This window comes from Heptranchias perlo, unplaced genomic scaffold (genome assembly GCF_035084215.1).
Source record: "Heptranchias perlo isolate sHepPer1 unplaced genomic scaffold, sHepPer1.hap1 HAP1_SCAFFOLD_799, whole genome shotgun sequence".
In the NCBI taxonomy this organism is placed as follows: Eukaryota; Metazoa; Chordata; class Chondrichthyes; order Hexanchiformes; family Hexanchidae; genus Heptranchias; species Heptranchias perlo.
The window spans coordinates 15,513-85,366 of record NW_027139834.1 but is presented as its reverse complement, the minus strand read 5'-3'; the positions used below and the strand labels follow the sequence as shown (position 1 = coordinate 85,366).

The following is a 69,854-nucleotide window of genomic DNA, read 5'->3' as shown; positions in this document are numbered from 1 at the left end:
GTCCCGTCCTCTCTCCCCCTGTCCCGTCCTCTCTCCCCCTGTCCCGTCCTCTCTCCCCCTGTCCCGTCCTCTCTCCCCCCTGTCCCGTCCTCTCTCCCCCCTGTCCCGTCCTCTCTCACCCCTGTCCCGTCCTCTCTCCCCCTGTCCCGTCCTCTCTCCCCCTGTCCCGTCCTCTCTCCCCCTGTCCCGTCCTCTCTCCCCCTGTCCCGTCCTCTCTCCCCCTGTCCCGTCCTCTCTCCCCCTGTCCCGTCCTCTCTCCCCCTGTCCCGTCCTCTCTCCCCCTGTCCCGTCCTCTCTCCCCCTGTCCCGTCCTCTCTCCCCTGTCCCGTCCTCTCTCCCCCTGTCCCGTCCTCTCTCCCCCTGTCCCGTCCTCTCTCCCCCTGTCCCGTCCTCTCTCCCCCTGTCCCGTCCTCTCTCCCCCCTGTCCCGTCCTCTCTCCCCTGTCCCGTCCTCTCTCCCCCTGTCCCGTCCTCTCTCTCCCCCTGTCCCGTCCTCTCTCCCCTGTCCCGTCCTCTCTCCCCCTGTCCCGTCCTCTCTCCCCCTGTCCCGTCCTCTCTCCCCCTGTCCCGTCCTCTCTCCCCCTGTCCCGTCCTCTCTCCCCCTGTCCCGTCCTCTCTCCCCCTGTCCCGTCCTCTCTCCCCCTGTCCCGTCCTCTCTCCCCCTGTCCCGTCCTCTCTCCCCCTGTCCCGTCCTCTCTCCCCCTGTCCCGTCCTCTCTCCCCCTGTCCCGTCCTCTCTCCCCCTGTCCCGTCCTCTCTCCCCCTGTCCCGTCCTCTCTCCCCCCTGTCCCGTCCTCTCTCCCCCTGTCCCGTCCTCTCTCCCCCTGTCCCGTCCTCTCTCCCCCTGTCCCGTCCTCTCTCCCCCTGTCCCGTCCTCTCTCCCCCTGTCCCGTCCTCTCTCCCCCTGTCCCGTCCTCTCTCCCCCTGTCCCGTCCTCTCTCCCCCTGTCCCGTCCTCTCTCCCCCTGTCCCGTCCTCTCTCCCCTGTCCGCCCTCTGTCCCGTCCGTCTCTCCCCCTGTCCCGTCCTCTCTCCCCCTGTCCCGTCCTCTCTCCCCCTGTCCCGTCCTCTCTCCCCCTGTCCCGTCCTCTCTCCCCCTGTCCCGTCCTCTCTCCCCCTGTCCCGTCCTCTCTCCCCCTGTCCCGTCCTCTCTCCCCCTGTCCCGTCCTCTCTCCCCCTGTCCCGTCCTCTCTCCCCCTGTCCCGTCCTCTCTCCCCCTGTCCCGTCCTCTCTCCCCCCTGTCCCGTCCTCTCTCCCCCTGTCCCGTCCTCTCTCCCCTGTCCCGTCCTCTCTCCCCCTGTCCCGTCCTCTCTCCCCCTGTCCCGTCCTCTCTCCCCCTGTCCCGTCCTCTCTCCCCCTGTCCCGTCCTCTCTCCCCCTGTCCCGTCCTCTCTCCCCCTGTCCCGTCCTCTCTCCCCCTGTCCCGTCCTCTCTCCCCCTGTCCCGTCCTCTCTCCCCCTGTCCCGTCCTCTCTCCCCCCTGTCCCGTCCTCTCTCCCCCTGTCCCGTCCTCTCTCCCCCTGTCCCGTCCTCTCTCCCCCTGTCCCGTCCTCTCTCCCCCTGTCCCGTCCTCTCTCCCCCTGTCCCGTCCTCTCTCCCCCTGTCCCGTCCTCTCTCCCCCTGTCCCGTCCTCTCTCCCCCTGTCCCGTCCTCTCTCCCCCTGTCCCGTCCTCTCTCCCCCTGTCCCGTCCTCTCTCCCCCTGTCCCGTCCTCTCTCCCCCTGTCCCGTCCTCTCTCCCCCTGTCCCGTCCTCTCTCCCCCCTGTCCCGTCCTCTCTCCCCCCTGTCCCGTCCTCTCTCCCCCTGTCCCGTCCTCTCTCCCCCTGTCCCGTCCTCTCTCCCCCTGTCCCGTCCTCTCTCCCCCTGTCCCGTCCTCTCTCCCCCTGTCCCGTCCTCTCTCCCCCTGTCCCGTCCTCTCTCCCCCTGTCCCGTCCTCTCTCCCCCTGTCCCGTCCTCTCTCCCCCTGTCCCGTCCTCTCTCCCCCTGTCCCGTCCTCTCTCCCCCTGTCCCGTCCTCTCTCCCCCTGTCCCGTCCTCTCTCCCCCTGTCCCGTCCTCTCTCCCCCCTGTCCCGTCCTCTCTCCCCCTGTCCCGTCCTCTCTCCCCCTGTCCCGTCCTCTCTCCCCCTGTCCCGTCCTCTCTCCCCCTGTCCCGTCCTCTCTCCCCCTGTCCCGTCCTCTCTCCCCCTGTCCCGTCCTCTCTCCCCCTGTCCCGTCCTCTCTCCCCCTGTCCCGTCCTCTCTCCCCCTGTCCCGTCCTCTCTCCCCCTGTCCCGTCCTCTCTCCCCCTGTCCCGTCCTCTCTCCCCCTGTCCCGTCCTCTCTCCCCCTGTCCCGTCCTCTCTCCCCTGTCCCGTCCTCTCTCCCCCTGTCCCGTCCTCTCTCCCCCTGTCCCGTCCTCTCTCCCCCCCTGTCCCGTCCTCTCTCCCCCTGTCCCGTCCTCTCTCCCCCTGTCCCGTCCTCTCTCCCCCTGTCCCGTCCTCTCTCCCCCTGTCCCGTCCTCTCTCCCCCTGTCCCGTCCTCTCTCCCCCTGTCCCGTCCTCTCTCCCCCTGTCCCGTCCTCTCTCCCCCTGTCCCGTCCTCTCTCCCCCCTGTCCCGTCCTCTCTCCCCCTGTCCCGTCCTCTCTCCCCTGTCCGTCTCTCCCCTGTCCCGTCCTCTCTCCCCCTGTCCCGTCCTCTCTCCCCCTGTCCCGTCCTCTCTCCCCCTGTCCCGTCCTCTCTCCCCCTGTCCCGTCCTCTCTCCCCCCTGTCCCGTCCTCTCTCCCCCTGTCCCGTCCTCTCTCCCCCTGTCCCGTCCTCTCTCCCCCTGTCCCGTCCTCTCTCCCCCTGTCCCGTCCTCTCTCCCCCTGTCCCGTCCTCTCTCCCCCTGTCCCGTCCTCTCTCCCCCTGTCCCGTCCTCTCTCCCCCTGTCCCGTCCTCTCTCCCCCTGTCCCGTCCTCTCTCCCCCTGTCCCGTCCTCTCTCCCCCTGTCCCGTCCTCTCCCCCTGTCCCGTCCTCTCTCCCCTGTCCCGTCCTCTCTCCCCCTGTCCCGTCCTCTCTCCCCCTGTCCCGTCCTCTCTCCCCCTGTCCCGTCCTCTCTCCCCCTGTCCCGTCCTCTCTCCCCCTGTCCCGTCCTCTCTCCCCCTGTCCCGTCCTCTCTCCCCCTGTCCCGTCCTCTCTCCCCCTGTCCCGTCCTCTCTCCCCCTGTCCCGTCCTCTCTCCCCCTGTCCCGTCCTCTCTCCCCCCTGTCCCGTCCTCTCTCCCCCTGTCCCGTCCTCTCTCCCCCTGTCCCGTCCTCTCTCCCCCTGTCCCGTCCTCTCTCCCCCTGTCCCGTCCTCTCTCCCCCTGTCCCGTCCTCTCTCCCCCTGTCCCGTCCTCTCTCCCCCTGTCCCGTCCTCTCTCCCCCTGTCCCGTCCTCTCTCCCCCTGTCCCGTCCTCTCTCCCCCTGTCCCGTCCTCTCTCCCCCTGTCCCGTCCTCTCTCCCCCTGTCCCGTCCTCTCTCCCCCTGTCCCGTCCTCTCTCCCCCCTGTCCCGTCCTCTCTCCCCCTGTCCCGTCCTCTCTCCCCCTGTCCCGTCCTCTCTCCCCCTGTCCCGTCCTCTCTCCCCCTGTCCCGTCCTCTCTCCCCCTGTCCCGTCCTCTCTCCCCCTGTCCCGTCCTCTCTCCCCCTGTCCCGTCCTCTCTCCCCCTGTCCCGTCCTCTCTCCCCCTGTCCCGTCCTCTCTCCCCCTGTCCCGTCCTCTCTCCCCCTGTCCCGTCCTCTCTCCCCTGTCCCGTCCTCTCTCCCCCTGTCCCGTCCTCTCTCCCCCTGTCCCGTCCTCTCTCCCCCTGTCCCGTCCTCTCTCCCCCTGTCCCGTCCTCTCTCCCCCTGTCCCGTCCTCTCTCCCCCTGTCCCGTCCTCTCTCCCCCTGTCCCGTCCTCTCTCCCCCTGTCCCGTCCTCTCTCCCCCTGTCCCGTCCTCTCTCCCCCTGTCCCGTCCTCTCTCCCCCTGTCCCGTCCTCTCTCCCCCTGTCCCGTCCTCTCTCCCCCTGTCCCGTCCTCTCTCCCCCTGTCCCGTCCTCTCTCCCCCTGTCCCGTCCTCTCTCCCCCTGTCCCGTCCTCTCTCCCCCTGTCCCGTCCTCTCTCCCCCTGTCCCGTCCTCTCTCCCCCTGTCCCGTCCTCTCTCCCCCTGTCCCGTCCTCTCTCCCCCTGTCCCGTCCTCTCTCCCCCCTGTCCCGTCCTCTCTCCCCCTGTCCCGTCCTCTCTCCCCCTGTCCCGTCCTCTCTCCCCCTGTCCCGTCCTCTCTCCCCCTGTCCCGTCCTCTCTCCCCCTGTCCCGTCCTCTCTCCCCCTGTCCCGTCCTCTCTCCCCCTGTCCCGTCCTCTCTCCCCCTGTCCCGTCCTCTCTCCCCCTGTCCCGTCCTCTCTCCCCCTGTCCCGTCCTCTCTCCCCCTGTCCCGTCCTCTCTCCCCCTGTCCCGTCCTCTCTCCCCCTGTCCCGTCCTCTCTCCCCCTGTCCCGTCCTCTCTCCCCCTGTCCCGTCCTCTCTCCCCCTGTCCCGTCCTCTCTCCCCCTGTCCCGTCCTCTCTCCCCCTGTCCCGTCCTCTCTCCCCCTGTCCCGTCCTCTCTCCCCCTGTCCCGTCCTCTCTCCCCCTGTCCCGTCCTCTCTCCCCCTGTCCCGTCCTCTCTCCCCCTGTCCCGTCCTCTCTCCCCCTGTCCCGTCCTCTCTCCCCCTGTCCCGTCCTCTCTCCCCCTGTCCCGTCCTCTCTCCCCCTGTCCCGTCCTCTCTCCCCCCTGTCCCGTCCTCTCTCCCCCTGTCCCGTCCTCTCTCCCCCTGTCCCGTCCTCTCTCCCCCTGTCCCGTCCTCTCTCCCCCTGTCCCGTCCTCTCTCCCCCTGTCCCGTCCTCTCTCCCCCTGTCCCGTCCTCTCTCCCCCTGTCCCGTCCTCTCTCCCCCTGTCCCGTCCTCTCTCCCCCTGTCCCGTCCTCTCTCCCCCTGTCCCGTCCTCTCTCCCCCTGTCCCGTCCTCTCTCCCCCTGTCCCGTCCTCTCTCCCCCTGTCCCGTCCTCTCTCCCCCTGTCCCGTCCTCTCTCCCCCTGTCCCGTCCTCTCTCCCCCTGTCCCGTCCTCTCTCCCCCTGTCCCGTCCTCTCTCCCCCTGTCCCGTCCTCTCTCCCCCTGTCCCGTCCTCTCTCCCCCTGTCCCGTCCTCTCTCCCCCTGTCCCGTCCTCTCTCCCCCTGTCCCGTCCTCTCTCCCCCTGTCCCGTCCTCTCTCCCCCTGTCCCGTCCTCTCTCCCCCTGTCCCGTCCTCTCTCCCCCTGTCCCGTCCTCTCTCCCCCTGTCCCGTCCTCTCTCCCCCTGTCCCGTCCTCTCTCCCCCTGTCCCGTCCTCTCTCCCCCTGTCCCGTCCTCTCTCCCCCTGTCCCGTCCTCTCTCCCCCTGTCCCGTCCTCTCTCCCCCTGTCCCGTCCTCTCTCCCCCCTGTCCCGTCCTCTCTCCCCCTGTCCCGTCCTCTCTCCCCCTGTCCCGTCCTCTCTCCCCCTGTCCCGTCCTCTCTCCCCCTGTCCCGTCCTCTCTCCCCCTGTCCCGTCCTCTCTCCCCCTGTCCCGTCCTCTCTCCCCCTGTCCCGTCCTCTCTCCCCCTGTCCCGTCCTCTCTCCCCCTGTCCCGTCCTCTCTCCCCCTGTCCCGTCCTCTCTCCCCCTGTCCCGTCCTCTCTCCCCCTGTCCCGTCCTCTCTCCCCCTGTCCCGTCCTCTCTCCCCCTGTCCCGTCCTCTCTCCCCCTGTCCCGTCCTCTCTCCCCCTGTCCCGTCCTCTCTCCCCCTGTCCCGTCCTCTCTCCCCCTGTCCCGTCCTCTCTCCCCCTGTCCCGTCCTCTCTCCCCCCTGTCCCGTCCTCTCTCCCCCTGTCCCGTCCTCTCTCCCCCTGTCCCGTCCTCTCTCCCCCTGTCCCGTCCTCTCTCCCCCTGTCCCGTCCTCTCTCCCCCTGTCCCGTCCTCTCTCCCCCCTGTCCCGTCCTCTCTCCCCCTGTCCCGTCCTCTCTCCCCCTGTCCCGTCCTCTCTCCCCCTGTCCCGTCCTCTCTCCCCCTGTCCCGTCCTCTCTCCCCCTGTCCCGTCCTCTCTCCCCCTGTCCCGTCCTCTCTCCCCCTGTCCCGTCCTCTCTCCCCCTGTCCCGTCCTCTCTCCCCCTGTCCCGTCCTCTCTCCCCCTGTCCCGTCCTCTCTCCCCCTGTCCCGTCCTCTCTCCCCCTGTCCCGTCCTCTCTCCCCCTGTCCCGTCCTCTCTCCCCCTGTCCCGTCCTCTCTCCCCCTGTCCCGTCCTCTCTCCCCCTGTCCCGTCCTCTCTCCCCCTGTCCCGTCCTCTCTCCCCCTGTCCCGTCCTCTCTCCCCCTGTCCCGTCCTCTCTCCCCCTGTCCCGTCCTCTCTCCCCCTGTCCCGTCCTCTCTCCCCCTGTCCCGTCCTCTCTCCCCCTGTCCCGTCCTCTCTCCCCCTGTCCCGTCCTCTCTCCCCCTGTCCCGTCCTCTCTCCCCCTGTCCCGTCCTCTCTCCCCCTGTCCCGTCCTCTCTCCCCCTGTCCCGTCCTCTCTCTCCCCCTGTCCCGTCCTCTCTCCCCCTGTCCCGTCCTCTCTCCCCCTGTCCCGTCCTCTCTCCCCCTGTCCCGTCCTCTCTCCCCCTGTCCCGTCCTCTCTCCCCCCTGTCCCCGTCCTCTCTCCCCCTGTCCCGTCCTCTCTCCCCCTGTCCCGTCCTCTCTCCCCCTGTCCCGTCCTCTCTCCCCCTGTCCCGTCCTCTCTCCCCCTGTCCCGTCCTCTCTCCCCTGTCCCGTCCTCTCTCCCCCTGTCCCGTCCTCTCTCCCCCTGTCCCCGTCCTCTCTCCCCCTGTCCCGTCCTCTCTCCCCCTGTCCCGTCCTCTCTCCCCCTGTCCCGTCCTCTCTCCCCCTGTCCCGTCCTCTCTCCCCCTGTCCCGTCCTCTCTCCCCCTGTCCCGTCCTCTCTCCCCCTGTCCCGTCCTCTCTCCCCCTGTCCCGTCCTCTCTCCCCCTGTCCCGTCCTCTCTCCCCCTGTCCCGTCCTCTCTCCCCCTGTCCCGTCCTCTCTCCCCTGTCCCGTCCTCTCTCCCCCTGTCCCGTCCTCTCTCCCCCTGTCCCGTCCTCTCTCCCCCTGTCCCGTCCTCTCTCCCCCTGTCCCGTCCTCTCTCCCCCTGTCCCGTCCTCTCTCCCCCTGTCCCGTCCTCTCTCCCCCTGTCCCGTCCTCTCTCCCCCTGTCCCGTCCTCTCTCCCCCTGTCCCGTCCTCTCTCCCCCTGTCCCGTCCTCTCTCCCCCTGTCCCGTCTCTCTCCCCTGTCCCCGTCCTCTCTCCCCCTGTCCCGTCCTCTCTCCCCCTGTCCCCGTCCTCTCTCCCCCTGTCCCGTCCTCTCTCCCCCTGTCCGTCCTCTCTCCCCCTGTCCCGTCCTCTCTCGCCCCTGTCCCGTCCTCTCTCCCCCTGTCCCGTCCTCTCTCCCCCTGTCCCGTCCTCTCTCCCCCCTGTCCCGTCCTCTCTCCCCCCTGTCCCGTCCTCTCTCCCCCTGTCCCGTCCTCTCTCCCCCTGTCCCGTCCTCTCTCCCCCTGTCCCGTCCTCTCTCCCCCTGTCCCGTCCTCTCTCCCCCTGTCCCGTCCTCTCTCCCCCTGTCCCGTCCTCTCTCCCCCTGTCCCGTCCTCTCTCCCCCTGTCCCGTCCTCTCTCCCCCTGTCCCGTCCTCTCTCCCCCTGTCCCGTCCTCTCTCCCCCTGTCCCGTCCTCTCTCCCCCTGTCCCGTCCTCTCTCCCCCTGTCCCGTCCTCTCTCCCCCTGTCCCGTCCTCTCTCCCCCTGTCCCGTCCTCTCTCCCCCCTGTCCCGTCCTCTCTCCCCCTGTCCCGTCCTCTCTCCCCCTGTCCCGTCCTCTCTCCCCCTGTCCCGTCCTCTCTCCCCCTGTCCCGTCCTCTCTCCCCCTGTCCCGTCCTCTCTCCCCCTGTCCCGTCCTCTCTCCCCCTGTCCCGTCCTCTCTCCCCCTGTCCCGTCCTCTCTCCCCCTGTCCCGTCCTCTCTCCCCCTGTCCCGTCCTCTCTCCCCCTGTCCCGTCCTCTCTCCCCCTGTCCCGTCCTCTCTCCCCCTGTCCCGTCCTCTCTCCCCCTGTCCCGTCCTCTCTCCCCCTGTCCCGTCCTCTCTCCCCCCTGTCCCGTCCTCTCTCCCCCTGTCCCGTCCTCTCTCCCCCTTGTCCCGTCCTCTCTCCCCCTGTCCCGTCCTCTCTCCCCCTGTCCCGTCCTCTCTCCCCCTGTCCCGTCCTCTCTCCCCCTGTCCCGTCCTCTCTCCCCCTGTCCCGTCCTCTCTCCCCCTGTCCCGTCCTCTCTCCCCCTGTCCCGTCCTCTCTCCCCCTGTCCCGTCCTCTCTCCCCCTGTCCCGTCCTCTCTCCCCCTGTCCCGTCCTCTCTCCCCCTGTCCCGTCCTCTCTCCCCCCTGTCCCGTCCTCTCTCCCCCTGTCCCGTCCTCTCTCCCCCTGTCCCGTCCTCTCTCCCCCTGTCCCGTCCTCTCTCCCCCTGTCCCGTCCTCTCTCCCCCTGTCCCGTCCTCTCTCCCCCTGTCCCGTCCTCTCTCCCCCTGTCCCGTCCTCTCTCCCCCTGTCCCGTCCTCTCTCCCCCTGTCCCGTCCTCTCTCCCCCTGTCCCGTCCTCTCTCCCCCTGTCCCGTCCTCTCTCCCCCTGTCCCGTCCTCTCTCCCCCTGTCCCGTCCTCTCTCCCCCTGTCCCGTCCTCTCTCCCCCTGTCCCGTCCTCTCTCCCCCTGTCCCGTCCTCTCTCCCCCTGTCCCGTCCTCTCTCCCCCTGTCCCGTCCTCTCTCCCCCTGTCCCGTCCTCTCTCCCCCTGTCCCGTCCTCTCTCCTCCCCCTGTCCCGTCCTCTCTCCCCCTGTCCCGTCCTCTCTCCCCCTGTCCCGTCCTCTCTCCCCCTGTCCCGTCCTCTCTCCCCCTGTCCCGTCCTCTCTCCCCCTGTCCCGTCCTCTCTCCCCCTGTCCCGTCCTCTCTCCCCCTGTCCCGTCCTCTCTCCCCCTGTCCCGTCCTCTCTCCCCCTGTCCCGTCCTCTCTCCCCCTGTCCCGTCCTCTCTCCCCCTGTCCCGTCCTCTCTCCCCCTGTCCCGTCCTCTCTCCCCCTGTCCCGTCCTCTCTCCCCCTGTCCCGTCCTCTCTCCCCCTGTCCCGTCCTCTCTCCCCCTGTCCCGTCCTCTCTCCCCCTGTCTCTCCCCCTGTCCCGTCCTCTCTCCCCCTGTCCCGTCCTCTCTCCCCCTGTCCCGTCCTCTCTCCCCCTGTCCCGTCCTCTCTCCCCCTGTCCCGTCCTCTCTCTCCCCTGTCCCGTCCTCTCTCCCCCTGTCCCGTCCTCTCTCCCCCTGTCCCGTCCTCTCTCCCCCTGTCCCGTCCTCTCTCCCCCTGTCCCGTCCTCTCTCCCCCTGTCCCGTCCTCTCTCCCCCTGTCCCGTCCTCTCTCCCCCTGTCCCGTCCTCTCTCCCCCTGTCCCGTCCTCTCTCCCCCTGTCCCGTCCTCTCTCCCCCTGTCCCGTCCTCTCTCCCCCTGTCCCGTCCTCTCTCCCCCTGTCCCGTCCTCTCTCCCCCTGTCCCGTCCTCTCTCCCCCTGTCCCGTCCTCTCTCCCCCTGTCCCGTCCTCTCTCCCCCTGTCCCGTCCTCTCTCCCCCTGTCCCGTCCTCTCTCCCCCTGTCCCGTCCTCTCTCCCCCTGTCCCGTCCTCTCTCCCCCTGTCCCGTCCTCTCTCCCCCTGTCCCGTCCTCTCTCCCCCTGTCCCGTCCTCTCTCCCCCTGTCCCGTCCTCTCTCCCCCTGTCCCGTCCTCTCTCCCCCTGTCCCGTCCTCTCTCCCCCTGTCCCGTCCTCTCTCCCCCTGTCCCGTCCTCTCTCCCCCTGTCCCGTCCTCTCTCCCCCTGTCCCGTCCTCTCTCCCCCTGTCCCGTCCTCTCTCCCCCTGTCCCGTCCTCTCTCCCCCTGTCCCGTCCTCTCTCCCCCTGTCCCGTCCTCTCTCCCCCTGTCCCGTCCTCTCTCCCCCTGTCCCGTCCTCTCTCCCCCTGTCCCGTCCTCTCTCCCCCTGTCCCGTCCTCTCTCCCCCTGTCCCGTCCTCTCTCCCCCTGTCCCGTCCTCTCTCCCCCTGTCCCGTCCTCTCTCCCCCTGTCCCGTCCTCTCTCCCCCTGTCCCGTCCTCTCTCCCCCTGTCCCGTCCTCTCTCCCCCTGTCCCGTCCTCTCTCCCCCTGTCCCGTCCTCTCTCCCCTGTCCCGTCCTCTCTCTCCCCTGTCCCGTCCTCTCTCGCCCCTGTCCCGTCCTCTCTCGCCCCTGTCCCGTCCTCTCTCCGCCCTGTCCTCCCGTCCTCTCTCGCCCTGTCCCGTCCTCTCTCGCCCCTGTCCCGTCCTCTCTCCCCCTGTCCCGTCCTCTCTCCCCCTGTCCCGTCCTCTCTCCCCCTGTCCCGTCCTCTCTCCCCCTGTCCCGTCCTCTCTCCCCCTGTCCCGTCCTCTCTCCCCCTGTCCCGTCCTCTCTCCCCCTGTCCCGTCCTCTCTCCCCCTGTCCCGTCCTCTCTCCCCCTGTCCCGTCCTCTCTCCCCCTGTCCCGTCCTCTCTCCCCTGTCCCGTCCTCTCTCCCCCTGTCCCGTCCTCTCTCCCCCTGTCCCGTCCTCTCTCCCCCTGTCCCGTCCTCTCTCCCCCTGTCCCGTCCTCTCTCCCCCTGTCCCGTCCTCTCTCCCCCTGTCCCGTCCTCTCTCCCCCTGTCCCGTCCTCTCTCCCCCTGTCCCGTCCTCTCTCCCCCTGTCCCGTCCTCTCTCCCCCTGTCCCGTCCTCTCTCCCTGTCCGTCCTCTCCCCTGTCCCGTCCTCTCTCCCCCTGTCCCGTCCTCTCTCTCCCCCTGTCCCGTCCTCTCTCCCCCTGTCCCGTCCTCTCTCCCCCTGTCCCGTCCTCTCTCCCCCTGTCCCGTCCTCTCTCCCCCTGTCCCGTCCTCTCTCCCCTGTCCCGTCCTCTCTCCCCCTGTCCCGTCCTCTCTCCCCCTGTCCCGTCCTCTCTCCCCCTGTCCCGTCCTCTCTCCCCCTGTCCCGTCCTCTCTCCCCCCTGTCCCGTCCTCTCTCCCCCTGTCCCGTCCTCTCTCCCCCTGTCCCGTCCTCTCTCCCCCTGTCCCGTCCTCTCTCCCCCTGTCCCGTCCTCTCTCCCCCTGTCCCGTCCTCTCTCCCCCTGTCCCGTCCTCTCTCCCCCTGTCCCGTCCTCTCTCCCCCTGTCCCGTCCTCTCTCCCCCTGTCCCGTCCTCTCTCCCCCTGTCCCGTCCTCTCTCCCCCTGTCCCGTCCTCCTCTCTCCCCCCTGTCCCGTCCTCTCTCCCCCTGTCCCGTCCTCTCTCCCCCTGTCCCGTCCTCTCCCCCTGTCCCGTCCTCTCTCCCCCTGTCCCGTCCTCTCTCCCCCTGTCCCGTCCTCTCTCCCCCTGTCCCGTCCTCTCTCCCCCTGTCCCGTCCTCTCTCCCCCTGTCCCGTCCTCTCTCCCCCTGTCCCGTCCTCTCTCCCCCTGTCCCGTCCTCTCTGTCTTTTTCTCTCTCTCTCTCTCTTTTTCTCTGTCACTCTGTCCCCCCTCTCTCCCTCTGCCTCTTTCCCCCTCTTTTCCCCTCTCTTTCGCTGCCTCTCTTTTTCTCTCACTCTCTGTTCCTCTATCTTTCTCTGCCACTCTCCCCACTCCGTCATTTTCTCTCTATCTCTCTCTGCCTCTCTCTCTGTCTCTCCCCCACCCTCTGTTGTTTTCTTCCTCTCTTTCTCTCTCTGCCTCTTACCCCCCTCTCCCTCTGTCTCTCTCTCTGTCTCTCTGTCCCTCTCTCTCCCTCTGCCTCTTTCCCCCTCTCTCTTTCTCTGTGTGTGTCTCTCTCTCTCCCTCTCTCCCCCGTCTCTCCGTCCTTTTCTCTCTCTCCGTCCCTCTGTCTCTCCCTCTGGCTCTCTCCCCGCTCTCTCTGTCTTTTTCTCGATCTCTCTCTCCATCATTCTCTCTCTCTCTCTCTGCCTCTCCCCCTCTCTGTCCTTTTCTCTCTCTCTGTTGTCTCTGAATTTTTCTTGATTGAAAAGTTCTCTGAAATATTTCAGTCTCACTGTTTAAAGTAACAACAATTAAACAGCCCAGAGAGGCTTCTCTCCGTCCCTCTCTCTCTCCGTCCCTCTCTCTCTCCGTCCCTCTCTCTCTCCGTCCCTCTCTCTCTCCGTCCCTCTCTCTCTCCGTCCCTCTCTCTCTCCGTCCCTCTCTCTCTCCGTCCCTCTCTCTCTCCGTCCCTCTCTCTCTCCGTCCCTCTCTCTCTCCGTCCCTCTCTCTCTCCGTCCCTCTCTCTCTCCGTCCCTCTCTCTCTCTCCGTCCCTCTCTCTCTCCGTCCCTCTCTCTCTCCGTCCCTCTCTCTCTCCGTCCCTCTCTCTCTCCGTCCCTCTCTCTCTCCGTCCCTCTCTCTCTCCGTCCCTCTCTCTCTCCGTCCCTCTCTCTCTCCGTCCCTCTCTCTCTCCGTCCCTCTCTCTCTCCGTCCCTCTCTCTCTCCGTCCCTCTCTCTCTCCGTCCCTCTCTCTCTCCGTCCCTCTCTCTCTCCGTCCCTCTCTCTCTCCGTCCCTCTCTCTCTCCGTCCCTCTCTCTCTCCGTCCCTCTCTCTCTCCGTCCCTCTCTCTCTCCGTCCCTCTCTCTCTCCGTCCCTCTCTCTCTCCGTCCCTCTCTCTCTCCGTCCCTCTCTCTCTCCGTCCCTCTCTCTCTCCGTCCCTCTCTCTCTCCGTCCCTCTCTCTCTCCGTCCCTCTCTCTCTCCGTCCCTCTCTCTCTCCGTCCCTCTCTCTCTCCGTCCCTCTCTCTCTCTCCGTCCCTCTCTCTCTCCGTCCCTCTCTCTCTCCGTCCCTCTCTCTCTCCGTCCCTCTCTCTCTCCGTCCCTCTCTCTCTCCGTCCCTCTCTCTCTCCGTCCCTCTCTCTCTCCGTCCCTCTCTCTCTCCGTCCCTCTCTCTCTCCGTCCCTCTCTCTCTCCGTCCCTCTCTCTCTCCGTCCCTCTCTCTCTCCGTCCCTCTCTCTCTCCGTCCCTCTCTCTCTCCGTCCCTCTCTCTCTCCGTCCCTCTCTCTCTCCGTCCCTCTCTCTCTCCGTCCCTCTCTCTCTCCGTCCCTCTCTCTCTCCGTCCCTCTCTCTCTCCGTCCCTCTCTCTCTCCGTCCCTCTCTCTCTCCGTCCCTCTCTCTCTCCGTCCCTCTCTCTCTCCGTCCCTCTCTCTCTCCGTCCCTCTCTCTCTCCGTCCCTCTCTCTCTCCGTCCCTCTCTCGTCCCTCTCTCTCTCCGTCCCTCTCTCTCTCCGTCCCTCTCTCTCTCCGTCCCTCTCTCTCTCCGTCCCTCTCTCTCTCCGTCCCTCTCTCTCTCCGTCCCTCTCTCTCTCCGTCCCTCTCTCTCTCCGTCCCTCTCTCTCTCCGTCCCTCTCTCTCTCCGTCCCTCTCTCTCTCCGTCCCTCTCTCTCTCCGTCCCTCTCTCTCTCCGTCCCTCTCTCTCTCCGTCCCTCTCTCTCTCCGTCCCTCTCTCTCTCCGTCCCTCTCTCTCTCCGTCCCTCTCTCTCTCCGTCCCTCTCTCTCTCCGTCCCTCTCTCTCTCCGTCCCTCTCTCTCTCCGTCCCTCTCTCTCTCCGTCCCTCTCTCTCTCTCCGTCCCTCTCTCTCTCCGTCCCTCTCTCTCTCCGTCCCTCTCTCTCTGTTTTTCTATCTCATTTAAACAGAGAGAGTCTGACCGAACCGATCATTTTCTCTCTCTCTGTCCCTCTTTCTCTCTCTCTCTCTCTCTCTCTCTCTCTCTCCCCCCCTCTCTCTGTCTTTCTATCTCATTTAAACCGATCATTTTCTCTCTCTCTCTCTGTCCCTCACTCTATTCACCTTTCTGCAGCATTTTTATTTATTAAAATGTTTTCTATATTAAAACTTCAATTAGAGGCTGGAAACCTGTCAGTTAAATCTCGTTTCTCAACCTTTGGATGATTTGAGTGTTTGAAATGGTGCTGTGCCCTGAGCTCGGAACCTGTTTGCCATCCAGACCCGGGGAGGTGAGAATGAGATGGAGTCCCTGCTCCCTCCACAGCTCTTTACAGTAAACACACAGAGAGAATGAAATGGTCAAACACTGTCTGAGAAACAGCAGCCATTCCAGCTCTGCAGCCCTTGTGTATTCGGAGCAGATTCCGCCCAACTTTAGTTCTTTCAATGTGGACGCCGGGCAGGGTGGGATGTGTCGGAGGTCCCCGGGGTGTTTGGGTCACGAGGGGAGGGGGGAGACAGGCTGAGGGTGGGGGGGACTCGGTTTGGGGTGAGGGAAGAGGGGGGAGACAGGCTGAGGGTGGGGGGGGACTCGGTTTGGGGTGAGGGAAGAGGGGGAGACAGGCTGAGGGTGGGGGGGACTCGGTTTGGGGTCAGGGAAGAGGGGGAGACAGGCTGAGGGTGGGGGGGACTCGGTTTGGGGTGAGGGAAGCGGGGGAGACAGGCTGAGGGTGGGGGGGACTCGGTTTGGGGTGAGGGAAGAGGGGGAGACAGGCTGAGGGTGGGGGGACTCGGTTTGGGGTGAGGGAAGAGGGGAGACAGGCTGAGGGTGGAGGGGGGAACTCGGTTTGGGGTGAGGGAAGAGGGGGAGACAGGCTGAGGGTGGGGGGGACTCGGTTTGGGGTGAGGGAAGAGGGGGAGACAGGCTGAGGGTGGGGGGGACTCGGTTTGGGGTGAGGGAAGAGGGGGAGACAGGCTGAGGGTGGGGGGACTCGGTTTGGGGTGAGGGAAGAGGGGGAGACAGGCTGTGAGGGTTTCAAATCAGTAAAATAGGTCCTTGAAATGTGGCTCATTCCAGCAGACAGATCTCCTGGTCAAACCAGTCCTGCCCTGGGCTGTCCCTGGATTAACATGAGAACGGACAGGTCCCTGAGGGAGACACATTGAGATTCAGTCTAATATCTCAAAGGCTGAAGCAGGGAGCTCGCCGGGGGGAGGGAATGGCCGTGAGTCTCGTCCCAAACCCTCCCCAGGGGCGGGGACAATCTCTCAGTCTGCCGGGGTCCTCCAGCCTGTCCTGAGTGTATTTCTCTCTCTGTCTCTCTCCCAACTTTTCTCCCTCTTTAGATTCTCTGGTTTGTAACCGGGATTTGTGTCTCAGTGTTGGTGCTGAGGGATTGTCGGTGTAACTGGGAGAGGGAGTGGGAGGGAGGGAGCTCTGGGCTCTTGCTGTGCCTTTTTAATCCCATGCTTTTGTATTTTAATCAATTCCCTCTCTCTCTCTCCTCAGGAAACTTTTCGATGAAATGCTGCAAGGAGATGATCCAGAAAGAGACATTTTGTGAGAAGGAGGAGGAGGAATCCTGGGCCAAGAATCGTTCTCTCCGCTGGGGACTGACTGACTGAGACCTTCACCGCAGCCTGGACCCGATGGGGGCCACGTGAGTAATGTCTGGGTTACTCTGGGGGATCACTGGGACATTCTGGGGACACTGGAGGATCACTGGGACATTGTACAGGAGCTGACACTGAGACACACACTGACCGTCTGACAGTGCAGCGCTCCCTCAGTACCGAGTGTCTGACAGAATATCACCATCTGTTCGATCCCAAATTCCTCCCTTCGTTCATTGCAAGTGCAACTTTTCAGAAATAACACAAAGTGGATCAAACTATTATTCAGAGGCTGACAATGTGACATATCTCGGGTCTTAATTGAAATTAAAAGCACTTTCAGGGAGCGTCCTGCAGCACGCAGAGGGCCCAAATGTGAAAACAGCCTCCAAATGTTTTCTGAGTTTGAAGTTTAATTTTTGAAAAGGTCACTGACAACTCAGAAAGAAATAGTGTTAATTCCGAAGCCATTTTGGGCCCCCATGTGAAATTGTATTGTAATGGAACCACACAGACACATGGGGAAGCTCGGGAGCAAACTGATTGGAATTTGAGATTTTAATCCCATATTCATTTGTGGCACAGCTCAGCTCAATTCAAACCCAATGTCTGGACAAGGGACACGTGTCTCCTGACTGTACAGTCTGTGTGTGTGTGTGTGTGTGTGTGTATCTCTCAGTCTCACTGGTCCCATAACATCACTTTAAAGCAGTAAAATTAACCAGAACCTGCTCCAAAGACAAAACAGATCCAGATCTTGAAGGTGTGATGATTTCCTCCTTCTCTCTGCTCTGTTGGTGGGAGGCTCATTTCCAGTCCCAGGTATTTGTCTATTCCCCATGTCTGATGGGTTGGTTCCTGTGAACAGTTTGTCAGAGAGTGTTTCACTGCCTCAGGGTGTTTCCAGAGAGAGAGAAGCAGCTCCCATCCTGGTCTGAAAGACCCAGTCAATGAGAGATTTATAAAACAATCCAGCCCAGTGGAGTTAAACCTTGTCCCCTATTAATCCAAACACACCATATTGTGAGCAAAATTCAACATTTCACAGGGCCAGTGAGTCCCAGACACGGATTACCAGACAGGAGTGAATCGTTCCCTTTTACCCACCGTGTGCTGTACACGTACAGTACAGTTGTGGTGGTGGTTGTTGTGGTGGCCCAAACGCAAAGGCCGCCGCTCTGGCATCGCTCTGGGATCCCCGGCTGCACCCTGGCCTCACTCTGGGCTGACTGGGTGCACTCTGGGACCCTGGCATCACTCTGGGGTCACTGGGACATTCTGGGGTCACTGCGGGATCACTGGCGACACTCTGTCGGCCTCTTGCCGCCATGTGACAAGATGGCGGCGGCGGCCATTTTTTCCAAGATTGTGGCCGCGCTTGCCGCCATTTTGCCCAAGATGGCGGCCGTGCTTGCTGCCATTTTTTCCAAGATGGTGGCCGCGCCTGCCGCCATTTTGTCCAAGACGGACTCTGCGCTTGCCTCCATTTTGTCCAAGCTGGCTTCATTTATTATATAAATAATTGAAAAGTTTAAAATGTAATATAAATAACTCAATAGTTTAATTCATTAAATAAATAATGAATTGCTTATTTTATTATATCAATAATTAAATTGTTTTCAAGTGTTTAATTTATTATATGAATACTTCAAATGTTTCATTTATTATAAAGAGAATTCAATAGTTTAAATTATTTGATTGATTAATTTATTCTGTAAATAACCAAGAGTTTAATTTATTGTATAAAAAATTCAATAGCTAAATTTATTATGTAAATAGTTCAATTGTTTAATATTTTATAAATAATTCAAGTGTTTAATTTTTATGTAAATTATTGAATTGTTTAATTTATTATATGAATAATTAAATTGATATATTTGATAAATAATTCAGTAGTTTAATTATATAATAATTGAAGTGTATAATTTACGAAATAAATAGCTCCGTTGTTTAATTTATTGTATAAATAATTCAATTTGTGAATTTATTATACAAATAAACAAGTGTTTAATTTATTATATGAAGCATTCAAGTGTATAATTTATTACGTAAATACTTCATTTGTTTAATTTACTATTTAAATAATTCAACTGTTTCATTTATTATCTAAATAATTCAACTGTTTCATTTATTATATAAATAATTCAATAGTTTAATTCATTATATAAATAATCAATTGTTTAATTTCTTACATAACTACGTCAGTTGTTAAATTAAACTATTGAATTATTTTCATAATAAATTAAGTATCCAAATAATTCAATAGTTTAATTTATTATATAATAATGCATGTCTAATTTATTATATAAAAAATCAATTGTTTAATTTATTATATAAATAATCCAAGTGTTAAAATTATTATATAAAGAGGTCGTGTTTAAATTATATAATTAATTCACAGGTTTAACTTATCATACAAAGATTCAAGTGTTTATTTAATCATATTAATATTCCATTATTTAATTTATTGAATGAAGAATTTCAAAACGTTATTTATTATATAAATAATCAAGTGTTTCATTTATTATATAAATAATCAAGTGTTTCATTTATTATATAAATAATCAAGTGTTTCATTTATTATATAAATAATCAAGTGTTTCATTTATTATATAAATAATCAAGTGTTTCATTTATTATATAAATAATCAAGTGTTTCATTTATTATATAAATAATCAAGTGTTTCATTTATTATATAAATAATCAAGTGTTTCATTTATTATATAAATAATCAAGTGTTTCATTTATATAAATAATCAAGTGTTTCATTTATAGAAATAATCAAGTGTTTCATTTATTATATAAATAATCAAGTGTTTCATTTATATAAATAATCAAGTGTTTCATTTATATAAATAATCAAGTGTTTCATTTATATAAATAATCAAGTGTTTCATTTATTATATAAATAATCAAGTGTTTCATTTATTATAAATAATTCATTGAATTATTTCTATGATAAATGAAACACTAATTGTTTATGTAATAAATTAAACAATTGATTATTTAATGAATTGAACTATTCAATTATTTATGAAATGAATTGAACGATTGAATTATTTAGAAAATAAATTAAACACTTGAATTATCTGCTTCCAATGTTTTTGTTTTTCGGCCTGATATTAAGAGCATCAATGGCGGCTGCATCACCCAGCATGCAGCGCGGTTCAGATTGTGCCCTATCTGAATCAATGGAGCCCAGCACGCAGGCGCAGTAGTGACTCAATTCCGGTCAGTGTGTCCTGAGCATGCGCGGCCAGTCGAGGCTGCGGGAGGAGCGCGTTCGGTGCAGGTCAGAGGATCGGAGCAAGAGGCTCAATAAACCCCGGGGCCCGGGTCCGGGCTCAGGCCCAGGCTCAGGCTTTACAAACCCCGAGTGCGGCCCCAGACCCGAATATAAAACAGTGAACATTATCCCCCCCTCACTACCCGCCGGGAAATGAAGGGGAAATGGGGATCGGTCAGGGAGCGTCTGTAAATGAAGGGGAAATGGTGATCGGTCAGGGAGCGTCTGTAAATGAAGGAGAAATGGTGATCGGTCAGGGAGCGTCTGTAAATGAAGGAGAAATGGTGATCGGTCAGGGAGCGTCTGTAAATGAAGGAGAAATGGGGATCGGTCAGGGAGCGTCTGTCAATGAAGGAGAAATGGGGATCGGTCAGGGAGCGTCTGTAAATGAAGGAGAAATGGTGATCGGTCAGGGAGCGTCTGTAAATGAAGGAGAAATGGGGATCGGTCAGGGAGCGTCTGTAAATGAAGGAGAAATGGTGATCGGTCAGGGAGCGTCTGTAAATGATGGAGAAATGGTGATCGGTCAGGGAGGGTCTGTAAATGAAGGAGAAATGGGGATCGGTCAGGGAGCGTCTGTAAATGAAGGAGAAATTGTGATTGGTCAGGGAGCGTCTGTAAATGAAGGAGAAATTGTAATCGGTCGGGGAGCGTCTGTAAATGAAGGAGAAATGTTGATCGGTCAGGGAGCGTCTGTCAATGAAGGAGAAATGGGGATCGGTCAGGGAGCGTCTGTCAATGAAGGAGAAATGGTGATCTCGATATCTTCAGTCATCCAGGGAGCTCCAGCTTTGGATGCTGTTCCTTTCCTCCTCGTGGGAATCTGTCCACTCTGTACCCAAACCCACTCCTCCTTGAAGGCCTCCCACTGTTCAATTACTGTTCTGCCTGACAATTTTTGATTCCAATCCACCTGGACAAGATCCCTTTTTAACTCACTGGAATTAGCCCTCCTCCAGTTAAGAATTTTCACATTTGACTGTCCCCTGTCCTTTTCCATAACTGTTCTAAACCTAATGAGATTATGATCATTGCTGCCCCACTGAAACATGCTCCACCTGCCCCACTTCATTCTCCACACCGAGCCCACTGCTGCTCTCACACTCACTCACTCTCTCACACTCACTCACTCTCTCACACTCACTCACTCTCTCACCCTTTCACTCATGGTTTCGGGCCACTGAAAGATGATGCGATGGGTTTGGATTTCAGCACAGGGAGGAGGGAGAGTGTGTGGGACGGGGATTTACAGCTTTGAGGAATGAGAGAGGAAATAATGTTCCATAGAAAGTAGAGCTATCTGATCTGAATTTCTATCCTGTAATTACAGTGATAACTTTTATAAACTCCTTTTACAGGGGAGGATTTGCAGAGGGAAACTCAAACCAAAGATCACGTCAAGATCTGACAGAGTCACTCGATTCATCAGGACCTGAATATCATCGGCCTTTGAATGTTGAAGGAGAAATGTTTGTCTGTTCTATCCGTGGGAGAAGATTTCAAACATCAGTGTGAGTGGAAAAGCACCGAGACACACACACCCGAGTGAGAGTGTTCCAGTGCACTGACTGTGGAAAGAGCTTTAACCAGTTACACAGCCTGAAAAAACATCGCACCGTTCACAGCGGGGAGAAACCGTACACGTGTTCTGTGTGTGGACGAGGTTTCAACTGATCGTCCAACCTGGAGAGACACAAGGACACCCGGACCATGGAGAAACCGTGGAAATGTGGGGACTGTGGGAAGGGATTCAATTACCCTTCAGAGCTGGAAACTCATCGACACAGTCACACCGGGGAGAGGCCGTTCACCTGCTCCGTGTGTGGGAAGGGATTCGCTCAGTCATCCACCCTGCTGACACACCAGCGAGTTCACTCTGATGAGAGACCTTTTAAATGTTCTGACTGTGAGATGAGGTTTAAAAGCAAAATTAATCTGCTGATACACCAACGCACTCACACTGGGGAGAGGCCATTCACCTGCTCCGTGTGTGGGAAGGGATTCACTATTTCATCCAGCCTCCAGACACACCAGCGAGTTCACACTGGGGAGAGGCCGTTCACCTGCTCCGTGTGTGGGAAGGGATTCACTATTTCATCCAGCCTCCAGACACACCAGCGAGTTCACACTGGGGAGAGGCCTTTTAAATGTTCTGACTGTGAGAAAAGGTTTAAATGCAAAAGGAATCTGCTGACACACCAATGTACCCACACTGGGGAGAGGCCGTTCTCCTGCTCCGTGTGTGGGAAGGGATTCACTCAGTCATCCACCCTGCTGACACACCAGCGAGTTCACACTGGGGAGAGCCCGTTCACCTGCTCCGTGTGTGGGAAGGGATTCACTCAGTCATCCGTCCTCCTGACACACCAGCGAGTTCACACAGGGGAGAGGCCGTTCACCTGCTCCACGTGTGGGAACGGATACACTCGGTCATCCAGCCTCCAGACACACCAGCGAGTTCACTCTGATGAGAGATCTTTTAAATGTTCTGACTGTGAGAAGAGGTTTAAAAGCAAAAGTAATCTGCTGACACACCAACGCACTCACACTGGGGAGAGACCGTTCATCTGCTCTGTGTGTGGGAAGGGATTCACTCAGTCATCTGAGCTTCTGACACACCAGCGAGTTCACACTGGGGAGAGGCCTTTTAAATGTTCTGACTGTGAGAAGAGGTTTAAAAGCAAAAGTAATCTGCTGATGCACCAACGCACTCACACTGGGGAGAGACCGTTCATCTGCTCTGTGTGTGGGAAGGGATTCACTCGGTCATCTCACCTCCTGACACACCAGCCAGTTCACACTAATGAGAGACCTTTTAAATGTTCTGACTGTGAGAAGAGGTTTAAAAGCAAAATTGAACTGCTGAAACACCAACGCACCCACACTGGGGAGAGGCCGTTCATCTGCTCTGTGTGTGGGAAGGGATTCACTCGGTCATCTGAGCTTCTGACACACCAGCGAGTTCACACTGGGGAGAGGCCGTTCATCTGCACCGTGTGTAGGAAGAGATTCACTCAGTCATCCAACCTGCTGACACACCAGCGAGTTCACACTGGGGAGAGGCCGTTCACCTGCTCTGTGTGTGGGAAGAGATTCACTCAGTCATCACACGTGCTGAGACACCAGCGAGTTCACGAAATGAGCAGGTCCAACGAGCCGGTCTGTAACACAGGCCAATGACTCAGTGCAGCTCGTTACCCAGTCACTGGGCTCCGTTATAGCCTCTCCTGTCAGTAACACACAAAGAGAAATTGTAAATCTGAAACAGAAAGAGATAATGTATAACACTTCATATCAACCACCAGTTTTTCCCTCTTTCCGGCTTTTAAAACAATCTCACAGTTTGTCAAACCCGAAACAGCCTCTGGGATTTGCTGATTGAGAATTTCCGAGGAAATTGGGACCGTCACGAAGTATCGGAACAAATGTCCCCGCTGAGGTTTCGGGGTTGTTACTGGTTTATTTATATCAGTGAGTGACCAATTTTAAACTAGGTGAGGGTCTAAACCTAAGGTAAGAGCCTGGGATAGACAAGAGATTCTTCAATGTATCAAGTTAAATTACACTGATTCCACCAACACTGGACATCACATCCCTCAAACGTTGTTACCTGTTACTGTATAAAACTGGTGAGGGTGGAAATGGGAAATAACTGCAAAAAACTTCATTGTATCAAAGTTAATTCTGATCATTATTATTATACAAACATTCTACAGCCGGTCCCTTAAAAAGGACCCAATATCAAACCAGTCCCCAGTCCTTGGGCCTGTGCCTATGTTGTGATTTGCACCCGCTTCTGACTGACTTGGTATCAGACGCACTCCCGTCAACAGTAAACGGATGGAGCCGGATCCATAAGAGAAAAATGAGGACCGAGCTCCGCGGTTCTCCCAGAGTGCGGGAGGTGGAGTAACAGCAGCAGACAGAGAGATCTCTCTAAACCAGCCGCTGCCGCCGGAGAGAAGCGAGTCCCGTTCCGAGCCGTGTCTGTCAGGCGCCCGCTGACCCTCTCTTCACTGAAGGGGACCGATTCAGCACCAACTCACACACCCACCATTGGATCATTGAATCACCTTCAACACCTGAATTACATCACCACTTAATCCTCTATACACGAGGAAATACAAACCTTGTCCACGCAACTTGCCCTCATAATGTAACCATTTTAGCCCCGGTATCATTCTGGTCTTTCTGCGCTGCACCTCCTGCAAGGCCAATATATCCTTCCTGAGGTCTGGTGCCCAGGACTGAATGCCGTGCTCTAAATGTGGCCTTAGCAGAGTTTATAGAATTCTAACATAACTTCCACCCTTTTGAATTCCAGTTCCCTTGAGATAAAGGCCGACATTCCATTAGCCATTTTAATTATTTTTTGCACCTGTCTGCCAACTCTTCCTGATTTCCCGAAGTATCTCTGCTCACCCACAGTTCCTGGCTTCTCACCATTTTGAAAATACTCTGATTTATCTTGCTTCGGGCCAAAGTGGATGGCCTCACATTTCCTCAGATTGAAACTTTGAACAGTCTGGGGCTCTTTTGTATGGAAAAGAGAAGGCTGAGGGTGACCTGATACAGGACTTTAAGATTATGCAAGGGTTTGATCGGTCAGATGTAGATAAGGTGTTTGTACTTTTGGGAGTGGGGACGTCAGAACTTAGGACCATGAATATAATAGTCATCAATAAATCCAATCTGGCATTCAAGAGAAACATATTTATCCAGAGAGGCGTTAGAATGTGCAGCTCGCTCCCACAAGGAGTAGTTAAGGCGAATCGCATGGATGCATTTACAGGGAAGTGAGATAAACACATGGAGGAGAAAGGAATATTCGGGTTTGCTCATCGGGTTAGATGAAGAGGGGTTGGAGGAGGCTCGTCTGCAGCATAAACACCGGTATAGTCTAGTTGGGCCGAATTGCCTGTTTCTGTGATGTACATTCGATGTAATTCTATGTAAGCTCCATCTGACACAGTTTTACCAACTCACTGAATCTATCAATTTCCTTTTACAACTTTATGCTCCCATCTACACTACTCACTGTGCCTCCTAACTTGGTGTCATCAACAAACCTGGATATACCGCTCTCTATTCCTTTATCTGCCTCATTTATACAGATCCCTGGGGGACACCACTAATCAAATCCTGTCAATTTGAGTACATACCCATTAACCCTACTCTCTGTCTCCTACCTCCAAACCAACTCCCTCCCCATGTCAATGGGTCGCTTTGAATTCCACATGTCAACAGAAATGAGAACAGTCTCTGATGTTAAACCTTAACGAATGCCTCTGGAAGTCAATATACACATAACCCCCATAGACACTCCATTATTTACCACGTTAGTTACATCTTCAAAAAGTTCAACTATTTTCGTTAGACTTGACTTACCCTTTACAAATCCATGCTGGCTCTCTCTGATCAATTCATGTTTATCCAAGTGCTCAGTCATTCTTTCCCCAATAACAGATTCTGGTAACTTCCCCACAACAGACGTCAGACTAATGGGTCTATAATTTCCTGTTTTATCTCTCCTACCCTTCCGAATTAATGGAATGACATTTGAATTTTTTCAATCCATGGAACAATTCCTGAATCAAGAGAGTTTTGAACGATCATGACTAAAGCATGTCCAATTTCCTCACCTATTCCCCTTCGTCCCCTGGGATGGTAAACATCAGGTCCTGGAGATTTGTCTATCTTTAGTCTAATTATTTTCTCCATTACCATTATTTTACTTACACTGAATCCCCTTGATTTATTTTCAGTTTTCCTCGTGTCTCTGGTTTATTATCCTCATGCTTTTCTGTGAGTATTTAGCAAGTCTGCCATTTCCTGATTTTCAATTACAATATCACCTCCATCTGTCTTTAAGGGGCCCACATTACTCTTAGTCACCCTTCTTTCTCTTAATATACGTGTAAAAACCTTGAAAGTTGTCCTTAATTTCACTCACAAGTTTTTCTCGTTTTCCCTCTTTGCACCTTTTACGATTTTTTTTCGTTTCAGCACCACAATAAACAACACTTCACTGTGAAATTTGCTCAATTAGTTCTTCAGTGTCAGAGCGAGAATTGTCCATCCCTAATTTATTTAAAGTAACAAACAAACACAAGCACAAATATTCATTCGTGTATCAAAGCACTGATGGACACAGAAAGATAAACACAGCTTGAAACGCAGTCAGTATCGGGATTCACAGGGAAACGGGCAAGCGAAATGGACAAAGATCAAACAGTCTGAACCCACAACAGAATGTGACGTGTAGCTGATAGATATTAATGAGAGGAGGTGGGAAACAGTACCATGAATTGGCACCGTGGCTTAGTTGGTTAAAGCACCTGTCTAGTAAACAGGAGATCCTGGGTTCAACTCCCAGCGGTGCCTTTGTGTAATTCGTGGTGTTTAGTGAATTTGAGAAGCACACAGTGCTGTGTTTTGTTCAGGATCCAACACGGAACTGATCAGGAGGTCTTTTCAAAAATGCCTTTTCATCATGCAGACAGCCCTCTCATAGAATGTGTCCGTGACATGTTCTTGTTTCTGGGCTCGTTGAGGTCGGGGTATAATTCTTGATTCGATGTTTCATACCCTGGAGAAACCCTAATTTAGCCCTGGACTTTTGATCTTGATCTGCGGTTCAAAGTTTTGCGAAGAGGGAAAAGGAGTCCCCAAATCACTCCACCTGAATCTCAAGCGCTTTTGAAAGAAATTCAGTTCAAACAATCAGGACTTTAAAGGCACCTCAATGACCTGCACTTTCATTGAACGAGCTTTGCTTCCAATTACATTCAACCTTGAAACCGCTCTGGGTTTTCCCCTCACTGAAGCAGAGTGTGGCCGCTCTGTATCTGTGATCATGTCGGTGACGAGGTTCGCTCTGATATTGGTCGCTTTCAATTTTTAAGATCTCGCCAAGCTCAGGGAAAAGAAACCGCGAATCGAATTGTCTGTAAGTGATGAATTGAAGGGATTGGTGCTCCAAGCAGATCTGGAAAATGCGCAGTGCGGTCGCTCAGGAATTCCAAATCCACCCTCTCACCACTCCCCCCGTCTCAGTCTTTCCATCTTTACCCTTCACTGCCGGTGTTCCAGGTTTGATCATCCGTGGCCGTTCAACGAAGCCTGAGAAGTCCATGAGGGAAAAACACAGAGAGTCAAGATACAGAGACAAGGTGGGATCAAAGTATAGGAAGAAATAGGATCAATGTCAAGTTCTGCGAACGGGCAGAATTAAAGATGGAGCTTGGGAGAGATTCCTTCACGTGTCTTGCAATTTTGCAAGAGACCATTGGGCTCCGAATTAAAAGCATGAGCCGCGCTGGAGAGTCTCTCTGAGAGAGGGAATGCGGTTCGTCAACTCCAGTTCATCGTTATTTGAGCAGTAAACATAACTTAAGAAGTAGCGCTGCGAGGAGGATTCGAACGTACGCAGGAAATCCCCAGGGGATTCCGAGTCCAACGCCTTAACCACTCGGCGATCGCAGCTACAAACATCTGTTATGCACGGCTGTAAATCAGAATGTGTCGGTTTATCACAAGCGATCTGTGATACAATGTTCTCTCCGACAGGTGAAAGGCCCTGATCCCTGGTCTGTGCTGATTCCCTGATAGTTTACTGGGTAAAGGCCCTGATCCCTGGTCTGTGCTGATTCTCTGATAGTTTACTGGGTAAAGGCCCTGATCCCCGGTCTGTGCTGATTCCCTGATAGTTTACTGGGTAAAGGCCCTGATCCCCGGTCTGTGCTGATTCCCTGATAGTTTACTGGGTCAAGGCCCTGATCCCCGGTCTGTGCTGATTCCCTGATAGTTTACTGGGTAAAGGCCCTGATCCCTGGTCTGTGCTGATTCCCTGATAGTTTACTGGGTCAAGGCCCTGATCCCTGGTCTGTGCTGATTCCCTGATAGTTTACTGGGTAAAGGCCCTGATCCCTGGTCTGTGCTGATTCTCTGATAGTTTACTGGGTCAAGGCCCTGATCCCTGGTCTGTGCTGACTCTCTGATAGTTTACTGGGTCAAGGCCCTGGTCTGTGCTGATTCTCTGATGGTTGACTGGGTAAAGGACCTGATCCCTGGTCTGTGCTTATTCCCTGATAGTTTAGTGGGATTCATTCTGTATCTCTCAGTCTCTGGTACAGTGTGTGAGTGTGGGATTCATTCTGTATCTGTCAGTCTCTGGTACTGTATGTTTATATGTGGGATTCATTCTGCATCTGTCACTCACTGATACTGTGTGTGAGTTTGGGATTCATTCTCTGTCTTGTCAGCAGTGTGTGTGAGAGTTTGTGATTCATTCTTTATAGGCAGTCTCTCATACTGTGTGTTAGTGTGGGATTCTTTCGGTATCTGTCAGTCTCTGTTTCTCCATGTGAGTGTGGGACTCATTCTGTATATACAGTCCCCAGTACTGTATGTGGGAGTTGAATTCATCCTAAATATGCAGTTACTCATACTGCATGTTAGTGTGGGATTCATACTGTACCTATCAGTCCCTGGTACTTGATGAGAGTGTGGGATTAACTCTGTGTCTGTCAGTCTCTCGTACTGTATGTGAGTTTGGGATTCCTTCTGTATCTGTGAGTGTTGGATTCATTCTGTGTTTGTGTGTCTCTGGTACTGTATCTGAATGTGAGTTTCATTCTGTATCTGTACGTAATTATTCTCTCAGATTACATTATTGCGTTCAATACTTCAGCTTTAATATCTTAATGTTTGAAGAGTTTTACTCCTTATTTAATTTGTAAATATGGACGAACTTTAGGATTTAATGTTGGAGGTTTTAATCAGATAATTTGTGTGCTTTTTGGACCACTATTAAATCTGCATCTCTGTGAGTACGATTGTGGATGATAATGAATCTTTCAAACTGATAAGGTGACATTTTTGAATTGGTTTGTAATGTGTAGATCAGTCTGTAGAAATGGAATTGATACTGTATCTTTCAGTCTAATATTGTATGAGATTTTTGGACTGGTATATAATGTGTATCTCAGTCTGCACTAATAGAATTGATACTGTATCTTTAAATTTCATTCAACGAGTGCATTCTGAACAGGTATCTAATTTGTTTCTCAGGTTTACTATCTTTCAGTATTTCTCAATCGATACTGTACGTGAGGTTTGGATTTGTTTGCAATTTGTAGCAAATGGTTCACTTTTCGAATGGATATTTCATGTATTAAAGTCATGTGTGAGAGAGTTCTGGGATAGTATTCAATTGGAATCTCGGGTACATTATTGGGATTCATTCTGTCCCTTTCAATCGGATACCATGTGTGATTTCTCTCTGGTATTTAATTCGTAGCTATGTTGCCCTATTGTGAGATTGACACAGTGCCTTTCAATCTGAGAGTGTGATTTTGGACTGGGATTTTTGTACCTACCTGTCAGCGGGACAGAGTTCGGGGCAAATGGAACAGTGTCTGCCTCACCCGCTCTGTTTGAATGTTGGATTGAAAGTGTGTCTCTGGAACTTGGGATCAGTGTGGGACTGACTACTTCTACTGTCTGAGACTGTGGAACTGATGACCTGTCTGTGTCTCTGTGCTCTGTGGGTGATAATGTACCTCCTGTGTGTGAGAAGGAGCTGGCTGCACTCCTCCTTGTGCCTCGGGTGGAGGAAACATCACATTCATTCTGGATCATTCAAGGATTCGCCTGTGGAAAGAAAATGATCTCTTGTAACTCAAGAAACAGCGAGGTTGAAAATAGAATAGAGATCAGTTTAATATCTCTGCTAATGATCATTTTGAATATCCACAAATGAAAACCAGTGATACAAACAGTGTCAGTGTCTGACTCCACTGCAGCACTCAGCTTCTGCACACCAGGTGTGTTGGGCTGTTTTACAACAATTTAGTGACATCCAGACACAACCCAACCCCTGCACTGATCCATGAATGGGACTACCCGATGGGGCAGGGACCTTTGTCCAGGTCAGGTTTCTAATCCCCTCTTCCATGGGACTAACCGTTCAACCCAAACATAACAGCCGCTGTTTAAATTGTGTCCTTCACACTTCTCACCTGGTGCCTGCAATAGATGCTCTTTGTATAACTCCCCACATCCTTACTGTCCGGCTCTGTTTCCACTCTTCACTGTCCAATAACAATAAACAGGGTGAGACTGGAACTAAACCAGGACCATTCACTCCTGGTTTGGGGAGAGAAAGCAGCAATGGTTTTAATAGCAGGTTCTTCCCATTCTCTCTCCCTTCCCCTGGACACACCCTGTCCACACACAGCCCGAGAATGACCTCTCCCTTCAACCCCTCTCACTCCATGTTCCGGGACCAGTTCCTGATCCACTCCGCCTCTTACAAACAGCCCCCGGTCTTCCCCTGCCCTTCCCCCGGACTCTATGCCGATCTCTGAGCCCATCTGCGGACACGGTCCCGGAGCGATGAGCTGCTGTAACGAGGCTGCTCTTTGCTCCCTTCCCCCGGGGGCCGTGATCTCTCCATTCCCGCCTGTCTGAGCAAAGGAAGTGGGTCTGGGGGAAAGGTCAGAGGGAATGGGCTCCACAGGCAGTGCAGGAACAGGCACCAGAATGGGAAACAGATGGGATTCCACCAGTGCCTAACGCTGGAATCCAGACTGACTTTACAATCTCCAACTATTAAACTCGAGGTTTCCATCCCTGCTGTTTCTCTCGGGCTCTTTTGATGGGAAAGAGTCTTTCAGAGATAAAGTGAGCGGCTGTGGAATGAGCCAATGGGTTCTGTTCATTCTTGGCTCCCTTACTGATAAAGTAACGTTTGACTCCGAAACTGGAGGGAGGATTCCTCAAACCAATCCTGGAGAAACGGGGGAGGAAAGTGGGAGTCGGTGTATTTGCTGGGACCGTGTAGGATTAATATCAGGCAGCAACAGTCCCAGTTTATTTCAATCGGAGTGAAACTCTCGGTCACTGAGAGTAATACAGAACGGCCCTGAGCTGCAAGATTGCAGAGGGGACAACATGCAAGAGAGGGTTAAATGTGTGACACTGTCCCTGAGAGTGGGATTAATAATGTGTCTGTCTCTGAAATAATATCAGTGAGAGATGAGACTGCATCTTCTGTCACTCCACCTTGGAATAGCAATTGGAATGGAATATTTTCCAATTTGTTCCTGGGTGAAAACGGGACATTACAGGTCAGTTTCTCTCACTCTTTTGAACAGCATATGAAGGTGGGAGACTGTTACTGAGAGTGATACAGAGACACTGATAGGAAGTGTAATTCTGATACTGTGCCTGTCTGTTTTTATCTCTCTCTAGCGCTGTACATGAAGGTGGAATATTGTTACTGAGTGTGAAACGGACACACTGATGGGAAGTGTGAGACTGATACTGTGTCTGTTTGTCTGTGTGTCTCTCTCTGTCTGTCTGTCTTTCTCTCTCCCTAGTGCTGTACAAGGAGGCGGGATACTGTTACTGAGCGTAATATAGACACACTGATAGAAAGGGAAAGACTGATTCTGTGTCTGTGAACAGACCTCCGGTGCTATTGGTGAGACGGTCACTGTCCCTTTTACTGTATATCAACCGGTCTGACGGGGCATTCATCATTCGCCAGTCCTGTAAGGAAAGGTGGAGAGAAACCGTCTGTAACTGTCTGACACTGGACTGTCTGTGAGCGTTGAATTTATTCAGTCACTAGTCGTGTCTGGGTGTTGAGAACGGGATGGAGACGACACCAGTTACTATTATCTGACAGTCAGTCAGTTTAGCAGGAGAGAGAAACACAGAGAGACTGGAGGAGCCCAGAACGGATAATTTGTATTTTCATCTTAAGCCAAACATATCACTGTGTGCGGACAATATAATAATGTAAAAGGAGGAGGACAAGGTGAGGCCCAGACAGCATTGAGTCTCATTTCACTATAGACGGACGCAGGACTGGGCACAGGTGAGGGTTTTGTGTTTAAAGATCACTTCACTAAAAACACCTTGACGATCTGGGGTAACAGACGGACATGACGGGCAGGAAAAGACCAGCTCGTTCATCAATCCTGCCCCACATGCCTGGAGCATCGTGACTGGACACTTCCAACACACACCACCAGCCCCACCCGCCGGGAACATGGAATTTCCTGGGAGCGGTTACAAACCAGAAAAAAACAGAAAAAAGGCGGAGAGTCAGCACCCACCGCACCGGAAAGAGTCAGCACCCACCGCACCAGAGTGAGTCAGCACCCACCGCACCAGAGAGAGTCAGCACCCACCGCACCAGAGAGGGTCAGCATCCACCCCACCAGAGAGGGTCAGCGCCCACCGCACCAGAGAGGGTCGGCACCGACCCCACCAGAGAGAGTCAGCGCCCACCGCACCAGAGAGAGTCAGCGCCCACCCCACCAGAGAGAGTCAGCGCCCACCCCACCAGAGAGAGTCGGCGCCCACCGCACCAGAGAGGGTCGGCACCGACCCCACCAGAGAGAGTCAGCACCCACCACACCAGAGAGAGTCAGCGCCCACCGCACCAGAGAGAGTCAGCGCACACCGCACCAGAGAGGGTCAGCGCCCACCGCACCAGAGAGGGTCAGCGCCCACCGCACCAGAGAGGGTCAGCGCCCACCGCACCAGAGAGGGTCAGCGCCCACCGCACCAGAGAGAGTCAGCGCCCACCGCACCAGAGAGAGTCAGCGCCCACCGCACCAGAGAGGGTCAGCGCCCACCGCACCAGAGAGAGTCAGCGCCCACCGCACCAGAGAGAGTCAGCGCCCACCGCACCAGAGAGAGTCAGCGCCCACCGCACCAGAGAGAGTCAGCGCCCACCGCACCAGAGAGAGTCAGCACCCACCGCACCAGAGAGAGTCCGCAACCAACCGCACCAGAGAGGGTCAGCACCCACCGCACCAGAGAGGGTCAGCACCCACCGCACCAGAGAGAGTCAGCACCCACCGCACCGGAGAGAGTCAGAGTCAGCACCCACCGCACCAGAGAGGGTCAGCACCCACCGCACCAGAGAGGGTCAGCACCCACCGCACCAGAGAGAGTCAGCACCCACCGCACCAGAGAGAGTCAGCACCCACCGCACCAGAGGGAGTCGGCACCCACCGCACCAGAGAGTGTCAGCACCCACCACACGAGCCGGGAATGCATTCCAGATGCTCAGTACTCTGTGGGAAAAGAAGCTCCCAACATCCAGACTATTCTTCCCTCTTTGTGGTCGGAACGCCGGTCCGCTGCTTCCCCCCAATCTGTGAAACTGGAAATAATCTTTCACTGGGCAAGCTGTTCAACCTTGAGATGGGAGCCATTCAAACATCGTGGGCGCTCTCGCATTGAATTATATTCTGTGCGGAGCGTTCGGTTTTTCGCGAGGTGAATAAACTCTTGTCTCTCCTTGTGTGGAAATGTGAGGCGAGTCTCAGATGATATTTTCACAGTTGAATCCAAAATTGGAAATGTAACTTGTTTGGAGATGCCGGGGATTGAACCACTGAGCTACATCCCCACGGGGCAAAAGGTACCTGAGAAATAAACAAGCAGACACTTTAGAAGTGAAGCCGTGAGCTTTCTGCTCCGTCTCTCCAGGACATCGAGATGCCCAGCGGTCCCGCGTGTTCACAATGTTCAACCTCTGCTTCAGTTCACGGGGTTTCTGCTCCTCTTTACTTTGAACTTTCCAAAAAAAGTCTGCGGAAATAAAAAAACCCAATCGCTAATGGTCAGTGACAAGGCTGAAATCCAACCTCTGAATCATAAAGTGAGATGGAAGAATGACAGAGCGTCAAACAGGAACAAGAGCTGGGACTGCTCGCTCGATATTGCACCGTCACACATTCCCCTCAGTCGGCGGCTGCTTTGAGTTGAGCTGTTGAGGGGACCGTGAGATGAAGTCCCGCTCCGGGACAATTTAATGCTTGTGGAGCCTCAGAAGTTGGAACTCGCTGAGCTCAAAAAGCGTCATTCAACTTTCCGTGGGTAATTCTGGTGGAAAATTAATTAGGAAGATGCTGGGAGTTGAACCCAGGACCTCAACACATGGAAAACATGCGCTCGATCACTGAACTAAATCCCCAGATTAAAGAAACCTCTCACCAAGGAAAGAAGAACTGATTGTCCTCATTTTGTGAGGCCACCCGTGGTGGGTGTGCACTCCGCTCACTGCATTTTACTGGAGAAATAATCAATTTATATTATGTAACTATCCTCCGCTCACTGCATTTTACTGGAGAAATAATCAATTTATATTATGTAACTATCCCCCACTCACTGCATTTTACTGGAGAAATAATCAATTTATATTATGTAACTATCCCCCACTCACTGCATTTTAATGGAGAAATAATCAATTTATATTATGTAACTATCCCCCACTCACTGCATTTTACTGGAGAAATAATCAATTTATATTATGTAACTATCCCCCACTCACTGCATTTTACTGGAGAAATAATCAATTTATATTATGTAACTATCCCCCACTCACTGCATTTTACTGGAGAAATAATCAATTTATATTATGTAACTATCCTCCACTCACTACATTTTACTGGAGAAATAATCAATTTATATTATGTAACTATCCCCCACTCATTACATTTTACTGGAGAAATAATCAATTTATATTATGTAACTATCCTCCACTCTGCATTTTACTGGAGAAATAATCAATTTATATTATGTAACTATCCTCCACTCACTGCATTTTAATGGAGAAATAATCAATTTATATTCTGTAACTATCCCCCACCAGGTTTTAGCTGTTGTCAGAAATAGTCCCTTCGTGGTCGCCAATTGTAGGATTTAAACCACTATTTTCAGGATTATAATCTAATCCAATCTAAGGACTGGTTCCTGACAACAACAAGATCACCACTGGTACTGGTATTACGGTTAAAGGCAAAACCGATTTATTAATCACATCACAATTAGTGCAAAAAGGTGATACTTAACAAAGAGAAATAGTGAGTGTTCCTTGAAACCTCGGGAGTGTCCCTCCAAGTGACTACGGTGCGGTCTCTCTCTCTCTCTCTCTATCCCTCCAAGTGACTACGGTGCGGTCTCTCTCTCTCTCTCTCTATCCCTCCAAGTGACTACGGTGCGGTCTCTCTCTCTCTCTCTCTGTCCCTCCAAGTGACTACGGTGCGGTCTCTCTCTCTCTCTCTCTCTGTCCCTCCAAGTGACTACGGTGCGGTCTCTCTCTCTCTCTCTCTGTCCCTCCAAGTGACTACGGTGCGGTCTCTCTCTCTCTCTCTCTCTATCCCTCCAAGTGACTACAGTGCGGTCTCTCTCTCTCTCGCTCTCTCTCTGTCCCTCCAAGTGACTACGGTGCGGTCTCTCTCTCTCTCTCTCTCTGTCCCTCCAAGTGACTACGGTGCGGTCTCTCTCTCTCTCTCTCTATCCCTCCAAGTGTCTACGGTGTGGTCTCTCTCTCTCTCTCTCTCTCTGTCCCTCCAAGTGACTACGGTGCGGTCTCTCTCTCTCTCTCTGTCCCTCCAAGTGACTACGGTGCGGTCTCTCTCTCTCTCTCTCTGTCCCTCCAAGTGACTACGGTGCAGTCTCTCTCTCTCTCTCTCTCTATCCCTCCAAGTGTCTACGGTGCGGTCTCTCTCTCTCTCTCTGTCTGTCCCTCCAAGTGACTACGGTGCGGTCTCTCTCTCTCTCTCTCTCCCTCCAAGTGACTACGGTGCGGTCTCTCTCTCTCTCTCTCTATCCCTCCAAGTGACTACGGTGCGGTCTCTCTCTCTCTCTCTCTCTATCCCTCCAAGTGACTACGGTGCGGTCTCTCTCTCTCTCTCTCTGTCCCTCCAAGTGACTACGGTGCGGTCTCTCTCTCTCTCTCTCTCTCTGTCCCTCCAAGTGACTACGGTGCGGTCTCTCTCTCTCTCTCTGTCCCTCCAAGTGACTACGGTGCGGTCTCTCTCTCTCTCTCTCTCTGTCCCTCCAAGTGACAACGGTGCGGTCTCTCTCTCTCTCTCTCCCTCCAAGTGACTACGGTGCGGTCTCTCTCTCTCTCTCTCTCTATCCCTCCAAGTGACTACAGTGCGGTCTCTCTCTCTCTCTCTCTCGCTGTGATCTGTTGACTGAAAAGTTCTCTTCTTCCTTGCCAGAATCTTGTGCGCCTTCCTCAGCTTTTGAGGTCTCTTCTTATTCCCTTTTTCAGTTTATGAGCAGTTCACTCTCACATCCACATCTCTCAGCCTGACCATTATTCATGTCTCTCAACCTTCAGAAGTTACATTCCAAGCATAACTCCTGGTCCCATCCGTGCCTTGTTGTTACAGACTTATCAGAACCTTATTTAGAGTTTACATTGCCAGTCTTCACAGAACCGTTTGTATAAACAGACTTCTGCTCACTGGCTTGTGGAGGCTCGAGATAGAGAGGCCTGAGCCTGAGTGACTCCTTGATTTAATGAACCTTCAGTCCCTTTATCTACATGTCTTTTAGACATTATGCTATTACAGCACATTCCTCCCTTAGGTCTGTTAATTCCCACTTTACTGTTGTCAGCATCCTTTTAGTTTTAACTGCAAACTTGACTATAATAACCATCATGCATCCTTCTCGGCCCACCAGCACTTTCTTATTGAATACACGTTACATGGTTCATTCTATATTAATACACAGTGCAGTTTACATTTATAGATACATAGATTCACAGTACATTTGATTCTACTTCCACTATTGATTATAATTGTACTAAATTCTATCTGTTAATGGGTTAATCCTGACACATTGTTCTTCCTGTCTCTAAACACCGTTGTACAGGAGCCTTCTGTTCCGTTCCGAGAAGCTCTGAACCATGGAAGAGAGCGGCTGGGGCACATTTCTTACACGCCTCAAGATTAACCCACACGGAGATTTTGCTGTCAGTGAAGAGAGACGAGAAAGACCAAAGTGCCGTTTGCCCCTCTCAGTGTGGCCCTGAAGGACTGTGTCCAGGCTGAAGTTCTGTTCCCACCGGACGATCCTCCCCCCAGATTGTCCTTTCTGAGCTCCAGTCAGGTGATGCTAAACACTCAGGTGGGAAAGACCAAAATCTACAACAAGGTGTTTAAAACAAAGCTGATTTATTTCACAAATATCCTGAATATTAAACTCCAGCCCAGTTATAGGGGTTATTAACATCAGGAGGAACAAACCTCAACTGTCAGAATGAACATGGTTCAGTCCTGGATGGGATTAACAGCAGAATCCAACCCCTGTAATCAGATGTGAACTCGCTGGTGTCTCAGCACGTGTGATGACTGAGTGAATCCCTTCCCACACACGGAGCAGGTGAACAGTCTCTCAACCAATGGGCGTGAGTTGATGTGTCAGCAGTTCATTTCTGCTTTGAAAGCTCTTCTCACAGTCACTGCATTAAAAGGTCACTCAATAGTGTCAACAAGTTGATGTTTCAGAAGGTGGGATGAATTAGTGAATCCCTTCCCACACACGGAGCAGGTGAACAGTCTCTCCCCAGTGTCAGTGTGTTGGTGTTTCAGCAGATCATTTGTGAGAACATTTAAATAGTCTCTCCCCAGGGTGAGTACGTTGGTGTGTCAGTAGATTCCTGTTGTTTTTATATCTCTTCCCACAGTCAGAACATTTTAAAGGTCTCTCCCCAGTGTGAACTCGCTGGTGTGATAGAAGGTGTGATGACCGAGTAAATCTCTTCCTGCACATGGAGCAGGTGAACGGCCTCTCCCCAGTGTGAATGCGTCGATGTTTCCATAGTTGGTATCTGCTTTTACAGGTCTTCTCACAGTCAGAACATTAAAAAGGTCTCTCCCCAGTGTGAACAAATTGGTGCATCAGCAGTTCGGATGAAATAGTGAATCCCTTCCCTCACACGGAGCAGGTGAACGGTCTCTCCCCAGTGTGAGTGCGTTGGTGTGTCAGCAGATTCCTTTTGCTTTTAAATCTCTTCCCACAGTCGGAACTTTAATCGGTCTCTTATCAGAGTGAACTCGCTGATGTCTCAGCAGGTGGGATGACCGAGTAAATCTCCTCTTACACAGGGAGCAGGGGAACGGCCTCTCCCCAGTGTGAATGCGTTGGTGTGTCAGCAGATTAATTTTGCTTTTAAACCTCATCTCACAGTCAGAACATTTAAAACTTCTCTCATCGGAGTGAACTCGCTGGTGTATCAGCAGGTTGAAAGTCTGAGTGAATCTCTTCCCACACACGGAGCAGGAGAACGGCCTCTCCCCAGTGTGAACTTGCTGGTGTCTCAGCAGGTGGGATGACTGAGTAAATCTCTTCTTACACACAAAGCAGGAGAACGGCCTCTCCCCAGTGTGAGTGCGTTGGTGTGTCAGCAGATTAATTTTGCTTTTAAACCTCTTCTCACAGTCAGAACATTTAAAAGGTCTCTCGCCGGAGTGAAGTTGCTGGTGTCTCAGCAGGATGGAGGACTGAGTGAATCTCTTCTTACACACAGAGCAGATGAACGGCCTCTCCCCCGTGTCACTGCGTTGATGTCTCAACAGTTCCTTTCTGCTTTTAAAGCTCTTCTCACAGTGAGAGCATTTAAAAGGTCTCTCATCGGAGTGAACAAGCTGGTGTGTCAGCAGGTTGGAAGACTGAGTGAATCTCTTCCCACACACAGAGCAGGAGAACGGCCTCTCCCCAGTGTGAACTCGCTGGTGTTTCAGCAGGGTGGATGACCGAATGAATCCCTTCCCACACACGGAGCAGGTGAACGGCCTCTCCCCAGTGTGAGAGTGTCGATCAGTTTCCAGCTCTGAAGGGTAATTGAATCCCTTCCCACAGTCCCCACATTTCCACGGTTTCTCCGTGGTCCGGGTGTCCTTGTGTCTCTCCAGGTTGGACGATCAGTTGAAGCCTCGTCCAAGCACAGAACACGTGTACGGTGTCTCCCCGCTGTGAATGGTGCGATGTTTTTTCAGGCTGTGTAACTGGTTAAAGCTCTTTCCACAGTCAGTGCACTGGAACACTCTCACTCGGGTGTGTGTGTCTCGGTGCTTTCCCACTCACACTGATGTTTGAAATCTTCTCCCACAGACAGAACAGACAAACATTTCTCCTTCCACATTCAAAGGCCGATGATATTCAGGTCCTGATGAATCGAGTGACTCTGTCAGATCGGACGTGATTTTTGATTTGAATTTCCCTCTCCAAATTCTCCCCTTCCAATACCCTGCAAAAGGAGTTCAGAAAAGTCATTACTGTAAGTACAGGATAGAAATTCAGAATAGACATTTCTAGTTTCTATGGAACATTCTTTCCTCTCTTGTTCCTCCAAAGATGTAAATCTCCATCCCACACAATCTCCCTCCTCCCTGTGCTGAAATCCAAACCATCGTGTCATCTTTCAGTGACCCGAAACCATGAGTGAAAGGGTGAGAGAGAGTGAGAGAATGAATGTGAGAGAGCGTGAGAGTTAATGTGACACAGTGAATGCCAGAGAGTGAATGTCAGACAGTGAATGTGAGAGATTGAATATAAGAGAGTGTGAGAGAGTGAATGTGAGTACAGCAATGGGCTCGTTGTGGAGAATGAAGTGGGGCAGGTGGAGCATGTTTCAGTGGGGCAGCAGTGATCATAATCTCATTAGGTTTTGAATATTTATGGAAAAGGACAGGGGACAGTCAAATACGAAAATTCTTAACTGGAGGAGGGCTAATTCCAGTGAGTTAAAAAGGGATCTTGTCCTGGAGGATTGGAATCAAAAATTGGCAGGCAGAACAGTAATTGAACAGTGGGAGGCCTTCAAGGAGGAGTGGGTTTGGGTACAGAGTAGACAGCTTCCCACGAGGAGGAAAGGAACAGCATCCAAAGCTCGAGCTCCCTGGATGACTGAAGATATAGAGATCACCATTTCTCCTTCATTCACAGACGCTCCCTGACCAATTACCATTCCTCATTCATTTGTCGATGCTCGCTGACCGATCATCAATTCTCCTTCATTTACAAACCTTCCCCGACCGATCACCATTTCTCCTTCATTTACAGATGCTCCCTGACCGATCACCATTTCTCCTTCATTTACAGATGCTTCCTGACCGATTACCATTTCTCCTTCATTTCCAGATGCTCCCTGACCAATCACCATTTCTCCCTCATTTGCAGATGATCTCTGACCGATCACCATTTCTCCATCATTTACAGATGCTCCCTTGACTGATCATCATTTCTCCTTAATTTACAAATGCTCCCTGACCAATCACCATTTCTCCTTGATTTACAGACACTCCCTGACTGATCACCATTCCTTCTTCATTTACAGACGCTCCCTGACCGATCACGATTTCTTCTTCATTGAGAGACACTCCTTGACCGATCACCATTTCTCCTTCATTTACAGACGCTCCCTGACCGATCACCATTTCTCCTTCATTTACAGACGCTCCCTGACCGATCACCATTTCTCCTTCATTTACAGACGCTCCCTGACCGATCCCCATTTCTCCTTCATTTACAGACGCTCCCTGACCGATCCCCATTTCTCCTTCATTTACAGACGCTCCCTGACCGATCCCCATTTCCCCTTCATTTCCCGGCGGGTAGTGAGGGGGGGATAATGTTCACTGTTTTATATTCGGGTCTGGGGCCGCACTCGGGGTTTGTAAAGCCTGAGCCTGGGCCTGAGCCCGGACCCGGGCCCCGGGGTTTATTGAGCCTCTTGCTCCGATCCTCTGACCTGCACCGAACGCGCTCCTCCCGCAGCCTCGACTGGCCGCGCATGCTCAGGACACACTGCCCGATCATGAGTCACTACCGCGCCTGCGCACTGAGCTCCACTGATTCAGATAGGGCACAATCTGTACCGCGCTGCATGCTGGGTGATGCAGCCGCCATTGATGATCTTAATATCAGGCCGAAAAACAAAGACATTGGAAGCAGGAAGAGCGCGTTTGGAACAAAGATAATAAAATAAAATGAAACACCAGCTCTTCGTGTCATTTAAATCGGCACAAACACACAGCGCAGGCGCTCCCCCACTTTGGTGACCTCCAGAAAATATTTTTACGGTAACTTTTATTAATTTCGTTTTATTAAATGTTGCAACGGACGGGTTCAATTCATGTTTATTTTCGAACTGCACCTCAGGATGTCAGTCTCAACACTAATCCCGCCCTGGTGATTAAGGAGAGTTCCGGACCAAGAGGAGGAGCGGAAATTGACTTGAGGGGTGGGCGGCTGAGGGGTGAGTTGGTCCTCCAACCAATCGGAGTGTGTGAGGGGTGGGAGTTGTGGCACCGAATGGGCGGGTCGAAGCCCAGATGTCCCTCATTGTCTGAAACATAATTTTTAAAACATAATTTATCTTAAACTCCTGGAGACAACTCGACCTTTCTGTTGCGTCTTGAAACAGATCAAACCAGATGAGGTGGAGCAAACATTTCAACATTTGTAAGAAAAACACATTAACTAAGAACAGCCAACATGGATCATTTGAGATAACTCAAGTCTACTGATAAAGTGAATGTAGTGGATGTTGTGGACATTGATTGTGAAAGGGTGTTTGGTAAGATGCCGGACAGGAGGCTTGTTGATAAAATTAGTACTTACCGTATTAAAAGGAATGAGGCAGTGTGTTTAGGGAGTTGTGTGAAGGGCAGAAAACAGAAAGTAGTGGTTAATGGATGTTCTCCAGACTGGAGGGATGTGAACAGTGGTGTCCCACAGGGTCAGTGTTGGGACCATTGCTAACCACAATACAGAGAATGATCTGAGCTTGGGTATGTGGGACACAAGGTGAAAATTGCTAGATGACGCCAAAATTGGCACCGGGGCAACTGTGAAGAGGAGTGTCAGAGACTTCACTGTGACGTCCACGGGTTAGTAAATGGGCCAGGTGAAATTTAATGCAGAGAAATGTGACGTGATGCATTTTGAGAGGAAGAAAAATGAGATGAAATGTAAACTAAATGGTCAAAGTTTAAAAGTAGAGCAGCAGAGAGACTTAGGGATGGAAGGTTCTAAATAATGCATTGTCTGATTAATTAACAAGTCTGAGAGTCAGCAACTTTAATACCTCATGAAGAAATATATGAGCAAATTCTCTTTCCTCTCCCATACCAGACTAAACATGCAAATCCCCCGTGTAGACGAGATCAGCCCTCTGGATGGAACCACGGACTCCCTGAGCTTGATCTCCGGTGTCTCCAGTCCCAACTGCCCCTTACATCAGTATCCCCTCACTTTTATACCCTGTTGTGATCCATCTCTGTCACTGGAGCTGGAACTTCCCTAATCTGTGGTTTACAAGGACACATTGCTTGGTTCCCAGCAGTTACTTTTCTTCAGTAGTGTTCTCATGATCCCTGAACTACCCTGCTTCGTGTTAATTAGAATCATAGAATCAGAGAAAATTTACAACACAGAAGGAGGCCATTCAGTCCATTGTGTCCACGCCAGCCGAAATTGAGCCACCCAGCCTAATCCCACTTTCCAGCACTTGGTCCATAGCCTTGTCGTTCTCGGCACTTCAGGTGCATATCCGGGTACCTTTTAAATGAGTTGAGGGTTTCTGCCTCTACCACTCTTTCAGGCAGTGAATTCCAGACACCTACCACCCTCTGGGTGAAAAATGTTTTCCTCAGCTCCTCAATAATCCTTCTACCAATCACTTTAAATCAATGCCGTGCCCCTTGTTTATTGACCTCTCTGCTCAGGGAAATCGGTCCTTCCTATCCAGCCTATCTCGGCCACACATAAATTTGTGCACCTCAATTAAATCAATCCTCAGCCTTGTTAGACTCGAATTTTTGGATCAAAACCAGACGGAGACGGAACTGCTGACCAAGTTATAGTTTATTAGAAAACCTTGTGCACAAAGGGAGAGTGGCAGCTTCCTCAAGCTCGTGACTAACTCTCAAAGGAACGTCAGCACTACAAGCATGTTTATACCTTTCAATAAGCAACACCCACCTGCTGTAGAATGTGGTACAGGTCTATGTAACTACAGAGGGTTTCATTGGGTGGTATAGTCTGCCACTCATTTGTCAGGGGCTACCTTGGGTCGTCCCATGACATTAAACATCTCACATTCCTGAGGAGGACCCTTATCAGTAAACACAAGTCCCAGACATTGAAACTACACAAAGGGTCTTCACAAAGTCCTGAGCAGCTGCTTCCTATCTGACTCCCTCTTGAGCTGGGGTAACCTTGGAGATATCCACCGCTCCTCCCTTAATCATCCGAAGTGAGCTCGTTAGGATAAACAATGTCGGCTTCGGCCTTCGATAAACATTCCCTAGTGTGTTCTGGAGATAAGCGAGGTGGTGGACACAAATCCAACAAACCTGCCTTTGTCAGCTTTTACAGTGTGGGTCACAAGCTGCTCCCATAATGGTCAAGTATCCCATCATGCTTTGCTGCTACCTAAATGCTACATGTGCGATTTAACTACTTTTGTGTGTGAGGATAGGAGTGGCTAATCATTCTTTAATATATATATATATATATATATCAGGTTAGGTGAGGGGGGGCTGGAGGTTTTGGATTTCTGTTCACAAGCCTATTTTCCAGTCCAACAGTCCCCCCTCCAAACCTGGACATTGGATTATTCAGGGAAAAGCAAGAGCGCAAGTGACTGAGGTTTTGTCTAATAATCAACCTAATTTACTCGCCCTCTCCCCTCTCCAGCCCACTGGCTATTCCAGGGGGATCCTCTATTGGTCACGTATGATCCGACATGAGTCCTGTCGAGGCGGCCGCCCGTCGAGGCACCGGGTCTGCATCAAAAGAGGGTAATTAGTCATTTACATTAAAACCATTCCCGATTCAATCTCCTGCTGCTCTCCTCACCCACACACTTGATTTTTCCCACAAGCGGCTGAAATCGTCTGAATCACGGGTGGGGGAGGGGCGCATACACCAGCTGTTTTAACCTCCTGTCCAACCAGATGTTTTGCCTCAGCCCGTTGCCATTTCTTACATGCCATACATAGCAGAATAAAGACCAGTATTAACTGCACCATGACCAAAACATGGGAAATTAGTCGGATCCATGGATGAATCTGTCCATTTAGTCTCCAGTCCCATAAGTCATCCCACCACATGGTCACCTTGATCGCGTCTATGTCTTTCCTCAACTCCTTGCTCCCCTGTTCCATGGTATAATACACCTGCTGGGAATGTTCAACCTTCTCTCGTAACTGTCTCAGGTGTTCGGGCAATGGAGGTATTGGATATCCAAACGTGTTGATGTAGTTCCATACGTCGTTCCTAATGTCTTCAGACACTTGAAGAAAGGTCGTGTTGTCCTGGTGTATGTCCACCAGCTCCTCGTTTCCAATTCGTACGGGAATTTCCGTGGTGAAGCTAAACTCTGGACTGGGGCTGGCACACATTAAGTAGGCCGACTCGAACGAGCTTAAATGAGTCCTCACACAATATTTGCCTTTTCCGGTGTAAGCCACTTGAGTGGGTTTTGTGTCGGGGTCCAGTGCCTCCATGGTGCAGTTAATTTCCAGGTCAGTGTTGTTAAATCCGCATTGGGCTTGTGGGCTTCGGCTGATCGTCTGTGGACAGACTATGATGGCATGTCGAGTGACACATCCTTCCAATTTGGTTCCGACCAAATTTTCGTTTATCATCACTGCAAAAGGTAACACATTGTGATGAGATACAGGCATACCGTCTTTCATTACACCAATATTCTGCACCCGATACACCTCTCGCCCCCGAGTCTCCTGGGTCAGGACTGGGATGACCAAAACCAGACCCAGGCGCCGTCCCCCATCCTGTTTACACTCCACTTGGTCCTTATCATGGCCCGAAATTGACAGGTAGTCATATTAAGGTTAGTCAAAAGGCGTTTGGGTGTCCCCTTTCCAGCATGACCCCGAGCCAATGTCCCCTTCAACTGCTGGTTGGTGATCCACAAGGGGACCTCCCCACCCTGTATCTGGTCTAGGTTCTCTCGAGTCTGCTCAACCATCCAGTTACCATAGGTGCTACAAGCATCGTTTGCCGTTGCCTGTTGTGAGGCATTATATTCTTCTTTAACTATTTTATTTATTGTCTGGGCGTGTGTTTCTAACACAGTAGCTATATCCTGGAGGTATATGGTTAAAATCTCATTTCCCCTTGACTCCCGATACCCGTCGCTATTTTGTTGTCTGAGAATAGCTTTTGGTTGCGAGCGGAGACTGTGAATCTTCTGATCTCCCGTGACCAGGTCGATAGTGTTAATAACTGACACGCCCGTATTAAAGATTGTGGCTGCGTCATGAAGCAAATCCCTCCTCCGTCGCCACACTCGCCTGCTCTTTTTGTTATATCCGCCGCCACTGCGGACCGCACCTTGTCTCAGCACCTGTGTTATGAGGCTTTGATACATTTGTTGGGTCTGTACCAAACACCACGCGGGTAGGGTGGCGTCGGTCAGGTTCAGGATTACTGAAACTAATTCATGTCGTATGTGGTCGAACATCACATTTTCGGTCAAAGTGAATACCAGCCCGCTGGCTGGCCCCTCTTCCATAGCCGGACAGATCAATGGATCGAATGCCGGGGTGACAGCAATAGCTTGGGGCGGATCATGACCCCAATAACAGTGAATTATCGGTGGGGTAGGACCGTTAGGCCCCTCTCTATCTCCGTATTGTAAACACTCAACCCTGCTGGGGGTACATGAGGGATGGCAAATCCCTTGGTTGTCCTGGCAGCACATGGCCCTCCGCTCCCCCGTATCGTAACTAACACATACCCCACCTCGGTTATCATCCAGATATGATGTGGAGATGCCGGTGATGGACTGGGGTTGACAATTGTAAACAATTTTACAACACCAAGTTATAGTCCAGCAATTTTATTTTAAATTCACAAGCTTTCGGAGGCTTCCTCCTTCCTCAGGTAAATGTTCAGGAGCTCCATGAAGCCTACGCATTTATACATATAGAACAATACATGGTGTTGACAGAATGCCCCTGCAACTGCCCGTTGCCAAGGCAATCACCGTGTTCAGACAGAGAGGTGTCACCTGCAGAACCCCCGAATACACATTCAACAAAAAAACAAACAGGAAAAAAAACAGAGAGAGCAGAAACATCCGGAAGGCAGAGAAAGCCAGGAAATGACCCATTATATTAAAAACAGATAACATTTGTTCGCTGGTGGGGTAACGTGTAGCGTGACATGAACCCAAGATCCCGGTTGAGGCCGTCCTCATGGGTGCGGAACTTGGCTATCAATTTCTGCTCGACGATTTTGCGTTGTCGTCAAAGAGGCCATCCCCTATGGACAGGCCCTGCGAATACACAGGGTCTGCTCAGACGAGGAGGAACGCGATGGACACCTACAGACGCTGAAAGACGCCCTAGTAAGAACAGGATATGACGCTCGACTCATCGATCGACAGTTCCGACGGGCCACAGCAAAAAATCGCATAGACCTCCTCAGGAGACTAACACGGGACGCAACCAACAGAGTACCCTTTGTCGTCCAGTACTTCCCCGGAGCGGAGAAACTACGCCATGTTCTCCGCAGCCTTCAACATGTCATCAATGACGACGAACACCTCGCTATGGCCATCCCCACACCTCCACTACTCGCCTTTAAACAGCCACCCAACCTCAAACAGACCATCGTTCGCAGCAAATTACCTAGCTTTCAAGAGAACAGCGTCCACGACGCCACACAACCCTGCCACGGTAACCTCTGCAAGACATGCCAGATCATCGACACAGATACCACCATCACACGAGAGGACACCACCCACCAGGTGCATGGTTCATACTCCTGTGACTCGGCCAACGTTGTCTACCTCATACGTTGCAGGAAAGGATGCCCCAGAGCATGGTACATTGGCGAGACCATGCAGACGCTGCGACAACGGATGAACGGACACCGCGCAACAATCGCCAAACAGGAGGGTTCCCTCCCAGTCGGGGAACACTTCAGCAGTCATGGACATTCATCCACCGACCTTCGGGTAAGCGTACTCCAAGGCGGCCTTCGAGACACACGACAACGCAAAATCGTCGAGCAGAAATTGATAGCCAAGTTCCGCACCCATGAGGACGGCCTCAACCGGGATCTTGGGTTCATGTCACGCTACACGTTACCCCACCAGCGAACAAATGTTATCTGTTTTTAATATAATGGGTCATTTGCTGGCTTTCTCTGCCTTCCGGATATTTCTGCCTCTCTCTGTTTTTTTTCCTGTTTGTTTTTTTGTTGAATGTGTATTCGGGGGTTCTGCAGGTGACACCTCTCTGTCTGAACACGGTGATTGCCTTGGCAACGGGCAGTTGCAGGGGCATTCTGTAAACACCATGTATTGTTCTATATGTATAAATGCGTAGGCTTCGAGGAGCTCCTGAACATTTACCTGAGGAAGGAGGAAGCCTCCGAAAGCTTGTGAATTTAAAATAAAATTTCTGGACTATAACTTGGTGTTGTAAAATTGTTTACAATCATCCAGATAGCACGTGTGTGTACCAAACTCGTCCCGGCACCATTCTAACTCCGAGTCAGTAGCTGCCCGCCCATAAACCAGCAGTCCCAACAATCCTATCATCCCTGATACAGACCAATTCATAGTGTCAAAGTCGCCACTGTCCCAGGCTCAGGGACAAGTGCTGGGCCGGGGTAGGCGAAGAGGGGTCCGATAGACCTGGGAAAAGGGGAAAGAAACAGAGAGGAGAAGGAAGAGGAGGGAAAAGAAAGGAAATATTCCAGCCTGGGTAACCAATAGCACGGAACGTTGGAGAGTCGATGTGTCCGGTAGCGGTGGCAGTACTGGGGCCGGCCCGTGTACCTGTAAGGCAGAGAGAGAGATACAGAATATCCTAACAATTGACTCGATCTTCTGACCTTGGTCCTGGAAAAAAAAACAAGAGAGCTGATTCGCATTATTCTTAACGATTTATTACGCATCTGTTAACCCCTCCACACGTCCTGTTCCAATCCAGTCCGATCCGTTCATGCTGCAGCAATCAGCTTGAGGAGGGAGACGCTGTCCTCTGGAGAGAATGTGTACAGAGCAAAGGTTTTCTTTTAGGGATTAGAGGAACTCCCTACCCCGGGTGCCATCTCCTGCTTAATTTGGCTCCAGTGTCTCCACCTAACATCCAATTTCTCTTGCAAGCACACCGAGGTTCCCGTACTGAGGAGGACCTGGTACGGCCCATCCCATCATGGCTCAAAAGTACCCCGAACCGGTGCTGAACCATCACCCACTGTCCCACACAGGGTGCTTTCCAAACCCCTTCCAATTTCTTAGCATCCTTTGCCTCCTGTAAATGCTTGACCCGGAAATAATTAGCCTGTTTGGTCTCACTGAGCAGACGCAGGTATGTCAGGAGGGTGTTTTGGAACTGGGAGGTGTCCCCTGTGCCCAGTGGGGGTGCGTCTTGGGGTAACACCATGGCCCGTCCAGTCATTAGTTCGAATGGTGTAAAGCCGGTGCTTTTGGCTGGCGTGGCCCGTAATCGCCAAAGATTAGCGGGGAGGACGGTGTTCCACCCTTTACCGGTCTGCAGGATGATTTTACTGATGGATTGTTTTAGCGTGCGGTTCATTCCCTCTCCCATTCCAGACGATTGAGGATGGCAGGGGATGTGGAACCGCTGTCGGACCCCCAAAAGAGCCAAAGCCTGTTTCATTGTCTTGCCGGTGAAATGAGTTCCCTGATCCGAACCTATCTGGTCGGGCACTCCCCAGCGAGGAATGACCTCCATGGCTAGGATTTTTGCTGCTGCTTCGGCCGTATTCCCCCTGGTCGGGAAATCCTCCACCCAGCGAGTGAAAAGGTCAATGATGACAAAAACATGGCTGTACCCGCCACTGGGAGGGAGGGAGGGGGCAATTCCCGTTTGGAGACAGGGCAAACAGAAGCGTCCGGACTCGTGGATTTCCCTGGCCATGCCGGGCCACCACCAGGTGTCAGCTATGAGGTAGTATAATTTGCACCCTCCCAGGTGTGTGGGTTCATGGTCGGATTGTATCAGGGCTCGTCTAAACGCTCGAGGGACCGCATACCGGGTCTCATGAGGCCAAAACCCCTGGGCGTCTTGATGTGCTCCCTCTTGCACCCAGAGGTGGATATTCTCGGGGGACTCAGAGAGGTACGCGGTTAGGAGGGACTCACTTGTTACCTCGCTAGCTTCGGAACCCTTCCCTTGTGCTTCCCCTCTGCAGAATTAAGAGCCGTCACAGGGAGGGTGAAGGCCGCCTGCTTAGCGGCCAAGTCCGCAGCCCGGATCCCTCTGATTTCCGGGGTCTCCCCCGTCTGATGGGCCCGGATCTTAATGACAGCCCCCAAGGTGGGACCACTCGCTGCCCGAATAAGCTCGGCGATCGCAGTGGCCGTGCTTAATTGAGTGGCCTAAGGTAGTCAAACAGCCTCGTCGCTGCCAGAGGCGCGAGTAATCATGGACGACAGAGTAAGCATCCTGGCTGTCAGTGTGTATGTTCGCCGTTGCCCCGTCCGCCAATTGGAGGGCTTTGGTGAGCGCGGTGATCTCTGCCAGTTGCCCCCCTCCTCCGTTCCCAAGGCCCCTTGAGCAAGAGTCTGTCCTGACGGACCCACCACGGCCCATCCGTTGACCCGTCGGCCCTCGTGGTAAAAGCTGGACCCGTCTACAGACATTTCTAAACAGGCCCGGACTATGGGTTCCGTAAGGAGAGGTCCCTGACTCTCGTAGCGTAAAATAGTCGTGCAATCATGAGGAGTCCCTTCATCAATCAGGAAAGACGCCGGGTTCGTTCGAGGGTCAGTTATCACCTCGATCCGGATCCCCTTACCGAACAAACACGCCTCCCATCTCGCACGCCCCTGATTGGAAGTTGTTTTTACGCTGCCTGTGAGGAGTTTAACGAGGCTGTGACGGGTGTGTCGGATAACTTTACCGGGACCTACCATGGGCTCTCTTGCTTCTACAGCCGGTGCCGCACAGTCGGTGGCGGCCAGATATGGAGGCTGTCCTGTCATAGAGGGTGGTATTGGGCAGGAATAGTACCCCACCGGCCGGATGTGATCGTCCCGGAATTGTCCCACCACCGCACTATACGCCCGATTGCCCACCCAATTCCACAAATGGGAGGGTTTTGCAGGGTCCGGGAGACCCAGGGCAGGTGCATTAGCCAAAGTGATTTTAACCATTTCAAAAGCTTCCACTGCCTCAGGTGTCCAATCCAGTCTCGCCTCTCCCGGGGGCCCTCCCTTTAGGAGGTTGTTTAAGGGACTTGCCAATTCGGTGAAGTCAGTTCCGTACGTGAGGCAGTAATTGAACAAACCCATTACACTCCGCAGGACGGAGACGGTCGCGGCATTTGTAAAAGTGCTCGGACCCCCTCGGGGGTTAACGGTCTCCCTTCTGGGGAGATGATCTGACCCAGATAGATAACCCATGTGAGCCCCACCTGGGCCTTAGTCGGATTCAGTTTAAAACCTCCAACGATTAGCGTCTCCAAGACACATGTTAGGGCGTCTAAATAATCTGAGGGTGAAGGGCTTCTGATGAGAAAGTCGTCTACATACTGGAGACAGGCGGGGGTTTGCATGCGGGCATCCACCATTGCCGGTTGGAGAGCCTTTTCCAGACTCGTGGAAAATAGTGGGGGAATGGTGGAATCCGTGGGGCAGCCGGGTCCAGGTATATTGAGTGGACCGCACAGTGAAGGCAAAACATTCCCGGGACCCAGCGTCCAGAGGACAGGTCCAGAACCCGTTTTGGATGTCCAGTGCCGTAAATATGGACAGGCCTGGGTGGAGGCCGTTTAAAATGGGAGCGGGGTTTGCTACTGGAGCGTGGAGCTTGTCTGTGACTTTGTTCAGGGCCGTATAATCTATGGTCAGCCTCCAGGACCCATCTGGCTTTTGTACAGGCCATACGGGGGAGTTGGTCCGGGAACGGGTCTCAATCACTATCCCGGTTTCTAACAAATCTCCCACTAATGACTCAACGGCACGTTGGGCCTCCGGCCGAAGGGGATACTGCCGGTGAGCCTCGTGGTAGGGTCCGTGAACCCTGACAGGGTCTATCTGTGCCCTACCGCAATCTAGCTTGTGTGTAGCCCATGCGAGAGGGTAAGCTGCGCAAACTTTCCCCCATATCCCTTCCTCCGCCCAAGCACGCTCAATCGGTCGGAGGACCTGTACCCCACACTGTTGGGTATAATCTGCTGAAAAGGGAAACCTCCCCCTCCAGGCCCCTCTATTTGCAGTGAGTGGTCACTCAAGGCAGGTTCGCCTCCATCTGGTGCAAGATGTCCATTCCCAAAATCAGACCCTGGTTATTGGGACCTTCCCAGAGCCTGGCCCACCAGGTTCGTCCTCCGGGGGATAGCTGTAGGGGGATTGGAATGCTCTGGCGAAGGATCACGCTCTCCCCACTAACCCCGCTGATATGTATTTTTTTTACGGTAGGAAAATCTGAGTCGGTTATCGACACCGAGGCTCCCGTGTATAAAAGAGCACAATACTGCCGGCCTCCTAACAGTACGTTTAGACACGGGCGGGTGGCCCCCGGTCCTCCGACGGAGGAGGCCGTGGTGTCCAATCCTTGATTAGGGGAAGATGGGAGGAGGAGAGCTCGCAGTCCCTCCAATTCACGGTCGGATAACCCCCCCCCCCTTTGGTGGTCTCTGCGACCCCTGAGGGGTTCCCCGGGGCCCCTGTCCTCCCCTTCCCCCCACCCTTTCCGTAACACGTGGCTTGGCTATGCCCCGGGCGCCCACGATTGGTGCATGGTTTCCTTTTCACGGGGCAATCTCGATATAAATGGCCTGTTTCCTGGCAATTATAGCAGGCACGATCCTCTCGGGCTCCTGCTACCGGTTCTGTTTTAATTTTTGGGCTAGTGTGGTGCAGGATCCACGGCAGGACGGGTAGGGTGTGGCCCTGGCGGTGAGTGTGGGTGTCTGTCAGATAGAACCCGAAAAGCCGACTAGTCCATTCCCGAAGCCCTGCCTCAGTGGCCTGTGGACTGGCCCCCATCCTAAGCGCTGTTTGGTATGGTTTATCCAGTCCCCGAATTAAGCTATCTATAAATCTTGGATCGTTGTGTTTGGCGGGGATGCCGTTGGTCTGTCCCCAATGTTCATACCGTTCAATTACCCGGTCAATATACGCACTGGGGTCTTCCCCAGGGTTTTGTCGTGGGGTCGTGAGTTCTGTCCAGGTGGCAGTGCCGTTACCCAATCCATCTTGAACCCAGGTCTTTAGAGCTTCAAATTGGGTGTCATACTCGACCATAGTGGCTGGGACTTGCAAATCCCAAGGGGGCAACGCCCCAAAGACAGCAGAGAGGCACTTAACCTCAATGATATCTTTTATGTCCTTTATGGACAGATTAAAATGTCGGGCGGCGCTTTGTATCTTTGCCCATACGTCGACAATGGGATTATATCACTTCAGGTCGGGAATGAGAAGGATCAGGCTGGATCTCTCCTGTGGTGTTAAAGGCTGAGATTCCCCCCAATGTGCCCCTGCCTCCCATTTCCCCATTTGCTGCCCCTCCGGCTGGGTTTGGATTTACTCGGACAGGGGCCAGGGGTTTCGGCTCCCCATTTCCAGGTTGTCCCGGTGCCGAAGGGCAGATACGGTTGTATTCGGGAGGCACTCAGGCTGCGGCGTTTTGTGCTGCAGAGCCTCCATTGCCTTAACCATTCCCCCCACATTCCTGTAAATCGTCTAACTCCTCCGTTGCTGGCACTTCCAGATCCAAAAAGGCTGCAAACTCGAACTTTAGCCTCTTGTACAGATCTCAAAAAGTCCTGGAGAGAATACGGCCTCCCCCATTTGTCCACGATTAAATATCCTGTCTGATCTGCCCAACTAGCGAGCAGAACGGTACCATAATTAATTTGTTTAGCAGCCTTGTGTCCCGCCCACCACTCTATTTGATCGACTACTGGACTCGTTTCCTTCCATCCGTTCCTGATCATTTCACTTTGATATTTTAAATTAGCCTCTTGGACTCGTTTTACAACAGAGACACTGGTGGGCAGAGCCGGGACGTCCGGAGGAAGGGGTTTCCCCTCGTTACTCATGTCAATCGTTATGTATATCCTTATGCTCTATCTTATACTTTAATTTATTTTACTCTAATCTTATACTTTAATCGGCACAAACGTATCACCTTATAGTCTAATTTATCCACACTCACTGGTCCCCGGATCACGATCCTGTGGTGGTTGTCGTTCCCTTCGCCTACTTAATCCTGACCGTCACGTGGGACTTGGTCCGCTTAATTCAGGCTCAGGCTCGGTGTTTGAGATAAACCACCACCCTTGTCCGTGTCGATCACCACGTGACTCTCAAAATCCAACCTTATACTGTATCGGAATAACGGCATAAACTTATACTCTAAGCAAACAAACACTTACACTATATCTTATAAACCTACAGGTCTAGTCAATTCCGTCAATCCGTGGTCTCCGTGAGGAATTTTACTACGTGGATAATTTTAATACTGCGGCAAGTGCCACTGCCAATCCTGTCTCCAATAATGAGCCGAGCCCCTACCATAGGCTACCGGCCTCACCCTCGAGGGCTTTATACAGGGGCACCCCCCATCTGGAGTACAGGGCTATCCTGTTTCACTATACCACGTACCCTCCAATACAGGATCCGTTAGCCTACCTGCAGCGCAGTATCCCACTTCTGACACCAACTGTTAGACTCGAATTTTTGGAGCAAAACCAGACGGAGACGGAACTGCTGACAAAGTTAAAGTTTATTGGAAAACTTTGTGCACAAAGGGAGAGGGGTCAGCTTCCTCAAGCTCGTGACTAACTCTCAAAGGAACATCAGCACTACAAGCATGTTTATACCTTTCAATAAGCAACACCCACCTGCTGTTAAAGGTGAGGGTACATGTTTACGTAACTACAGTGGGTTTCATTGGGTGGTATAGTCTGCCACTCACTTGTCAGGGGCTACCTTGGGTCGTCCCATGACATTAAACATCTCACATTCCTGAGGAGGGCCCTTATCAGTAAACACATAAGTCCCAAACATTGAGACTGGGCGGGGGTCTTCACAAGTCCTGACCAGCTCATCCCTCACTCCCTTTTGTGCTGGGGTGACCTTGGAGATATCCACCGCTTCTCCCTTGATCATCCCAAGTGAGTTAGTTCGGATAAACAATGTCCTTGAGTAAACATTCCTTAGTGTGCTCTGGAGATAAGCGAGGGGGTGGCCATAAATCCAACAAACCTGCCTTTGTCAGCTCTTACAGTGTGGGTTACGAACTGCTCCCATAATGGTCAAGTATCCCATCATGCTTTGCTGCTACCTAAATGCGACATGTGCGATTTAACTATCGAATTTTTGTGAGGATAGGAGTGGCTAATCATTCTTTATTATATATATATCAGGTTAGGTGAGGGGAGGCTGGAGGTTTTGGATCTGGGTTCACAAGCGGATTTTTCCAGTCCAACAACAGTGAGGAGGAGAGTGACAGGACAAAGACAGGTTGGTGGAATGGGCAGAAACATGGCAGATGAAATTTAACGCAAAGAAGTGCGAAGCGATACATTTTGGTGGAAGAACGAGGAGAGGAGAAATAAACTGAAGGGCACAATTCGAAAGGAGCTGCAGGAACCGAGAAATCTGGGGGTTCATGTGAACAAATCTTTAAAGATGGCCGGGCAGATTGAGAAAGCGGTTAAAGAAGCACACAGGATCGCGGGCTTTACAAATAGAGGCATAGAGTACATAAGGAAGGAAGTTATGATGAACCTTTATAAACCACTTGTTCGGCCACAACTGGAGTATTGTGTCCAGTTCTTGGCACCGCACTTTAGGAAGGATGTGAAGGCCTTTGAGAAGGTGCAGAACAGATTTATTAGAAAGGTTCCAGGAATGAAGGACTTCAGTAACGTGGATAGACTGGAGAAGCTGGGGTTGTTCTCCTTAGAGCAGAGAATGTTGAGAGGATATTTCATCGATGTTTTTAAAAACATGAAGATTCCAGACAGAGTGGATCGAGAGAAACTGCTCCCATGGGCGGAAGGGTCAAGAACCAGAGGACAAAGATTTATGGAGATTGCAAAAGAATCAAAGTCAACATGAGGAAAAACGCTTTTACACAGCGAGTGGTTAAGATCTGTAATTCACTGCCTAAGTGAGTGCTGTAGGCAGATTCAATCGTGGCTTTCAAAAGAGAATTGGATAAGTACTTGAAGGGAAAAAATGCAGGGCTACGGGTAAACTGGGGGAGTGGGGCGGGGGGTTGTGACAAGCTGGATTGCTCTTGCAGAGTGCCAGCACGGATTCGACGTGCCGAACGGTCTCCCTCCGTGCTTTCACCATTCAATGATTCTGGGATTCAAAGAGGCAGAAACTAAATAACTCAAACTTGTGAAACCCGAGATCTTTAGATCTTTATTCTAACGCCCTCCCAACTGAGCGATTTCCGTCCCACTGCAAATTGAACTTTGTGTCATTATGTTGGAAGAAAATAAAACCCCAGGAGGAATTGCCCCTCCCGGTCAATCCGCACTTCATGAATAAACATCGCACTCATATATACACCCCACAGTTCATATATAAACATCGCACTCATGTCGCACTTGATACAGCAAAGGCTATGGGCCCTGACAACATCCCAGCTGTAGTGCTGAAGACTTGTGCTCCAGAACTAGCTGCGCCTCCAGCCAAGCTGTTCCAGTACAGCTGCAACACTGGCATCCACCCGACAATGTGGAAAATTGCCCAGGTATGTCGTGTCCACAAAAAGCAGGACAAATCCAATCCGGCCAATTACCGCCCCATCAGTCTACTCTCAATCATCAGCAAAGTGATGGAAGGTGTCATCGACAGTGCTATCAAGCGGCACTTACTCACCAATAATCTGCTCACCGATGCTCAGTTTGGGTTCCACCAGGACCACTCGGCTCCAGACCTCATTACAGCCTTGGTCCAAACATGGACAAAAGAGCTGAATTCCAGAGGTGAGGTGAGAGTGACTGCCCTTGACGTCAAGGCAGCATTTGACCGAGTGTGGCACCAAGGAGCCCTAGTAAAATTGAAGTCAATGGGAATCAGGGGGAAAACTCTCCAGTAGCTGGAGTCATACCTAGCACAAAGGAAGATGGTAGTGGTTGTTGGAGGCCAATCATCTCAGCCCCAGGGCATTGCTGCAGGAGTTCCTCAGGGCAGTGTCCTAGGCCCAACCATCTTCAGCTGCTTCATCAATGACCTTCCCTCCATCATAAGGTCAGAAATGGGGATGTTCGCTGATGACTGCACAGTGTTCAGTTCCATTCGCAACCCCTCAGATAATGAAGCAGTCCGAGCCTGCATGCAGCAAGACCTGGACAACATCCAGGCTTGGGCTGATAAGTGGCAAGTAACATTCGCGCCAGATAAGTGCCAGGCAATGACCATCTCCAACAAGAGAGAGTCTAACCATCTCCCCTTGACATTCAACGGCATTACCATCGCCAAATCCCCCACCATCAACATCCTGGGGGTCACCATTGACCAGAAACTTAACTGGACCAGCCATATAAATACTGTGGCTACGAGAGCAGGTCAGAGGCTGGGTATTCTGCGGCGAGTGACTCACCTCCTGACTCCCCAAAGCCTTTCCACCATCAACAAGGCACAAGTCAGGAGTGTGATGGAATACTCTCCACTTGCCTGGATGAGTGCAGCTCCAACAACACTCAAGAAGCTCGACACCATCCAAGATAAAGCAACCCGCTTGATTGGCACCCCATCCACCACCCTAAACATTCACTCCCTTCACCACCGGCGCACTGTGGCTGCAGTGTGCACCATCCACAGGATGCACTGCAGCAACTCGCCAAGGCTTCTTCGACAGCACCTCCCAAACCCGCGACCTCTACCACCTAGAAGGACAAGGGCAGCAGGCGCATGGGAACAACACCACCTGCACGTTCCCCTCCAAGTCACACACCATCCCGACTTGGAAATATATCGCCGTTCCTTCATTGTCACTGGGTCAAAATCCTGGAACTCCCTTCCTAACAGCACTGTGGGAGAACCGTCACCACACGGACTGCAGCGGTTCAAGAAGGCGGCTCACCACCACCTTCTCGAGGGCAATTAGGGATGGGCAATAAATGCCGGCCTTGCCAGCGACGCCCACATCCCGTGAACGAATAAAAAAACAACTCATATATACAGACCCACAGTTCATGTATAAACATCGCACTCATATATACACACCCACAGTTCATATATAAACATCGCACTCATATATACAGACCCACAGTTCATGTATAAACATCGCACTCATATATACACACCCACAGTTCATATATAAACATCGCACTCATATATACACCCCACAGTTCATATATAAACATCACACTCATATATACACACCCACAGTTTATAACAGAACAGCGCACTCCTAATCCACACCCAATTTATATTTACCCAAAGTCCTGTTCACAGCTCTCACCAAAGTCTGAACACTGAAAGTTGAACTGTTTTCCAGATACTGTCCGTCCTACTTTGTAATTTTAGCATCGGATTTTATGCAGACCGGCAAAGGGAGCGGAATAGCGGTCCTGCCGGTGAATGCTGCTTCGAACGGAAGTCTCGGTGTCCAGGAGCTGGCGGGGATTGGAAAGCTCTTGTGTCACACGAAGTGTCTGAAAGGCCCGGATAAACCTGAAGGTTATCAGTGCGGTGCCCACACCTCGTGCTGTAATGTTAGCGAGCCGGACATCAACTTAAAAGGCGGCGTGTTCGAAACACGTTGTGGTCACAGTTTCATTCTATACATAACTGAACCGAAATCATTGAAAATGGAATGTTTTCTTCGCTGATTCACCATAAACAATATGTTATTCTGAAATTTGATTCTCAGTTCCCCAGTGTCAGAGGGAAAATTGCATAAATCCGAGCCAGGTTGGAGTCGAACCTACAATCTTCTGATCCGTAGTCAGACGCGTTATCCATTGCGCCACTGGCCCAACTGATCTGTTTGATTTCATTTTTCATTCAGAATCAACCCAAAGATTGACACAGAGCGATAAACACAGCGAGAGATGCAGACAGTGCCGGTAAACACAGCGAAATAAACAAGAGATATAGAAATGTACCAAACGGCCTCAAACTCCACCAGACAGTGGCGGGTATCTGACAGGTATCAGTGAGAGGAGGTGGTGAATTTGCAGTTTGATTTGGCCCCGTGGCTGAGCTGCTCAAAGTGCCCGTTTGGTCGGGGCCTTTTTTGTCTTCAGCCTCCTCTGTGATATTTACCCAATTTGTGAATTAAGCAACAAAATAACACAGAGCGGTATTTGTATTAGTTCCGGAGCCAACAAGGAAAGGATTCCAGATCTGCAGTATGTAAATGTTCCTGCACTGTACAGGCGGACCTCTCATACAATGTGTCCGAAACACCTTTTGAGGATATTGCTCCAGAGGGCTGATTGTACAAACTTCTTTACTTACAACCAGCAACCGAATCTCTATTAAAAGTTGCGAAGCGAAGCTCGTTTCAGAGCAGTTTTCGCTGTTCAGCTTTTGTAAAATTGGTTGAAACTCATTTTGAACACATCTGAGTATCAATGAGAAGGTCAGGCACAGGATTGTTGGGATGGAACCGTCTCTAACAATAAGTACAAAGTATAATAGATTATAAAGTGAAAAAAGCCAATCCAATCTCTCAGTCTCCCTGTCACTTTCTCGGTGAGTGAACGTAAACCAACAGAAGAAGCTAAAACAAAGAACTGAGCAGTTTTGTTTGTTTCCTTTTCCTTCGGGCGAGTACAGTTGAAGAGAATGATTTCTGTTTGCTGCTGGACAATTAACTGGAATGAGCAGTGTATCTGGTTCCCATGGTACCCAGTGAAATATCCACGTTTCTATCTCCCATTTACACTGATACCTTCCTTCCTCACTAATTATAGGAAACTTTTGGTCAGGTTCAATCACACTTCAGAAGACCAGAAGCGCAAAGGAAGGTCGAAACCTCATGGTGACGTAACCTACAGGCGAGGGAGGTTTGCAGGTTTACCTGGAGCTGTAAATATATAAACTCCTTCCAATGTACAAACTCCCCTCACCAACAGCAATTCAATTCTAACTGATCTGAGACTTTGGTCATTTATGGTGATTATACTTTGTGGAGTTAAAGCAGCAGTAAAATCCGTTGTGTGTTATATACATAGCCGTTCAGTCAATATAAAACATTGTCATCCGACCCACCATGAGCAATGCCACACGGGGTATGTCAGGTTACGGACAGTTCCGCCTCCAGCAGTTGTTCTCTCGGTCACACATCCGGCATCACCTCTCGGTCTCACACTTCAGAGTCACGCCTGAATATAAACACATTTCTGTTTCACACTTTAACCTGGAGGTCAACAAATCACAAGTCAAGAGGAAAGGAACAAACAAATCAAATATTTAAGAATGTTAACGGATAGAAAATTCACCATAAATGACTGAGAAAAAAATGAAGCAAACGGATCAAGATGAACAATTAGCAAAAGGTAACAATTAAAGAAAGGAGAAGGGGAACTGATCATATCGCCCCAAATAGTTTTTGAAAAATCCTTTTGGTTTACATCTTAGTTTCTCCGTTAAGTTGGGGATGTACATCTAGAAATATTTTTCTTAACATCATAAAGACAATTAGAATACAAGTTTCACAAAGTAGGGATTAATCTTACTTATACGATAGCGTGTTATTTGTTTGTAAAATCTGCAATTGTTTTACCATTCTTTAAGTTTCGAGGGATGCTCTGAATATATGTTCTACATTGAAACGTAAGTGGATTAATAAAATAAAATGTGGAAATTTTTTAATGAACATGAAGAGCTGCTTTTCCATCTTACAGATCGCGATATATTTATTTACACAACTGTCATTTGTGAAATGATGGAATGTATTTATTTCTATATCTGTACCGGTGAGGAAATCCCCACTGGATCATTTCCAGGAACCAGTCAAGTACTTAAATTAGTTTGTCAAACCCAAAACACCCGTTGGGAATTGCTGATTGAAAATTTAAATGGAAATCGAGACCATCACAAGGTATTGGAACAAATATACCCGCTGAGGTTTCGGGGTTGTTACTGATTTATTTCTATCACTGAGTAATCTATTTTAAACAGGGTGAAACTACAAATCTAATGATAAGAGTCTGGGTTGGAGAAGGAACAGATGAAAGTATCAAATTTAATTACACTGATTCCACAAACACTGCACACCACATCCCTTAAACATTGTTAACTGTTTCTACATAAAACTGGAGAGGGTGTAAATACAAAGTAACAGAACAAAAAGCTCATTAATGTATCAAATTTAATTTTGATATTGTTGCACAAACACTGAACATCCCATCGCTAAAACACTGTCCCGATCTAAAATCAGTCGGCAGGACCCTGAGACACAGTGAAAATGCTGTGATTTCAACCTGGTTCAAAACACGCAGCCTTCTGATGTGGAGTCAGACGCGACTGTTCTTGCACCAGGCCCACAACAAGCGGCTGGAGCCGGATCCATTGGAGGGCGATCGGTGCAGACTGCCGCCGCGGCTCTCGGAATGTGAGAGGCGGAAAGAGGAGCAGCCTGACCGCCTCAACCACAGCACAGGATCCCCGCTCTCCGTCATGTTGCATAACTGACTCTGTGGCGCAATGGACAGCGTGTTGGACTTCTATTTTGTGGTTGGCGGAGACATTCAAAGGTTGTGGGTTCGATTCCCACCAGAGTTGGGTTTTAGTTCACGGATCGGGAGATGGGAAGTGAAATTTTGATGCAGGATCATTCATGTCCGTCAAGGACGGGAAACTGCCCCCGACACTTCATCTTACACAAGTGGCTCCAGTCACACCCGGATTTATGATTATTAATCCACTCTGAGCTGGATTGGCGAAACTCTCTCAAGGAGGAGGCTCATCAGCTGCTCAGACCGAAAGTCAATCTGCTGGACTTCCGGCTCTGTCAGACTGAATGTTCCTTCAGACAGGTTTCTCACTGGACACATGCATCCTGCTGCCGTGTGAGCATTGGTGCTGGAGGGGGAGAATTCTTGCTTGTAGTAATTCTATTCCTGTAAAACTAGCTCCTGAAGTGTAGGTTGGAAAGTATCCTGGCTGAGCGGTCGAAGGCGCTGGTTTAAAACTCCAGTTAAATCCCACGATTTGTAGATGGATCAAAATCATAGTTTGTGTCTCCAAAACCGCAGCCTCCCTCCTGTAAACAAGTCATACTGAACATCTCATCTGCGATTGCAACAGCGTAATCCGGAGGAACCACATGGCAATTCAAATAAGATGCATTTTGGAACAAACTACTTATACCTTCAACTCCGGTCGAAATGTTCACAAGCAAAAGGATTGTTTGATCTCGGTGAGACTCGAATTAACAACCTCGGTATTTCCCGACCCTGTCCTGTCAGATCAGGACCGCGCACTGACCGATTGCGCCGCTGGAGCCCGGTCACTCTGATCACCTGTCCCGCTCTGCTGGAAAGAATATTAAGCTGAGAGGCCCGAACCTGTGGAAACGTGTCCAGTCACTGTGATGAAACTAATATCTGCACTTCCACTTTCAGCTTCTTTCACATCCTCTGCTCCATCGCACGACAATCGGGTTTTCTGCGAACAGATCAAAATGCACATTGCCAGAAATTCTATCAGTTGTGAGATTTGAACCCAGCGCCCACGCAGTGATTGGATTTATTGTCTTAAAGCAGTGAGCTCCGTTCACACAACGCCTTGACAATCTTTCACACTTTGTTTAATGCCCAAATAAATAAATTGGAGCTAATTGACCGCATTTACCCCGTGCTGGGGTTGTTCTCCTTCGAGCAGAGAAGGTTCAGAGGAGATTTGATCGAAGTGTTCAAAGTCATGAAGGGTTCAGATAAAGTTAATAAAGAGGAGCTGTTCTCATTGGCGGAAGTGTCGAGAACCAGAGGGCACAGATTTGAGGTGATTGGCAAAAGAACCAAAGGCGACATGAGGAAAATCTTTTTACGCAGCGAATGGTTATGATCTGCAATGCGCTGCCTGAAAGGGTGGTGGAAGCAGATTCAATCGTGGCTTTTAAAAAGGAATTTGATAAATACTTGAAGGGGAAAATGCAGGGCCACGGGGAAAGGGACGGGGAATGGGACCAATGGGATTGGTCTTACAAAAGGCAGGTAAGGGATTGATGGGTTGAATGGCCTCCTTCTGTGGTGTGTTCATTCTGTGATAAATATTATTTTACACACAGTGAACAGACCATCCCTGAAAGACTCCCCCGCGATAAAACAGAGTGACACTGAAACGTTGCGAAAATGCAATGACCCCGACGTGATTCGAACACGCATCCTTCTGATCTGGAGTCAGACGCGCTACCGTTGCGCCACGAGGTCCATAGTGAGCAGCTGGAGCCGGATCCATAGGAGGGAGATCGGTACCGACCGCCACAGGGACTCGAAGAGGCGGAAGCAGCAGCAGCACCGCAGGAGCCCCGCTCTCCAATCCAGCCGTTCCCAGCGGAGAGCTGCCAGTCCCGGCCTGAGCCCTGTCTGGGAGCCGCCTGCCATTCAGTCTTTACAGAACGGGACCGATCCAGTTTCAGCTCACACACAAGCTCAGGAATCCCACTCCTGACAGGTTCACTTATTTAAACCTTGTTTAGATTCAGTGAATTGGGATTTAATTCAATCCTCATCTGCCCGCCGCTCTGTCAGTTCAGGACTTTATTTAAACCGATACTTGGAGCTCTGTTTCACAGGGTGCCGGCTGTTAAAGCATTTCTCAGTCCCACCACGAACACTTTTTGCTGCTAACTTCTGCTTGATACAAAGTTCCCAGGAACTAGGCAATTTCTCCTGGGTACTGAGTTCGAGTTAAGGAACAATAGAGATGCGATTACACTACTTGGTGTATTCTATGGGCCAACAGCCAGTGGGACGGATATAGAGGAGCAAATTTGCAGGGAAATTACAGAGAGGTGCAAAAGCCATAAAATAGTAATAACCGGGAATTTCAACTATCCTAATATAGACTGGGATAACAATAATATAAGGCACAAAGAAGGTGAGGAATTTTTGAAATGTGTTCAGGATAACTTTCTCGACCAGTACGTTTCTGGCCCACTGAGGAAGGAGGCATTGCTGGACTTGGTGCAAGGGAATGAGGCGGGCCAAGTGGAGCAAGTGTCAGTGGGGGAGCATTTAGGGAGCAGCGATCAGTATCATAAGGAATGGAATAGCTATGGAAATGGACACTGTCCACTCTAAAGTAAAAGTACTCAATTGGAGGAGGGTCAATTTCAGTGGGATGAGAACAGATCTGGCCCCGGTAAATTGGAATTAAAGATTGTCAGGTAAATTATAATTGAGCAGTGGGCGGCTTTTAAAAAGATGATTTGGGTACAGAGAAGGTACATTCCAACGAGGTAGAAAGGTAGGGCAACTAAAGCCAGAGCTCCCTGGATAATAAGAGAGATAGAGAGTAAGATGAAGCGGGGAAAAGTGGCCTATGACAGGTGTCAGGTTGATAACACAAGTGCCAACCAGAGAGACTATAGAAAGTTCAGAGGGGAAGTGAAAAAGGAAATAAGAGGGGCAAAGAGAGAGTATAAGAATCGCGGAAAACATAAAAGGGAATCAAAAAGTCTTCTACAGACATGTTAACAGTAAACGGGTAGTAAGAGGAGGGGCGGGGACGATTCGGGACCATAAAGGAGATCTACTCATGGAGGCAGTGGGCATGGCCTGAGGTACTAAATGAGTACTTCGCATTGTTCTTTACCAAGGAAGAAGATGCTGCCAGATTCTCGATAAAGGAAGATATAGTTAAGATACTGGATGGGCTAAAAAATGAGAAAGAAGAGGTACTAGAAAGGCTTGCTGTACTTAAAATAGATAAGTCACCTGATCCAGATGGGATGCACCCGAGGATGCTGAGGGAAGTAAAGGGGGAGATTGCACAGGTACTGGCCATAATCTTCCAGACATCCTTCGATATGGGGATGGTGCCGGAAGACTGGAGAATCGCAAATGTTACAACCTTGTTCAAAAAAAGGGTGTAAAGATAAACCCAGCAACTATAGGCCAGTCAGTTTAACCTCGGTGATGGGGAAAGTTTTGGAAATGATAATCCGGGACAGAATTAACAGTCACTTGGACGAGTGTGGATTGCTCAGGGAATTCCAGCACGGATTTGTTAAAGGCAAATCGTGTTTAACCAACTTGATAGAGTAGTTTGATGAGGTAACAGAGAGGGTAGATGAGGTCAATGCAGTTGACGTGGTGTATATGGACTTTCAAAAAGCGTTTGATAAAGTGCCACGTGGTAGGCTTGCTATCAAGATTGCAGCCCATGGAATAAAGGGTGCAATAGCAATATGGATGCAGCACTGGCTAAATGACAGGAAACAGAGAGTTGTGGTGAATGGTTGTTTTTCGGACTGGAGGGAGGTGGGCAATGGTGTTCCATAGGGGTCGGTGCTGGGACCACTACTTTTCTTGATATATATTAATGACTTGGACTTGGGAGTAAAGGGTACAATATCAAAATTTGCAGATGACACAAAACTTGGAAGGGTAGAGAACAGTGAGGTGGGGCAGGACTGGCAGCTCAATGTTCCAGGGTACAGATGCTATAGGAAAGATAGAGCAGGAGGTAAGAGAGGAGGGGGAGTTGCGTTCTTGATTAGGGAGAACATCACGGCAGTCGTGAGAGGGGATATATCCGAGGGTTCGCCCACTGAGTCTATATGGGTAGAACTGAAAAATAAGAAGGGAGAGATCGCTTTGATAGGATTGTACTACAGACCCCCAAATAGTCAACGGGAAATTGAGGAGCAAATATGTAAGGAGATTACAGACAGCTGCAAGAAAAATAGGGTGGTAATAGTAGGGGACTTTAACTTTCCCAACATTGACTGGGACAGCCATAGCATTAGGGGCTTGGATGGAGAGAAATTTGTTGAGTGTATTCAGGAGGAATTTCTCATTCAGTATGTGGATGGCCCGACTAGAGAGGGGGCAAAACTTGACCTCCTCTTGGGAAATAAGGAAGGGCAGGTGACAGAAGTGTTAGTGAGGGATCACTTTGGGACCAGTGATCATAATTCCATTAGTTTTAAGATAGCTATGGAGAAGGATAGGTCTGGCCCAAAAGTTAAAATTCTAAATTGGGGAAAGGCCAATTTTGATGGTATTAGACTGGAACCTTCAGAAGTTGATTGGGAGAGTCTGTTGGCAGGCAAAGGGACGTCTGGTAAGTGGGAGGCTTTCAAAAGTGTGTTAACCAGGGTTCAGGGTAAGCACATTCCTTATAAAGTGAAGGGCAAGGCTGGTAGAAGTAGGGAACCTTGGATGACTCGGGAGATTGAGGCCCTTGTCAAAAAGAAGAAGGAGGCATATTGCATGCATAGGCAGCTGGGATCAAGTGGATCCCTTGAAGAGTATAGAGATTGCCGGAGCAGAGTTAAGAGAGAAATCAGGAGGGCAAAAAGGGGACATGAGATTGCTTTGGCAGATAAGGCAAAGGAGAATCCAAAGAGCTTCTACAAATACATAAAGGGCAAAAGAGTAACTAGGGAGAGAGTAGGGCCTCTTAAGGATCAACAAGGTCATCTATGTGCGGAACCACAAGAGATGGGTGAGATCCTGAATGAATATTTCACATCGGTATTTACGGTTGAGAAAGGCATGGATGTTAGGGAACTTGTTGAAATAAATAGTGATGTCTTGAGGAGTGTACATATTACAGAGAGGGAGGTGCTGGAAGTCTTAACGCGCATCAAGGTAGATAAATCTCCGGGACCTGATGAAATGTATCCCAGGACGTTATGGGAGGTTAGGGAGGAAATTGCGGGTCCCCTAGCAGAGATATTTGAATCATCCACCACTACAGGTGAGGTGCCTGAAGATTGGAGGGTAGCAAATGTTGTGCCTTTGTTTAAGAAGGGCGGCAGGGAAAAGCCTGGGAACGACAGACCGGTGAGCCTGACATCTGTAGTGGGTAAGTTGTTAGAGGGTATTCTGAGGGACAGGATCTACAGGCATTTGGAGAGGCAGGGACTAATCAGGAACAGTCAGCATGGTTTTGTGAGAGGAAAATCATGTCTCACGAATTTGATTGAGTTTTTTGAAGGGGTAACCAAGAAGATAGATGAGGGCTGTGCAGTGGACGTGGTCTACATAGACTTCAGCAAAGCCTTTGACAAGGTACCGCATGGTAGGTTGTGACATAAGGTTAAATCTCATGGCATCCAAGGTGAGGTAGCGAATTGGATACAAAATTGGCTTGACGACAGAAGACAGAGGGTGGTTGTAGAGGGTTGTTTTTCAAACTGGATGCCTGTGTCCAGCGGTGTGCCTCAGGGATCGGTGCTGGGTCCGCTGTTATTTGTTATTTATATTAATGATTTGGATGAGAATTTAGGAGGCATGGTTAGTAAGTTTGCAGATGACACCAAGATTGGTGGCATTGTGGACAGTGAAGAAGGTTATCTAGGATTGCAACAGGATCTTGATAAATTGGGTCAGTGGGCCGATGAATGGCAGATGGAGTTTAATTTAGATAAATGTGAGGTGATGCATTTTGGTAGATTGAATCGGGCCAGGACCTACTCCGTTAATGGTAGGGCGTTGGGGAAAGTTATAGAACAAAGAGATCTAGGAGTACAGGTTCATAGCTCCTTGAAAGTGGAGTCACAGGTGGATAGGGTGGTGAAGAAGGCATTCGGCATGCTTGGTTTCATTGGTCAGAACATTGAATGCAGGAGTTGGGATGTCTTGTTGAAGTTGTACAGAGCATTGGTGAGGCCACACTTGGAGTACTGTGTACAGTTCTGGTCACCCTATTATAGAAAGGATATTATTAAACTAGAAAGAGTGCAGGAAATATTTACTCGGATGCTACCGGGACTTGATGGTTTGACTTACAGGGAGAGGTTAGACAGACTGGGACTTTTTTCCCTGGAGAGTAGGAGGTTAAGGGGTGATCTTATAGAAGTCTATAAAATAATGAGGGGCATAGATAAGGTAGATAGTCAAAATCTTTTCCCAAAGGTAGGGGAGTCTATAACGAGGGGGCATAGATTTAAGGTGAGAGGGGAGAGATACAAAAGGGTCCAGAGGGGCAATTTTTTCACTCAAAGGGTGGTGAGTGTCTGGAACGAGCTGCCAGAGGCAGTAGTCGAGGCGGGTACAATTTTGTCTTTTAAAAAGCATTTGGACAGTTACATGGGTAAGATGGGTATAGAGGGATATGGGCCAAGTGCAGGAAATTGGGACTAGCTTGGTGGTATAAACTGGGCGACATGGACATGTTGGGCCAAAGGGCCTGTTTCCATGTTGTAACTTCTATGATTCTATGGTTCTATATGATAGACTTGAAGAGGATATGGATTCGCCGGTGGCATGGACAGACACGTGGCAGATGAAGTTTAACACGGAAAAATGCGAGGTGATGCATTTCGGGAGGAAAAACGAGGAGAGGCAATATAAACTAGAGGGCACAATTCTGAAAGGGTCAGAGGAACAGAGGGATCTTGGGGTATATGTGCAGAAATCCTTGAAAGTAGCAGGGCAGGTTGAGAAAGCGGTTTAAAAAGCAGACGGGGTCCTGGGCTTTATGAAGAGGGCATACATTAGAAAACAAGGAAGTCATGATGAACCTTCATAAAACACTATTTCGGCCACAAATGAAGTATTGTGTCCCGTTCTGGGCAGTGCACTTTTGGAAGGATGTGAAGGCCTTGAGAGGGTGCAGAGGAGATTTACTGGAATGATTCCAGGGATGAGGGACTTAAATTACGTGGATAGACTGAAGAAGCTGGGATTGTTCTCCTTGGAACTGAGAAGGCTGAGAGGAGATTTGACAGACATATTCAAAATCATGAAGGGCCTTGACAGAGTAGATAGAGTGAAACTGTTCCCATTGGCGGAACGGACATGAACCAAAGGGCATAGATTTAAGGTGATTGGCAAAAGAACCAAAGGTGACATGAGTAAGAACTTCTTTACACAGCGAGTGGTTGGAATCTTTGATTTTTGTGCATTTCATGTGATGAAATTTCATTATTTTACAAACTGTATCTGAAGAGTGGGATTAAAAGTTCAGTGTTTTTGACGCCAGGAATCTGGTGCAGCCGTTGTTAAATTTATCAAAGCAGGCAATTGTCGCCATTTATCACAAGAACGCCCTAACTGGTTATGCGATCAAGATGAAAGTAACGCAACGAGGGACAATTGATACAACACGAAAGGTATCGGGCTATGACAAAAATCCCCACCGTTTTGCTTTTCCAACATAAAGCGTGCGCCATTTATTCTCTGAACATAGAAACAGTCTGGTCTCGCTCACTACAGAAATCTCCATGTCACAGCGAATTCGCCTTTCAGGATCTTGTCTGTCAAGATGAATTGTGATTTCCGTGAAGCCAATGTTCCATTCCTTTATAAGTTTCATGTGCCTGCTCTCCGATCACAAGGTTTTTTTTAGTCCACAGGGTAAATGGTGGAATATCAGCCCTGCTCAGCCGGCAATGATCACGGTACATTTTCTTGCAGACAAAACACACATTGAAACCCTGGAACTTTGAGGCGATGAATCCTGAGGAAAAATAAAATAAGGGCTCGAATCAATCTAACCAATAGCACCATCGAGACAAGTGAAGAGGTCACCTGCGAAACCAGTAATTCACTGAGCTAAACCTTGAGGCTGCAGTGACCAATAGAACAGCTGTCCACTGTCAGTTTACTTTTACAAAATGAATGGTTGAAACTTGCAGGAGTGAAAATCCTACGAGCCGGTCTTCACTCTTAAACCAGCAACTGTGAAGTTAAGAGAAACGTGCCGGAGAAATACTCGATTTCAGCGCGGTGACACTGGGCCAGAGTAAAGCTCAGTTAATATGATCGCCGAGTGGCGAGAGGGTGGATTTGGAATTCCTGAGCGACCGCACTGCGCATTTTCCAGATCTGCTTGGAGCACCAATCCCTTCAATTCATCACTTACAGGGACAATTCGATTCTTGGTTTCTTTTCCCTGAACTTGACGAGATCTTAAAAATTGAAAGCGACCAATATCAGAGCTAACCTCGTCACCGACATGCTCACAGACACAGAGCGGCCAAACTCTGCTTCAGTGAGATGAAAGCCCAGAGCGGTTTCAAGGTCGAATGCGATTGCAAGCAAAGCTCGTTCAATGAAAGTGCAGGTCATTGAGGTGCCTTTAAAGTCCTGATTGTTTGAACTGAACTTCTTCCGAAAGCGCTTGAGATTCAGGTGGAGTGATTTGGGGATTTATTTTTCCTCTTTGCAAAAGTTTGAACCGCACATCGAGATCAAAAGTCTAGGGTTAAATTAGGGCTTCTCCAGGGTATGACCCTCGAATCGAGAATTATCCCCCAACCTCAACGAGCCCAGAAACAAGAACGTGTCACGGACACATTCTATGAGAGGGCTGTCTGTATAATGAAAAGGCATTTTTGAAGAGACTTCCTGATCAGTTCTGTGTTGGCTCCTGAACAAAACACAAACACCGCACTGTGCGTTTTTCCGTCTAAAATTCACGAAACACCACGAATTAAACAAAGGGAGTTGAACCCAGGATCTCTTGTTTACTGAACAAGCGCTTTAACCAACTAAGCCACGGAGCCAAGTCATGGCACTGTTTCCCACCTCCTCTCATTAATATCTATCAGCTACACGTCACATTCTGTTGTGGGTTCAGACTGTTTGATCTTTGTCCATTTCGCTTGCCCGTTTCCCTGTGAATCCCGATAGTGACTGCGTTTCAAGCTGTGTTTATCTTTCTGTGTCCATCAGTGCTTTGATACACGAATGAATATTTGTGCTTGTGTTTGTTACTTGAAATAAATTTGGGATGGACAATTCTCGCTCTGACACTGAAGAACTAATTGAGCAAATTTCACAGTGAAGAGTTGTTTATTGTGGTGCTGAAACTAAAAAAAAAATCGTAAAAGGTGCAAAGAGGGAAACGAGAAAAACTAGTGAGTGAAATTAAGGACAACTTTCAAGGTTTTTACATGTACATTAAGAGAAAGAAGGGTGACTAAGAGTAATGTGGGCCCCTTAAAGACAAATGGAGGTGATATTGTAATTGAAAAATCAGGAAATAGCAGCCTTTTTTGACACTCACAGAAAAGCATGAGGATAATGTACCAGAGACACGAGGAAAACTGAAAATAAATCAAGGGGATTCAGTGTAAGTAAAATAATGGTATTGGAGAAAACAATTAGACTAAAGATAAACAAATCTCCAGGACCTGATGGTGACCATCCCAGGGGACTAAGGGGAACAGGTGAGGAAATTGTACATGCTTCAGTCATGATCGTTCAAAACTCTCTTGATTCAGGAATTGTTCCATGGATTGAAAAATTTCAAATGTCATTCCATTATATAGGAAGGGTAGGAGAGATAAAGCAGGAAATTATAGACCTATTAGTCTGACGTCTGTTGTGGGGAAGTTACCAGTATCCGTTATTAGGGAAAGAATGACTGAGCACTTGGATAATCCTGAATTGATCAGAGAGAGCCAGCATGGATTTGTAAAGTGTTAGTCAAGTCTAACGAAACTAGTTGACCTTTTTGAAGATGTAACTAATGTGGTAAATGATGGAGTGTCCATGGGGGTTATGTGTATATTGACTTCCAGAGGCATTCGATAAGGTTTAACATCAGAGACTGTTAACAGAAATGAGAACATGTGGAATTCAAAGCAACCCATTGACATGGGGAGGGAGTTGATTTGGAGTTGGGGACAGAGAGTAGGGTTAATAGGTATGTACTCAAATTGACAGGATTTGATTAGTGGTGTCCCCCAGGGATCTGCATAAATGAGGCAGATAAAGGAATAGAGAGCGGTATATCCAGGTTTGTCGACGACACCAAGTTTGGCGCAGTGAGTAGTGTAGATGGGAGCATTAAGTTATAAAAGGAAATTGATAGATTCAGTGAGTTGGTAAAACTGTGTCAGATGGAGCTTACAGAGAATTACATCGAATGTACATCACAGAAACAGGCAATTCGGCCCAACGAGACTATACCGGTGTTTATGCTGCAGACGAGCCTCCTCCAACCCCTCTTCATCTAACCCGATGAGCAAACCCGAATATTCCTTTCTCCTCCATGTGTTTATCTCGCTTCACCGTAAATGCATCCATGCGATTCGCCTTAACTACTCCGTGTGGGAGCGAGCTGCACATTCTAACGCCTCTCTGGATAAATATGTTTCTCTTGAATGCCAGATTGGATTTATTGATGACTATTATATTCATGACCCCAAGTTTTGATGTCCCCACTCCCAAAAGTACAAACACCTTATCTACATCTGACCTATCAAACCCTTGCATAATCTTAAAGTCCTGTATCAGGTCACCCTCAGCCTTCTCTTTTCGAAACAAAAGAGCCCCAGAGTGTTCAAAGTTTCAATCTGGGGAAGTGTGAGGCCATCCACTTTGGCCCGAAGCAAGATA

General features: G+C 50.9%; 2 protein-coding genes and 4 non-coding genes across 6 annotated transcripts; 3 read left to right on the top strand and 3 right to left on the bottom strand.

Moving 5' to 3' along the window:
• Positions 1-15,112: 15,112 nt before the first annotated feature.
• On the top strand, positions 15,113-27,761 carry LOC137319287 (zinc finger protein 84-like). The gene is made up of 2 exons (XM_067981574.1): positions 15,113-15,326; positions 19,925-27,761. The coding sequence occupies exon 2, from the start codon at positions 20,277-20,279 to the stop codon at positions 21,744-21,746; it is 1,470 nt and encodes a 489-aa protein (XP_067837675.1). The 5' UTR covers positions 15,113-15,326; positions 19,925-20,276; the 3' UTR covers positions 21,747-27,761.
• Positions 24,877-24,950, top strand: trnat-agu (transfer RNA threonine (anticodon AGU)). Its single transcript has one exon. It is a non-coding gene; the product is annotated as a tRNA-Thr (tRNA).
• Positions 27,762-35,547: 7,786 nt separating the features above from the next.
• Positions 35,548-43,048, bottom strand: LOC137319284 (zinc finger protein 436-like). The gene is made up of 2 exons (XM_067981572.1): positions 42,266-43,048; positions 35,548-37,291 (listed from the first exon to the last, which is right to left on the bottom strand). Exons 1-2 carry the CDS (start codon positions 43,046-43,048, stop codon positions 36,377-36,379), a joined length of 1,698 nt encoding a protein of 565 aa, XP_067837673.1. The 3' UTR covers positions 35,548-36,376.
• A 13,236-nt stretch (positions 43,049-56,284) lies between these two features.
• Positions 56,285-56,357, bottom strand: trnar-acg (transfer RNA arginine (anticodon ACG)). The gene has a single exon. It is a non-coding gene; the product is annotated as a tRNA-Arg (tRNA).
• A 2,663-nt stretch (positions 56,358-59,020) lies between these two features.
• On the top strand, positions 59,021-59,112 carry trnar-ucu (transfer RNA arginine (anticodon UCU)). Its single transcript is given in 2 exon segments — positions 59,021-59,057; positions 59,077-59,112. It is a non-coding gene; the product is annotated as a tRNA-Arg (tRNA).
• A 1,577-nt stretch (positions 59,113-60,689) lies between these two features.
• trnaw-cca (transfer RNA tryptophan (anticodon CCA)) lies at positions 60,690-60,761 on the bottom strand. Its single transcript has one exon. It is a non-coding gene; the product is annotated as a tRNA-Trp (tRNA).
• Between the last annotated feature and the right edge of the window lie 9,093 nt (positions 60,762-69,854).

Excerpts from the sequence above, each read along its gene's own strand:
- LOC137319287 (XM_067981574.1), top strand. The coding sequence starts at position 20,277 with ATGGAGAAACCGTGGAAATGTGGGGACTGTGGGAAGGGATTCAATTAC.
- LOC137319284 (XM_067981572.1), bottom strand. The coding sequence starts at position 43,048 with ATGATAAACGAAAATTTGGTCGGAACCAAATTGGAAGGATGTGTCACT. Across the intron at positions 37,292-42,265 it reads CCGCTTGTGGGAAAAATCAA|GACACCCGGACCACGGAGAA; the intron begins GTGTGTGGGTGA and ends GAGAGACACAAG.